At 44.3% G+C, this 71,480-nt stretch overlaps 5 protein-coding genes and 1 pseudogene across 6 annotated transcripts; 3 read left to right on the forward strand and 3 right to left on the reverse strand.

The window, feature by feature from the left end:
- The first annotated feature begins 7,578 nt into the window (after positions 1-7,578).
- LOC124654624 (protein Rf1, mitochondrial-like) lies at positions 7,579-9,981 on the forward strand. 2 transcript variants are annotated; one of them, XM_047193618.1, is made up of 3 exons: positions 7,579-9,431; positions 9,543-9,613; positions 9,732-9,981. In XM_047193618.1, exon 1 carries the CDS (start codon positions 7,598-7,600, stop codon positions 9,335-9,337), a length of 1,740 nt encoding a protein of 579 aa, XP_047049574.1. In that variant the 5' UTR covers positions 7,579-7,597; the 3' UTR covers positions 9,338-9,431; positions 9,543-9,613; positions 9,732-9,981. The 2 variants fall into 2 exon arrangements, with proteins under 2 accessions (XP_047049574.1, XP_047049573.1); XM_047193617.1 differs by having other exon boundaries at positions 9,543-9,981.
- A 223-nt stretch (positions 9,982-10,204) lies between these two features.
- Positions 10,205-10,565, forward strand: LOC124657518 (annotated as a pseudogene).
- Positions 10,566-11,130: 565 nt separating this feature from the next.
- On the reverse strand, positions 11,131-12,383 carry LOC124657519. The gene is made up of 4 exons (XM_047196058.1): positions 12,375-12,383; positions 12,172-12,280; positions 11,941-12,092; positions 11,131-11,469 (listed from the first exon to the last, which is right to left on the reverse strand). Exons 1-4 carry the CDS (start codon positions 12,381-12,383, stop codon positions 11,131-11,133), a joined length of 609 nt encoding a protein of 202 aa, XP_047052014.1.
- Positions 12,384-13,836: 1,453 nt separating this feature from the next.
- LOC124651189 (U11/U12 small nuclear ribonucleoprotein 31 kDa protein-like) lies at positions 13,837-14,719 on the forward strand. Its single transcript, XM_047190317.1, has one exon. It carries the CDS (start codon positions 13,837-13,839, stop codon positions 14,611-14,613), a length of 777 nt encoding a protein of 258 aa, XP_047046273.1. The 3' UTR covers positions 14,614-14,719.
- A 2,954-nt stretch (positions 14,720-17,673) lies between these two features.
- On the reverse strand, positions 17,674-22,080 carry LOC124654078 (protein NLP1-like). Its single transcript, XM_047193111.1, has 5 exons — positions 21,861-22,080; positions 20,994-21,748; positions 20,782-20,829; positions 19,300-20,170; positions 17,674-18,564 (listed from the first exon to the last, which is right to left on the reverse strand). Exons 1-5 carry the CDS (start codon positions 22,012-22,014, stop codon positions 17,687-17,689), a joined length of 2,706 nt encoding a protein of 901 aa, XP_047049067.1. The 5' UTR covers positions 22,015-22,080; the 3' UTR covers positions 17,674-17,686.
- Positions 22,081-26,325: 4,245 nt separating this feature from the next.
- Positions 26,326-27,952, reverse strand: LOC124651168 (nascent polypeptide-associated complex subunit alpha, muscle-specific form-like). Its single transcript, XM_047190303.1, has 3 exons — positions 26,799-27,952; positions 26,637-26,720; positions 26,326-26,456 (listed from the first exon to the last, which is right to left on the reverse strand). Exons 1-3 carry the CDS (start codon positions 27,949-27,951, stop codon positions 26,326-26,328), a joined length of 1,368 nt encoding a protein of 455 aa, XP_047046259.1. The 5' UTR covers position 27,952.
- Positions 27,953-71,480: the final 43,528 nt, after the last annotated feature.

Below are 71,480 nucleotides of genomic sequence, written 5' to 3' on the forward strand. Positions count from 1 at the left end.
TTGAACACAAGGTTGTTGCGGGCTTTCCAGATGGACCACAGGATAGCCGCAACCCCCATGTGCCAAACAGCGGAGGAGAAGCCTGCAGGGGCATGGACGGCCCAGACAGAGAAGTGCCCGGTCGGGAGTGGGACATCCAACCGAGACCAAACCTCAGCGGCAACAGGGCACTCGAAGAAGATGTGCCGCCCTGTCTCAATGCCGGACGAGCGGCACAAAGCTCGGATGGGGCACAACTCTTGTAGAAGAGGTTTGCCCTAGTGCTCAGCCGGTCAATGTCCGCCAAGTAGATGAAGATCTTCAGCTTCTAGGGTAGCCGAAGAGACCAGGCCACGCAAGCCGACTGGTCACGAGGGTGTGCTGGCGATAGCATGCGGTAGGCCTCTCGCGAGCTGAACCGGGGGGTCGAAGGAGAGTCGATGAAGCGCGTGTCGTGGCCGGGGCGAGAGGGAGCGCTGTCAATGATCCGCATGACCTCTAGGAGCTCCCCCTCCGCGGCAACGGAGAGACGGGGCTGCAGGTCCAGCCCTCCAGCAGCCACGGCGGCCACCGTGGCATGGCGGCGTGTGCAGTGGGAGAAGAGCGCCGGGAAGCGGTTGGCGAGTGGCAGGCCAGGCCGCCACTTGTCCAACCAGAAGGACGTGGAGACGCCATCATCAACCTCTACCTGAGTAATAGCCCGGTAGAGCGGGAGGCACTTGTCGACGATCAGCTCCAAGAAGGAGGGAGTCTTGGAGGTTTCCCCCAAGTCACGACCTGTAACAGAGAAGAACCAACACTTCCATGGCAATGGGTCAGGTGTGTGTAGTGTATGGATAAAGTTGAGCAGAAAACACATGTTCTGCCGGTGGAGATCCTTGATGCCGAAACCTCCCTCCCGCACGGGCAACACCGCCTTATCCCAAGCGATTAGACAACGAGCACCGAACATGTATCCTTTCCGGTCCGGAAGAAAGCATGGCGTCTCTTGTCAATCCTGTCAATAACCCCACGGGGAAGCAAGTACAAGCACATGTAGTATGTAGCAAGATTATTCAAAACAGAGTTACACAAAACAAGCCTGCCCCCAGCGGATAAAAGGTTCGCGCGCCAACCAGAAAGACGACGGTCAAAAGAGCGGACAAGAGGATCGAAGGCCCAAGTGGGAAGCTTATAGGGGGAGAGAGAGGAAGCCCAAGATAGGGCCGAGGGAAGGAGGAAATGGGGCAACCTAACGTCACTGCCATGGTCGTTGCCTCCTCGGTAGAGACATTCATGGGGATGAAGCAAGATTTATGGAAGTTGATTGCAAGGCCAGTGGCCGCCGCAAAATTATCAAGAACCCTCTTAAGGGTAGCAGCCGCCGCCGGGCTAGCTTTGCACAGAATCAGGGTGTCATCCGTGTATTGCAGAACGGGGAAAGCGGTAACAGCTGAGAGGGGGCGCTCCGGCTCCCCGTGTGCCCGAGGCCTAGCGGATGAGGCATTGGAGAACATTGGCGACGATGATGAAGAGGTACGGGGAGAGAGGGTCAGCTTGCCGAAGGCCATTCCTACACTTGATCCAATCTCACGGTACGCCATTTAACAAGACCGCGAGTTAGTCCGAAATGGAGGATACGCTCCATCCAGAGGCACCACCGATCGTCGAACCCACGGGCACGGAGGATGGTCAACAAAATATCCCAGTTAACCGAGTCGAAGGCCTTCTGGAAGTCAATCTTGAAGAAAATGGTGGGGTCTTTCCTCATGTGGCAGCACATAATGAGGGTTATATTTTCCCGCAAAATTATTATGAGTGGTATTGTCCCTAGTGACATCACCACCCACAACATTCTTCTCCTTTGCTTGTGCGAGTTTGGCCTTCTTGTTCTTGTTTGTGTTCGGCTTATATCCAATCCCATCCTTCCCATTGTTTGATCTTTGATTGCTCAAAAGATCATCCAAATTTTTCTCACCTTGGGGAGGGAAGGACATAGCAAGCTTGGCCTTCAACCTAGTGTTCTCCTTAATCACATTCACATGATCACAAGAAGAAGTAGAAGAACTAGGCAAATCATTTTTAGTTAATTGAATTTGAAGTTGCTCATGAGACTTGGTAAGGGTAGAGAATTCACTTTCCAAGGCCTTGTGAGTCTTTTCAAGTTTCTCTAACTCCTTAGTTAGTTTAGCATGAACAACACCAAAGGCAACTTTTTTCCCTTTTAAGCACATTAGATAAGGCAATAGCATAATCACACTCTTTAGTGAGGTTGGATAAGGTTTCATTATGAATTTCCTCAATAGAAGACAAGTTTTCCTCTAGAGCTTCTCTAAGCTCTTGTTCTTCCCCAAGAGCTTGAGATAACGCCCCAATCTCATCGGCATTTTATCTCTCAAATCTCTCCTTGAGATCAAGGGGATCATTGGCATGTGCAAGCCTATCCAAGATAACTTGGACATGCTTTTTGGGTTCACCTTGCAAGTTAGAGATAAATTCATCCATGCTAATAATTTCTCTCTTTATCTTGAGACTCTCAACATCACATTCGAGAAAATAGTCTTGGAGGTGGGTTTGGATGAAGTAGTTACCTAGGAAGTCTTGGCCATGAGTAAGGATGGCAATTTTACCCACGGGTACGGGTACCCGCATGGGCAGGGTATGGGTACATTTTTATGCCCATGGGTAGTACCCATACCCTACCCGTTAAGTCATGGGTAGGGCACGGGTATTGCTTTGTACCCGCGGGTATACCCATACCCTGCCCATTTATTGTCAATTCCTTATTTTACACGTCTACTTTTGTTGACTAATGAGTTACTATATGAGAATGGGATTTTTATATTTTTTGAATTGTTATGTACTCAACTACATGTTATCGAGTTGAGATAATTCATTTTTAATCGAATTTATTATCGATAAATGTAAAATTGCGAGAAATTTGTGTACAATTTAACCTACCCACAGGGTACCCAATGGGTACGGGTACCCGCCGGATATGGGTATGGGTATGGGTAAAGTTTTATACCCATGGGCACGGGTATGGGTAGAAGTTTGTACCCATCGACTATACGGGTATGGGTATGGTATTGCTCTACCCTGCCCATACCCTCCCCATTGCCATCCTTAGCCATGAGGCACTTGTTGAGGTTGAACGAGAGGTCCTCATTGGGAGATTTGAAGAGAGATGTCATAGTGGTAGAGGCACTAGAGGCCTTTTCACTTAATGTGTCTTCGTGAGCATCTTCTTCATCTCCGGAAGTGAGAACATGAGAGGCCTTGACCATGAGACATCTTGCATTGTTGGAGGAGTCTTCATTGGGAGATTCAAAGAGAGATGATGAAGGTGTAGAGATGATAGCAATGACGGCCACCTCACTTATTGAGTCGTCTTTGTCATCTTCTTCTTCTCCGGAAGAATACTCCTCACGGGCAATCAACACATACTTCGATGGCTTCTTGGTAATGTCATAGCCACTTTTCTTGACAAATGGCTTCTTGCGAAGAACTTTTGACTTGTCCTTGAGGATGAGCTTTCCACCATGATCTTCTCTATTCTCATAAGGGCACTCGGCAATAAAGTGATCTTGATTGCCACAATTATAACAAGTTCTAACTCTTGGCCCCTTGGCATCTCCTCTTTGGTTTCCCTTTAACTTGTACTTGGAAGGATCTCTCCAAAAGGATTTTGTGAGAAGAGCAATATGACCATGTAGATCACGTTTGAGTTCTTCAGAGTGTCCTTCGTACTTAGTTTCCATCAAATCTTCATCATCCTCAACACTAACATGTGCCTTCAATGCAAGGTTTCACTTCTCTTCATCCCAATAGCACGGGCACGACTATCAACCGCAATTTTTGACTCAACTTTGAAAGCATCCATTTCTTGCATGACATCATTGGAGGTGATTTTCTAAAAGTTGTGCTTGTTCTTGAGAATCCTTAGATCGGCCGGTTCAAAGGGTAATAAGGCATTGATGTACTTCCTCTTGATCCAATCATCATCAACATAAGTGGCACCAAGGTCTCGAAAGGATATAGCAAGAGCCTTGAGACGGCGGTACATATCCCGATGATGTTCACCATCTTCCATGTAGAATCCTTCGGCTTTATTGCTAACCTCTTGGAACTTATTTTGCCTCATGCTTGAGCTTCCAAGGAATATTTCGGCAAGAATATCCCAAGCATCCTTGGCGGTTGTTGCTTTCTCGATGTAGGGTCTATCATCCTCACTAATGGCTTGTTGAATCATATATAAGGCGGTGGCGTTGAGTTGGCAATCAACCACTTTCATACGAGACAAACCATTAGGATTGTGAGGCTTGTATCCTTCAACAACATTTCTCCATAGTTCAACAGATGAGGAATTTAAATAAGACTTCATCTTGGTTTGCCACAAAGAAAAAGCATTAGGATTAAGTGACGGTGGATCTCCTCGTGGATTAATGTGAGGGTGAGGAATGGGAGGATCCGGAGAATACACGAGCGGAGGAGGAACCGTCGAGTACACTCCGGTGGCATTAGGATCCAACTTGGGAAGAGACTCACCACTACCCTCATCCTTGGTTTCGGCCTCCGTAGAGGCACCAAGGGAGGTTTTATCAACAATAGGAGTGACAACCTCGGTAGTGGTGGTAGGAGGGGTAGGAGGTTTATTGGCTTGCATAAAGCTCGTCATCATATCCCTTAATTCACTTATAGAGTCATTCATCGAGGATATTGACGATTTCAATTCCTTGATGTCTTCCATGGATGCGGGCTCCCCCTCATCGGCCATACTCTCTTAGGCGATAAAGCCCGAAAAAGAGCCGAGGCTTTGATACCAATTGAAAGGATCGTATGACACCTAGAGGGGGGTGAATAAGTGTAATCTAAAATTTTAATACTTTTTCAAATTAGGCTTGACACAAAGGTAAATTCTATATATATGCAACTAAGTGAATTCAACTATATGACAAGATAGCAAGTAACAAAACAAGATACACGTAGTAAAGGCGGTGAGAGGATAGAGGTAACCGAGGTGGAGCACACGGAGAGATGATGATATGATTCCCGTAGTTCCCTTCCTTTGCAAGAAGGTACATCTACGTTCGGAGGGGTGTGGTGCCACGCAGTCCAACCAACGCCACGAAGGCTCACCCTATTCTCCTGTGAGCAACGCCATAAAGGCCTAATCCACGCTCCACTAAGCGGTTGCCTTGAGGTCGCAACCGACACCTTTACACGAAGCTTGGGGCACACATCCACAACCAAATTGAAGGCTCCCAAGATGTAACCACGAAGCTTTACACGAAGAGTAGCTTCGAGGTCACCTGACAAAGATCCACTAAGAATGTTGATGAAACACAAATCCCTTTGGCGGAAGAGTAGATCTAGGTCATCTCTAGAAAATCCTCAAGTATGGTGAAGTTTGGGTGGAGGAGTAGAAAGATCTAGGCAAAATGGAGCTCAACAATGGTGTCTCGGATTTTGGGGAAAAAGTGAGCAGGAGAACCATTGGAGAAGAAGCACTATAACCCCCCCCCGAGGGGATCCTGCCGTTGGAGTGGTCAGGCCGGTAGTACCGGCCAGGTTGGGCCTGTACTACCGGCCTCTGTCGATGGCGCGGCGAACAGGAGGCGGCCACGTGGCCAAGGCAGGCCAGCACGCGCGGGCCGGGAGTGGGAGGCCGGAGCCTCCGGTCAAGGTACCGCCGAGCCCCCCAGGCACCCTGGACATGTGCTGTGGCACAATGTCTTGTTCCGGTACCGCGGGCGGTACCTAGCCCGGAGGCTCCGGCCGCAGGGTGGCCGGTGGTACCGCCCGCACCTCCGGCGGCGGCCACCCCTTCCTCTCTTTTTTTCTTATCTTTATTTCTTCTTCTCTTCTTCCATACTCTTCTTCTTTTCTTTTCTTTCTTTTCTCTCTTCCAACCTTTCTTCCAACAAGTCCAAGCAAGAAAAACATTTCATTTCCGAAATACTCTTCAAGCTCTTCAATCTTTTAGGCACAATGACCAACCCTATATCCTTCAAATCTTATACAACATAATTAGATGAATATAAATATTGTCATCAACGATCTCAAGGACTACCTCAGCCTCCTTGCATGGGAGACCGAGCATAGGAAGATCGTGAAGACAGAGGACAAATTCCCCATCCAACCACCCGACCTCGAGTTCGAGGAGGCTTTCAAACTCGCCTGTGGAGGCGTCGCCATGGAATCCGTGGCCCGTGCCTGCACCGGCCCCTCCGAGTATCCGTGGCATGTGCCGGAGTATGTGAACCCGACCGCCGGCGATAACAAGGTGTAGGTGATGCGGTGGACGCAAACCATAGATAGGTTTTTATCAAGTTATTTTTATTTTTAGTCCTTTTTATTTGCCCTATGTACATTAATTTTTCAATATATCAAATTTTATTTTAAAAAATGGTCTTATCGACCTGCAATAAACCTAAACACACAAGAGAATGACACGACCTCATTTATATCCGTGGGCCGACCCAACTTAGAAAAGGAGATCCGTTTGGTGCCCGAAACGGGTCGACCCAAGATGCTCTTCATTTGTGCTTGACTCGGTCTGACTTTGTTTTGCAAACTATTTACAATCATACCCTGAAAATATTTAGTTTGCCCATCTGGTCATAGGGATTTTGTCAAATATTACCTCACAAGATCTGTTCCTAGGTGTCTGGCATGCCTATGAATATGACTACGCATGGCCGCTGAAAAATCATGTATTTGCTAAATTCATTTTATTAGATTCAAATAGTACCTGATTTATTTATTACGCATATTTACGAGCTGCTTTAAGATGAGGTATATAGTAGAATCAATCCGATTCAAAAGAAAGAAAAATCCTTTGGAATTGATCAAGGAGAAGTACTGAATTTAACTCGTTGCTTTCCATCAAACTATTTACTCGTCCCTACAGGATAGTACAGCTTTCAAGTCAAACACCATTCTTTCCGAGCGCCGCCCCGCAGAGTCGCCGCCTCCGCAGAATATCGCCGTGTCTCTCGGCCAACTCCTCCGCCGCTCCTCCTCCACCTCCACCTCGCCGCCATCGCCGCCCTCACTCCGTGCTCCTGGTGTCCGCTTTCAAGTGAAACTCCATTCTTTGTGAGCGCCGCCGTGTCGCTCGGCCAACACCATGTCTCGCCTCCACTCGTCCGCTCCGATGCTCCTTCTCCACCGCCGCTCCTCCTCCACATCCACCTCGCTGCCCTCACGCCAGGCTCCCCACGTCGCCCTTGCCGCGGCCACGGAGCGCGCCTGCTCCGGGACGCTCAGCCCTCAGGACGCACACGAGGTGTTCGACGAATTGCTCCACCAGGACACTCTGGTACCAGCGGGCGCCCTGAACGGCTTTCTCGCTGCCCTCGCCCGCGCGCCGGCCTCCACCGCCTGCAGCGACGGCCTATCGCTCGCCTTCGCCCTCTTCAACCGCATGCCACGAGGCGATGGCGCGCCGGTGCCGCCGCCCACAGTCCACACGTACGGCATCCTGCTCGACTGCTGCTGCCGCGCGCGGCATCAAGACTTAGCGTTTGCCTTCTTCGGCCACTTCCTCAGGGCGGGCCTCAAGGCAAACATCGTTATCGTTGGCATCCTCCTCAAGGTGCTCTGCCGCGCAAAGCAGACAGATGAGGCTCTGGACATGCTGCTTCACAGGATGCCGCATCTGGGCTGCGTGCCTGATGCCATCTCATACAACACGGTTATCAAGGGTTTATGTGATGATAGCAGGAGCCAGCATGCGCTCGAGCTACTCCGGATGATTGCAAAACAAGAAGCTGGCTGCTCCCCTAACGTGGTGTCATATACCACGGTTATCCATGGATTCTTAAAGGAGGGTAAATTCAGCACGGCAAGCAACCTATTCCATGAAATGGTGCAGCAGGGCGTTGTTCCTAATGTGGTGACATTTACCTCGATGATTAATGTGTTGTGCAAGCGTGGAAGAAGCAAAGAAGCTAGACAGATTCTGGATTGCGCGATTCTGAAGGGCCTCAAACCGAATATCGTGGCATACTCTACCATGCTTCACGGGTACGCTACAGAAGGAAGCCTCGTTGATATGAATAATCTCTACAACTTGATGGTAGGAAGAGGTGTTGTACCTGACCAATATGTTTTCAACATATTGATCAGTGCACATGCTAAGTGTGGATTGGTGGATGAGGCCTTTCTTATCTTTGAAGACATGCAGAAACAGGGAGTGAAACCGAATGTTGTGACCTATTTAGCCATGATAGATGCGTTTTGCAGAAAGGGTAGGATGAATGATGCTATTCAACAATTCAACCAGATGATTGATATGGGGGTACCACCGAATATACCGACTTACAGCTGCCTGATTCAGGGTTATTGTACACATGGTGATTTACTGAGAGCTAAAGAATTGGTTCATGAAATGAAGGAAAAAGGCATCCGTTGTCCTGGCGTTATGTTCTTTACCTCAATAGTGAACAACCTATGCAAAGAAGGAAGGGTGACAGATGCACAAGATATCTTTGACTTTATGATACATATAGGTGAGAAGCCCAATGTTATCACATTTAGTTCACTGATTGATGGATACTGCTTGGTTGGCAAGATGCAGATAGCATCTAGATTATGTGATGATATGGTATCGATTGGCATTCAGCCTAATGCCATTACGTACAATACACTTATTGATGGATACTTTAAAGCAGGAATGGTGGATGCTGCATTGACTCTATTCAGAAAAATGTCATGTATGTCAACTAAACCGGATACTCTTACTTATAACATCATAATGGATGGATTATTTAAGGCTGGTAGAACTGTTGCTGCAAAGGAAATGTTCCATGAGATGGACAAAAGTGGAGTGAGATTGTCCATTGATACATACAATATAATTCTCAGTGGGCTTTGTAAAAATGGTTGTGCCGATGAAGCAGTCATGATGTTTGACAAGTTGCGAGCAATGAACCATAAGTTTGATATTAGAAGTCTAACTATTATAATTGATGCAATGTTTAAAGTTGGAAGAATAGAGCAAGCTCAGAATTTGTTTGCTGCAATACCAGCCAAGGGATTGGTACCTACCGTTATAACGTACACTACGATGATGTCAAACCTTATAGAAAAAGGATTGATAGAAAAAGCTGACAGTATATTTTCATCAATGGAGAGGAGTGGTTGTGCTTCCAACTCTGGTATGCTAAATATTATTATCAGAAAGTTACTGAATAAAGGTGAAATAGTCAGGGCCATCAATTATATGTCCAGAGTTGATGGGAAAAGCATGTCGCTTGAAGCTTCAACTATTTCCCTGTTGATAACTCTCTTTTCAAGGAAAGGGATATACCATAAGCACAAAGATTTGCTCCCAGAAAGGTATCAGTTTTTGGAAGGAGACATCCACAGTTGACATGTACTTAAACCCTTGAAAGGCATGCTTAAGATTTTCATTGCAATGAGTCATTTCTGCTGGTACAAGAAATGCAGGCTGCTGCGAGTACAAAGTTAGTACCTGATTCTTTATTCTCATATTCCAATGTGTTGAAATTATGGAATGTGAACTATTGATGAATTAGTAAGAACATCATTTTTTATATTGTTTTTTGTTTTCGTAGGATGATCAGAGGTACAACTGATTACATTTGTTACAAAAATGGCTTCTGGTGACTGGTGGTGATTGTTCAAGGTATTGAAATGTGTTGTTCCACAAGATGTTTATTTTTTTGGTTGTATGTTAGTGATTTGACAATTGTACATGAGCTGAATAGTAGCACCCTGCTCTGCCATCATCACATTGCTCACAGAGCTGGAGAATGACATCATAACCATTGGGTTCCAGACAAGCTGTAGTGTGATTCTTTGACACCATGGGACGCTCTTTTCCTGTGTTCTTCGTCAAGAGGGAGGCTAAGAGAAAGCTATTTAATCTCGTGTACACCAATCCTGTGTTAGTTCTTTGTTTGGTTCTGATGAACTAGGACTGGGCAATGATTCTTAGAGTTAGAAGTAGACATGATTGGAAGACAACCTTAAGTTATTCTGCATGGCTGCTCTGGATTCGCATTAGTGCCATATTACTGGGGTTTTAACCATATTAACTGCTCTGAACAAATATACCAAAAGGTCAATCAGGGTCACTGATGAGGTGGCATGAAATTCGCCACCTACTCCCATGGCTTGTTCACACTTGACACTTCAAACGAAAATACATTAGGCTTGAGAGATGATTGAAAACTTCAAGAAAGTTCTAATTTGCATACTAGCTAACACTCAAACCATGAACTGGAAAGGCTCCGGGTGCTTGCCATGCGCCTCCGAGTGGACGGCCAACTTGGTGGACCGGCAGAGCGGCCGCGTGCTGGTCACCGCCTCCTCCATCGAGAAGCCCCTCCGGGACGGGCTGGAGTGCGGTCGCGCCTGCAACACCAAGGCCACCGCCGCTGTCGGCGAGGTGCTCGCCATGCGCCTCCGGGTCGACGGCCTGGCCAGCGAGCCCATCCACGCCGCCGCCGCCAAGGAGGTCCAGACGAAGGGCTTCAAGAACCGCACCAAGGTCTGGGCCATCCTCAACGCGCTCCGCGACCACGGCGGTCAACCTCCGCGTCGACGACGACGGTGACCACCGCCGGCATGTCTGACTGACTGACAGGCAGGCATTAGTGTTCAGTGCGTTCCTCAATTCTACTTCTAGTTCTGTTCTGCTGATGTTGCCTCAAGCCATTATACTTCAGTTACTATTTGAGTGTACCATGTCATTCTGCTGATGTTGTCTCATGCCACTGAACTGTTCTAGTTCTCACCTCTCAGTTAGTTTAATACGGAGTACTACATGTTAATGCTATTTAACATGGAGAATTGGCCACCTATAGAGACACATGATACATATTGTTTGCTGTGTTGCAAGGTCACCACTGAAATTTATTTAGCTTCTATGTAAACAGAACGAACCTTGCAGTCTACCTGAATCAGATTTTTGGTCAAGTGTAGATGATATGCAGTGACAAATATACCAAAAGATCTCGCTGCTATAGTGGCATAGAGTTTACACCCCATGCCCATGGCTAGTTCACACTTCAAACAACGGTACATCAGGCTTCAGAGGTGCATAGAAACTCAGGAAAGTTACCATTTGCATACTAACAATAAGGGTTTACACCGACCATACAATGAAGTTTAATAAGCGAAACCATGAACTGGATATGCTCAGTCAAATAGCGAGCAACCGAGTGATTCAAGTTTCTCGTACGCTTTGAGCTGACTCAAAGCACTATCTAGCAGAGTCTTCTTGCTACTGCTGATCACTTCCCTGGACTGTCTGAGCTCATACTTGGCCACAGTCAGCTCGTTCTTCAGGTTCTTGATTTTCAGCGTATCCCTGACCTTCTCGAGATCCCTGATCTTCTCTTCAATCAGATGCACATCCTCATGGTCAGACCAAACTCCTGATGGTGCTAGAGCACAGGACACGTTATCTGGTGATGGTGGAGCTGAAGGTGCAGTGTGCCCCATTCTTGAACTGCTTCCCAGAACCAATATCATTTTCTGCAAGCAGATAGTGGTTCAATTAGAGGTGTGGAAATCACTTTGGAAATACGAAACCTTTTTGTCATGTTTCTATTTTTACATGGTTTTTTTTTCCCAATACCTTTTCATCATGTTCTGTTTCATAGAGTTTGATCTTTTGTTCCATCTGTCTAGCAAGCAAGCACACAGTGCACATGATCACTGTGGAAATAGGTAACCAGAACCAGTCACTCTCTGAAGTGTTAAAAAACTATCAGCCGTTCAAGTTCAGTTTTTGACATGTGGATTATCAGTTCTTACATGGCTTTTAGCCCGATATATTTTAAGATTTGATTACTTCATGCCCTTTGATATGTGTATTTTCTATCTGCTAAGCACAAAATAAACATGATCCTTCTTGCCATTTTTCCAGTGGATACATTCATTTGTAAAGCCAAGAACATCACAGTAACGCTCTTCATTCTGCCCTAGTAGACGAGGGGTAAGTACCTGATTACGATTCTCAACTGGTGGATCAGGGCAAACGATCTTGGCATCCTTCATTGTCTTCCTCTTCAGCCACTGGCGAAGCTCCGCCGGATTCACCTTCCCTGCCACAGCAACAACCCCAGTGTCGACATCTCCCACCGATCTCTCGACTCCTGTTGAACCAAAGGAAAAATCAGGCAAAACGTTCCAAGAAAGAACAAATCAAAGAGGGGTCAGGGAGGCTGCGTGTACCTTTGAAGCTCCCGATGGAGGCCATGGCTTTCTCGACCTTGCTAACGCACCCCATGCACCGGCACTGCATGTCAACCTGGAGGCTGAACTGCCTGTTCTCGGCTCCGTCCTGCGAAGATTCAAAAGCTATCTGGTTAAGGTCTGATGAGAGCAGCAGAGTAACATGAATGGATCAGAGAAGAAGAAGGTGAGAGCTTCGTCACCGTTGCCATGGCTGAGTTCAGACTTGAGAGGTTGCAAGCTTTGGTTGTGCGGGGACTGGGGAGGGTTTTGAGGAGGTCGAGGGTGGTTTAAATACACAGTGTGATCACAGTCGAGTTGCTGGTAAACGGGTGCCACTTATTGCTGATTAACCGGATTGGACGGCGCGAAGTTCCATGCGGTCCTGTGATGAATCAGAAGAGCCACTCCAAAACGGATTTCTAGGATTATCATCCTGTTCACATTAGTCAATCAGCGTTCTGTAATCCTCAAAGGTCAACATTCTTCCTTCGAGAGGAGAGATCATGTGTTTCCATTAACTTAATTGCACTTCTTGACTAAATTTCGTATGCATATTTTTGCTCATATAGACTAAATTTTGTATATGCATCACCCGCGATAATGGTGACACGAGATTCCACTCTGAATCGTGTGATGAGAATGAGACTCTCTTTCTATTTTGTCTTTGACAATCAACGGGTGATTATTTAATAAATCTGAATTAAAAAAAAACGCTAGAAAGGAAGAGGCGGATCTAGGGTTCCACCCTAGCCGTTGTCGCCATCTGCTTCGTCTCCTCCGTCTCCGGTAGGGAATCGACGGGTCCCCACCTCCTTTGCTTGCCGCTCTGGCAGCGGAAAGGTGTGGAGAACTGGAGACCTCAGACCTGCTCTCGACGCTATATCAAGGTCCCTAAAATTAGAGTTTGGTCAACCAGTAGCGACATTATGGTGGCTATGGCAACGCCGTCCAAGACAAGAATAAGGTATTCCCGCCTCCGCATCCACCTCGTCGGCAGCGATCTCGTCGGTATCATCGAGGAGGGTGGGGAATTGTCTTATCGACGCTTCCATGGAGTGGTGGATCTCGGTTAGTCTATTTGTGCTGCAGGTTTGGTGTTACAAGATTTGGATCAAATGAAGGGTTCAGTGGCGACGACTTCGGTTCAGGGCGCCGTTCCTTAGGGGCACGCGTACGAAGAATTCCCGACTGTCATCACCAACGCCAGGCCGGCTCCGGTAGGGGAGTGGCGACATTGGTGCGTCACCGGCTCGCTCTCGTAACGGTGGTGGTTAGGTTGTCCAAGAACCTCAGTGTAATTTTTATTATCTTTGAGGTGTTTTGTACTCTTCGTGATCTTCTATAGAAGATCCGAATCTTTCTCGCGAAAAAATAATAAACCTGGACTAGTTTTTTTTTGAGCAACAATAAACCTGGACCAGTTTTGTTTTTGTTTTTGAGCATCATAAAGCTGGACTAGTGGATCAGGGCAATGTGCATTCAGTCACACACGACCAGCGCTCGGAAAAAAAAAGTATATCTTTCACACGGCCCAAAATGAGCACATTTTAGCCCACGTTTGCCATTTTTACGGTTCTCCTCATCTACGGGCCCATTAACGCTTCAGCCCATCAAAACATATGGCGTCCTCTCGGAAGTGGGGAATTGGGGAAATAGCTAACAATGTCTCGCCGGAGGCGGCAGGGCTCCAACTCCGACGGCGAGGATGACAGCTTCCTCTACCGCTATCTGCTGCCCTCCTCCTCCTCCGCCACCGCCGGCGCTTCCGGCACCCACGGAAAGCCTGGCAGCGGTAGCGGCTCGGGCGGGCTCGCGCCGTCCAAGTCGACGTACGTCTCCAATCTGGACTTCGCGCTGACCAACTCCGACCTGCACACCCTCTTCTCCCGCTTCGGCAAGGTGGCCCGCGTGACCGTCCTCAAGGACTGCGCCTCCCGCAGCAACAGGGGCATCGCCTTCGTCCTCTTCGTCCGCCGGGAGGACGCCGCCGCCGCCGCCGCCGGGATGCACGGCAAGCTGCTCAACGGCCGCACCCTCGCCGCCTCCATCGCCGAGGACAACGGCCGCGCCGCGCAGTTCATCCGCCGCCGCGAGTACCGCGACAAGTCCCACTGCTACGAGTGCGGCGGGGAGGGCCACCTCTCCTACGAGTGCCCCCGCAACCAGCTCGGGCCCCGCGACAGGCCGCCGCCCTCTAAGAAGTCGCGCCGTGGCGCCGGCGCCGGACGCGGGGGCGGTGGCGGCGAACGAGACGGGCCCTCCTGGCAGTCGGACGATGACGACGGCGTCGCCGCGGCCTTCGAGGACGACAGGTGGGCGTCGGTGGTGGACACGAGGGGAGAGGAGGAGAAGGCGGCCGAGAAGACGGCCGAGAAGGCGGCGAGGAAGGAGAAGCGGAAAGGCTACTTCAGTGACGAGAGCGACGAGGATGCTGACTGAGTTTCTTCAGACTGTGGTTTCTAGCCTTCTTGTGAGATAGTGTCTTCTGTATCCCAGTTTCCATGGATTTTTATCAGTTGATCAATGAATAATTTCATGTTGCAAACCTTGTCTCATTACCTGTGCCCACGTTTCTACAAGCTTGTTAGGTATGAACAATTTCCCTGGTTTGCTTATTTTGACCTGCCACAATATGTTCATTCGCATAAATAATTTCAATTTTTTTTTTTACATCTCGCTTATGCTTGCATTGTTCTGTTTAGGATCGTGGAGAGTGTAGATTATTAATGAACTAGTGCCAGTGTCCTGATATCCATGTTTTCTTGATAAGGACTGTATTTTGCTTCCTGTAGCTTGTCGCGGACTATAAAAGGTTGCTAGCAGTGTGTGCTCGGTTGAATTCCATCTGTAATATGCATACCCCAGTTGCCTTAATTTGCCCTCTTATATCTGTGTGCTGTGAATCTTAACCCTCTCGGGTTAGCCCACCATATTGCATGAGGAAGAATTTGGTGCAGCAAGTCATCGTGCCAAGACACTAATAATCTAAGAAACACAGAGGCAGAAAATGTTATAAAGTACAACTTTTGGTTAGCAGTTAGCATATTTGAGTCTATCTCTTTATTTAAATTGGAGCCATATTTGAATATTTCTCTTTAGTTTAATTTATAAAGTAAAGACGCAGTTCATTTCTTGAAGCCGTACTTCTCACCATCTGATGAAAACAGGTCATGCTCTGTTATAATCGTGCCTGCTGTCCATTCTGCTTGTTCTAGTTGATCACAGGGGTGTTTCACTTTGTGGATACAAGTACAACTATATACTTGCATCTTGTTCACAATTGCATTTCTTCTGTCCATTTCAATATCTGCCCTGGAACTTTTGGGCACCTCTGTTTGATACTGACGCCCTGGAGATCCATATAGATGCACCTGAATTCTAATGTTACGCTTGGCATCAAGTTGGAGACACGGTCTGCCTTCTCTCTAAAGGACAGTTTGGCTTAACCTGCATGTCTATCCTTGAGACTCAAGAAGTGGAGGACCCCATCAAGTGTCTTATGGTGAGCTTGGAACAAGAGCAGTTCTCAGGATATGGCAAGGCTGTGAGTCCTTTCTTGTTTGCTCGCAGGCTCATAGTATGCACAGCGAATCATACACAGGGAATTCGCCACTGCCATCATTGTCGAAGTCCTTGGTTGCAATGGTGCCACTTGAGGTCACTCTGCCATTATACTTGATGCAGTATTGACACTTGAATGTGACTTCAGCTTATTATTGTTCTGGTGCTAATTTTTATTGTTATAGAAGTAATGACTTACGCCTTTTTGCATTAAAGAGGACAAGAATTCTCAACAAGGTTTCATGCAAGATTGTGGAACCAAGTGAGCCTGATGGAAATATTGACAATAGCTGTCAGGCAACTTCCATTGGTTGGTCCCTGACCCTCCGGTCGATGGCCTTTAACTTGACAGGGAGATATCTGTCAGTCAAGAATGAATGGTGTTTGAAAATGAGCCGTTGATATCCTGGTTGGAGGACCTAAGTATAAATCTGACAGTGTAGGGATGGCCTCCCATTGTCTCCTCACTTGCTCTCTCAATGCTACTGTGTTTGGTTTGTCTTTTGGGATGTGGAGGGTAGGTGAATTTCAGTACATGCATGTCTCTAACATCAGAGGTCAGTAACGAAAGTTTAGCATGTCCTGGCTGATACGCCTTGGAAGGCTTATGAAAATGACTAAACCATAAACGACAAATCAACTAGAGAAGTAAATCTCAGTCATCTGAAATGATTTTGTTGCATTTCTTGTATTTTATCTTTTGGAACCATTATTTCAGTTCTAGAAACACATTTTCAGGAGATGATATGATGTACCTTCTATGTTGTTTGACCTTATTGGTGGATAATGTAGATGTATTATTTCTAAACTGTCAACTTTTCAGTGAGAAATTATCCATCAGATCTGTGAGAACTGTTGTGTTGCATCCACAGATGTAGGTTTTTCCATACTTGTTTGTATTGTGGTTGCATCTACTTATGCATTTAGTATGTCTAACCACTAAGCTACATACTTGTTACTTTTCTTATTCCAGTCATTTTGTAGTTTGGATCATCAACAGGGGGACGACTGAAAAATAAATTGTTCCATATATGTTCCATTCTCGTTCTCCAAACATCCCAAAATTACTCATCAGTTAATTACAAAAGCACATGAACTGGTTATTTTAATGTCAGTTGCATTTTAGGCATACTAACAGGGACAAACTTCTTTCATGCTCAAAGTTGCTAGATCACTGATGTAGTTCAATCTGCATATTGATATCGACCATATAGTTGATAAATTTAGAACTTCTTAAAGAAAACAAATGTAGTCTGTACATTGTCTTTCTCAAGAGACACTTCATGTGGTACGAGTGTACCGTACATATTTAACTTTTTCAGGACAAACAAATTGAACAAAATATCCTAATCCTCCAATATCTGGAACTAATCCAGAATAATTACTGCAGAACTTTTTGTTTGAAAAGCAGAGCTCCATGTCCATTGAATGATGAAGCACGCTGAATAACTCGAAAGCGTTGCTGCTGGTAACTTGGTTGAGGTGCTGAATGCTGTAATATCCTCTGAAGGGAGCACTGAAGTTGATCAGTAATCAAACACAGGCCATTGGGGATTAATGCACATCAACATTCCAAGAACCAAAAGGTATCTGGAGGAAACCTTACGTAGATATATTTCACCATATCAACTCAATCAAGTTGGACTGTCTTTCAGAGTTTGGGGCGCATCAATGAGAGTATTTACAAGTCAACGCATGCTTTCTTCAGTGTATCCTAATTTTCAAAACTGGCTTTCCCATAGTCAAGTATTCTAATGTCAGCAGCAGCTCCTAACCTCAGAATCAAATCAAAAGTTAATCCAGCTATCATCATAACTAGGTGTGGTATGCTACTTGGCACATAACATGGGCTACCAAGAATTCTCTCTGGGTTTCCCTGGGGTAAAACCAAGCACTGCTTCTTCGTAGATTTCTGATTAAATCTGACAAGCTTGTGAGGCCTATGGCATCTTCATGACAAACCAGTGTGACCAATAGTGACCCTTGTTTCTGGGCTAGCAACTAGATGAACTGAAATTTTGACAGTTTGGATATTTGCTAGTTTATATACATGAAGGCACTCTTGTAAATCTGCATCACATGTCATCAGGACCCACTCCGAATCATCGTCCAGGTACTTAACAATCATAGAACTTGTGTCTACTATACCCAAACGTCTTGCCATCTCCTGCTTCAGTTCTTGAAAGCCACACTCAGGCTTCAATCTGAACCTGACCTTTTCTGAGCCAAATGTGGCCTTTACTCTCATATCTACATCCGTATTCTGTTTGGGGGGTGATAGGCTCCGAGAATAATGCTGTTCACCTATAGCCTCTTGATAACCATTATGTAAAAGATCTCGTGGTGCCTCCTGAACTGAGAAATGTCCATTTAATGTGGCATTTTCTGTTTGCAGGGTTGGGACAGGGCTGTGCTTCAAAGGACTTCCAGACTTCATCAAATCAACACCATATGATGGTGGATGCTGTGTTGCTCCACCACTGCAGGACGGGCTTGAATCAGAACTTTGGCTGCATGATGAGTGTGAGTGTGAGGTTGATGGTACATTGTTGCCTAGCCTGTGGTGTTGGTGCTTCTCAAAATCATTAAGATTGGTCTGCTGAGTTGGTGGAACAGTGATGCTTGCTGACAAATTGTTATCTGATGATACAGGGGTGTTTGTGAGATCCTTGTACAGGGTATTAAGCTGGAAAGCCGTCTCTCCTCCATGAACCGAATCGATGATCTGTTGCAGCTTTCTTAGAGAATGGTCTACCTTCTTGATCTTTCGTGATGGCCAGCGATTTATGCCATGGGTCCTGCATATTCTTTTCAGGGTGGTAGGGCACACTGTGTAAGAGAAACAAGTATGGTGAGTATATATCCAGTCAACCTGAAATGGTTCTTCTTTTCTTGTTTGTCACTAAATCAAAGATTATGACAGTACAAGTATCTTTCACACACAAAGTTTGATCATAACTTGGAGACATGATGAGTTTAGGTCCTAGTTCTGGCAAGTTATGTCTTACATGAACCCTAATCTGTATATTGGAGGCAGAGAACACAAATATTTCTAAGTCAGTTATATAGTTGACTGTTTTGTCATGTAAAGTTGCTGTTAGCTGCAAGCAAATGAATATATTGACTTACAATACATCGATCAATCTAAGCCTTGTAGTACATCTACTAACTAATTGTAGATAGCAACTTTATCTGCTGTGGCAGTTCTTGAGAGTTGAGCCTACTGTTTTATACTCATTTTGTTTTTCCTTATGTTTATGTTATTATAACTATAGGGCAAACTATCAATAAAAAATTTCCTTCTCTTTCCCTTAAAGAGAAACAGCACAAAACACATAAAAGGGTGATAAGAATGTTCATCTCTTATTACGAAGAGCACGTGGAGGTTGACTTTCTTGTGGATGCAAAAATGACAATGTGGATGCAATATTATCTTATTGAGCATTTAGGTTAGCATGATGACTCCCTTGTATTACTATAGTTTAATGAATGGTGGTATCTACTAAAACAGTAACGTGTTCATAGCTAAATCTTGCATTTATTTGAGGAGTTATTATCGCTCACCTCCTAGGCTCTTCGCTGCATCTTTCAGGCTACCAGCAAAGTACTGCCGAAGAACCTGTAAGCTCACAGTCTTCTCCGTCTTTGTGCGCCTTTTTCCTTTGCTGCCTTCTGCTGATGTCTGAATGCCAGCTAAAGATAAACTCTGCCCTCCATGGATACTTTGTTCAGCTAAATCTGATTCTTTCTGTGAATACCCTGCTAGACTTGTCCAAGAAGCTTCCTCTGTATGTTCTGTTGCTTTGTCTCCAAAGGACAACTCCTCAACTTTGTTCTTCCCCTGGGGACAAAACGAGTTCAACTCATTCATTTCAAGCAGTGCCTCATCCTCCATCTCCTTGTCTGTAACCACGCGTAGAGTTTGGCAAGCACTGCGCATGGTGCCCGACAAGGAGTCCAGTACGGCCTTCTGCTCCTCGAGAGCTTCACAGTCAGTTGGCAGAAAGAATTCCAGCACGAAGTCCGCTGTCCCAGTGCGTGTGCACCTCAATCGGATTGCCACTGCACCTTTTAAGTTGAAGATCTTTGCATGGTGAGACAATGGATATTCCAGTTTTGTTGAAGATCCAATGTCTGGTAGGAAGCACGGCTGATTTGTGGTGAAGGCTTTCCCTGCAACCCCTTGCCCACGCAGAAGGTGGTGGTCAGAGCAGGCGTCGTGGAAGTTCTGCATCTTCGGATCATTGACGTAGGATGCCGCGTCAATGGTGGAGATGCAGTACCTGTAGTTTTCATCGGAGTGGCGGCTGCCCCGTTTCTCTTGCTGAGCACATGTGACCCAGGTCTGAGCTAATGGGAGCCTGTGGGTGATGCAGGCTGCTCTTAGGACTTCCAGTATCTCTGGCAAAGCATCTCTGTAGGAAGCACTGTTGAGCTGGTTGATAATCAGCAAGAGCAGATATCAGTGCCATTATATCATCTTGAGGTATTTATGTACATTTACTGTTAGTTGTGTTAGGGCAGACCTTCAGTTGACAAATTAGTATTTTACATAGACCCTCTGCTTTCACAAAATAATAAATGTGACGCTATACTACATAACTATTATTTAACCCTCTCAAGTCTCAAGGACTCAATACTGAAAACTAGTTCAATTTTCTCCACGAGACCATGATGGTTGTATTATTACTGGTTCATCTAACTGGACTTGAGCCAACCATCTGAAAAAGCCACCTCACACAGTAAAATAACCAAAAAAAGGAAACAAAGAAGAATCATTTCTCTTCTCTTTCTCCTTTCTCCTCTCTGGTGTGTCCTGCTTTATTTGGTGATCTAACACAGATTGGGATGCCACGTAAATGACCAATATTGGTTAAAACGCTTTGTGAACCACCGCTAATGGGGTGATTTTTCTGGGTAACAAAATTTGGGAGGTTAAATAACAAATTTTGTACTAGAGGGTCCAACCTAAACTTTCATGAAAGCAGAAGGAAACCAAAACTCAAAGCTGTGATGCAGCAGTAGTGAATTCATTTTGCTACCTACCTTTGCGCGTGGAATGCTTGAAACTTGCGTGCTTCTCAGATTAACTGCCTGCAAAAGAGAATGGCCCTTAAGAAATCTCAATTCTGGAAAAAAATAAGTTGATTGTTTCCTATTGTAGACATTAGTTGTGTGTATAACAAACATGCTCTTTCAGCAACTATACTTGCTGCATACTGATGTTTGAAGTTTCAGGTTAAGTGAGGCATCAATACCTGGAGAGCAGTGCAGATGTTGTTGATCTCAGATGTGAAGTTGAGCTTCTGTTTTGTCATGATCAATTCCATAACACCCAAACACGTGTAGTTCCCCTGCTCGAACACCGGAAGCCCCATCGTCCCATGGACGTTCAAGGACTGGGCATCGTTCACCCGGGGGTATTCATATCTGGTGAAGTAGCGAACATCCGGAGACCACTCGGGGAGCTTGCCAATGAATACCCTCCCTGGGAGCCCCACCGGCACCGGCGAGGACTCCGACGCGACATCTGCAGAGAACGTGTATCGTGTCGACACATCCCTGAACCGTCTGAGGCTCTCAGAGCTCTTGTCAAGAGAGAACGGCTGCCCGGTCGTTGACAACACCAGCTGCCCATCGTTTCCTTTGACAGGCAACCACAGCTGCACGAGCACATCGGTGTCTCTTTGCGTCTCCTTGATGTGTGCTAGTGCTTGGTCAAGCCGTTGCCGGAAGGTGGAGCTTGACTGCATCCAGAAGGTGTTATTTGCACTTGTCGGCGGCATGGTGGTGGTGGCTGTGGCATCTGAGAGGAAGGTGGAAGGAGAAGCAAAGTAGTTGGACGAGCGCGAAGCGTTGGTCGCCACTTCAAGCCAGCCGTTGTCACCGGAGAGCAGCTGTTCCAGGAGATCCAAGTCAACCGCAGCACCCTCGGATGACGTGGTGCGCGCCATGGAGATGCTGGGCTGGGCGCCTCTTCCGTCTTCCATACAGGTAAAGCCTCCTTCAGAACCTGATCACACAATTTGACACCATAATAACACTGCATCAGTGTTTAGAGCCATGAAAGATAGGTAGTCTTAGAATTGATGATAGCAAAATAGCATGCAAGTCAGTCACAATACTTGTCCTCTCCTGTTGGGAATCAAGAAGCATGGTTGGGTGATGAACATCTTGGGTGAGCCAAGAATTTGAGGGTGGGAATCTAGGGAAGATCTTTGTGTCAGATGTGCTGGTGTTTGGGTTGCAGGGTGCGGGTGGTAGGCGAGAACACATCATTTTCTGCAGAAAGGAAGCAAAGAAAGAGATTGATAGAGGTAGTAGCTGCTCACTGGTAATCGTGTGCTGCCTCCCTTGTGGTCATGAAAAGAGAGTCTTCCCCTCCCTCTCTTCCTCCTAGCTCGGTGTTAGCCAGCCTCCTCCACCTAGCAGCAAGCAGCTCTAGAAAAGGTTCGGTGCTCCACCAGAACGCCCCCCACCATTCATTCCAGAGGCGCGCCTCCGCTGCTGAATCCTGCTTGCTGCTGTGAGATGGAAAAGGAAAACTAGAAATTGGCTATGCTTGTCCTGGCCTGTCCTCGCTTTGTTCCTGCCTTTCATTGTCTGGCTTTGTCGTAAGAACAAAGCCTGTGGGGGCCACCCACAACATTTCCATTTTCTTTATTTCTTAGAATCTTTCCCTCTCACTGAGGGGCCCCAACGCCACACAGGAATCCAACTATACCCACTTCCAGATTAAAGTCAACTTTGTGGCTAATTATGTGGCCTGAGAAGGATACCAGCATCTCCAACCAGTTATGTTTAATGGGTCTTACGTCATCTAGATGCAGCTAAACAAATAACGCTTGAACGTGTCGTATCTGATAAGTCCTTCTAATTCACTTTTTTTTTATTTTAAAGATCGTCTATCTTCCGATCTTTCGCAATACCAGTATACCATGGGCGGTTATATGGCAGGGATAAACCAAGGAGGGATATTTTGCCCAACAGAACTAATTCCGTCTATTTCCAAAAAATGGAACTAATTGTATATTGCTTTGTTTACAAGTAGTTGCCTATTGCTTGCTGCTCTACCTGTGTACCGATTTGTCATTCTCATAGTAAGTTTTTGGGACTTTATTGTGAGATCTTTTAGTTCTACAGAGAGTTGTGACAGTTGCTGATGTGACCATTCAGGAGGTTTCCTATGTGAAGCTGGTGGTGGAAACAGTCCTTTTTGGTTAGAGGGCCACATACAAGGCCACTAAATTGTAGGCCACAAGTTTTACATCAGTGATGTCATTGCATAGAGGGGATCAGGGAGGGTGCACTAATTGGAGATTCCAGTATATAGTTGTGTGGGGTCTAAAAAAATTGTCATCACTATGCAATGCACGGAAACCACAGATTCCGGTACAATTATCTGGAAAGGTCGGGAGTTTTAGTATCTTCCCACCACCGTTGCGTACACACGCTACATGATTCCCTCTAGCAACAAATTACATCATGACGAGCTTCAAAAAAACAAATTACATCATGAAACGTAGTCTTCGAAAAAATTAGTTACAAGAAAGCTTGTCTGCTGGAAATCCTTTTTCGATGATTATTGCATCTGAAGATGCACTTTCAACTGCCAAGTAATTTTTTCTGTCTACATTGAAACTAAATGATTGTACATTTCCAAATGTTTTTGTGTAAAAAGTGCTTATATACCTTCCTGTAAGAAAAGTGCTTAAATAACAGAAGAATAAATAAGATATACCACTGACAACTTTTTTTTTGTCGATAGTGAGGAAATTTTACAGATCCTAAATTGAAATATGAGTTGCTGGCTGTCTGGCACCAAACTATTTTAGATATAGATGCTTTATGAGCTAATAGAGTTTCTTTTCTAGGGATGACAGATGCACTTGCATAATTAAATATTGACCGTGCTTGTCCCCAGGATTGCATCTCGTAAAGCTACATTTGTACGGCTGGTTACGTATCTAAATAGGATTGGTTAGTGCTTTAGTTTAATCATCTTTTTTAGTTAGATCTTTACCTTACTCTTGTTGTATATGCTAGTTTACTTGGGAATATTAAAAAGGAAGGAAGTTGTTCGAAACAAGTATCAATTAATTAGCTAAATAATGGTGGTTTAGGTGGAGACACATGTGATCCCCAATACCAAAGTTCAATTGGGAAGGTTGATTATGCTAGGACAATAGATTTTTCTTCCCGAGGTTGTTCCCCTTTTGGGAAGGGCTTTAAAGATTGTCAGAATGTTAATTTGTTACACATAATATAATTACTTTGCTTGATTCCTCTCATGGTAACGTGCTTCTGCGCCCTGGTCAGGGACGAACGCGTTAGAATACACTTTGATTCATTATTCCATGACATGTCCAGGAATCTCGATGCCTCTTGGCAGTGCAACGAAGGCACCACCACCACAATACAACTGGCGCTACTTATAAAATTATGAACCTTTCCCCTCCCTTTTTACATCTGAATCTGCTCCTATTCTATTTTTTTTTATAAAAATCAAGGCTTAAATTGAAATGAAGTTTAGACTAGCTCACTTTGTTCGTATTTTGATTCCTCTCATTGAAAATTCTGGGAGCATAGAAGTACACCCATTATTATTTTTGTATTCCTCTGAACTAATCTGTTTTCTAGTGCCCACATGCGCTTGTTTATGTCAGCATTTGTTTGCTGCTGCATACATATAGTTGCTTGGATCAATATGAGAAGACACTAGTTGCAAGCCAGCACAAACGCTCATCTATGTGTTATAACCTGACATCACTCGGAAGAAAACAAATGGAGTGTCCCACTTTTCTCTGCTTGCTTTCCCTCCTAAATATAATGGTTCAGTCACTACCCTATAGCCCACCCACTGCAAATAGATCTATTTCTGCCTGTCTCATACACATTTGACCAAAAGCCTTGCTCTTCTTTAGTGGCATGCCAACACACATCAGCTCCCCTCCACCAGCTATGGAGAGGTTTCTTAATTCCCCGCCAATCAGATACCGGTTTTGTTGTTAAAATTCTCCGGTCGGTGGGTCCAGTCTAAAACGTCTACCTAATGCAGTGGGACCCACGAGGAGTCACCTCCAACACGGATCCAATCTCGGCGGTGGAACATGTAAAACTAATATTGATGCCATCGTTGATTGGCAGTTAACTTTGCGTGAATGATTTGCATTTTCTTGTGTGATTGTTTCAGAGGCTACACCACTTCTTAGTATTCTAGTGTTCTATTGAAGCTGTTCAATAACGTTGTACAGTCGTTGTACTTGTTCAGGACTGATGTTCAAGAAAAGACTTTGCTCGGCAATGCTAGGATCAGTTATTATCCACGAAAAGAACTGGCTGGATCACATTGTTAATCCAGACACGCAACAGCGTTGCACGCACTCATAGAATCTGACAACTAAGCTGGAAGCTGTATCTGAACTGCATCTACTCTATGGGGATTTGGATATCCCGAGTCAAGGGAGGTGATTCGTGCATGATTATAATTTGAGTTCTGCTCTATCCTCTATGTGCCAGAAAAGAGTATCCACATGGAGCTAGGTCGTCAGACATGACGATTGAAGGGATCTCGGAAACAAACAGCTGCTGAAAATTTCGTATTTCCTCTGACTTTGTGGTGCCAATGGTATGCTTGGAAGATCGTAAAAAGTCATAGAACGGTGATTATGATTGAAGTATCTGGAGGCAATGCTCAATCAGGTTACCTAGGATTCAGTATGTAAGCAGAGTTACAGAAGCGACAAATGAAGGAATTGGTACGATATGGAAGTCCAAGTATCTATTATCTTACCCGGAAGGCGCAATGTCAACTTCCTGTAGATGATGCTACTTCTGCATATCACTGGAACTAGTTATGGGAAAATAAAGAATGTGGAAAACTAGCGGGATAGTTACAACACGCACACCAGTAAACTTCGGCGTGAGATCTAGCATTTTTGTGACCTGTATAAAAACAGCTCTGTTTAACAGATCTGTACCATGCTGCTGTGCATAAATATTATGTGCTGGTTAGGAGGGAGCATGCATGTCCTGATCTGTCTTAAGGGATAAACTTGTTATCAATTATGCTGTCATCATCATTAGGTGTACATATATTAGCATCAATAATGAAGTCTCTTGGTCAAATTAGCAGCATTTGTTTTCCATTTTGCTGCCAGGGTTCATCGCACCATGATGCCCCTGTGCAATTAAACAAGATGCACCAGACACACGCACAAATAATAGTGGTACGGACTACGTCAGTGCAGCAAAGCAAGTAGTTAAATATACTGGGCAGAGATTATGGTGGTTTGAGAATCACATGCACCATTGTTCAGTGTAATTGGGCAATGGCCTGGGATACCAGTCTAAGCAGTTATATTTGGAGTTCATAAGTTACATTAGATTAGTCCCTTCTTTACAGCACTCAGTGTGCTACAATCATACGCTCTTGGAACTCTGGGAGTGGGTCGGTTGAGCTAGCATCAAGTCTCGGAGAAACACATATAAACTTATTCTCGAGAAGGGAAGAATGTCAACCATATTGCAGCATTCAGGTGGCAAGAGCTCCTCAGGAAGTTTATGCAGAGACATCTGGTTTAGCTCGTTTCAACGGCGGGCTGGGAATGGCTGGAACGGCAGGCGCATGGCAAATGTGGGCTGTGTTGGTACTGATGGATGATCGGTGGGTGGAAGCTTGCCAAGTACATTCAGAGATTTCATCTTCTGGAGCTCCTTCCCTGAAGAGAACAGGTAAATAATTAATCATTAACAGATTCATGATGAATCAAACTTGAAGGAAAAAAAAAACAGATTCTCAGACCAAACTGCAGATGCATATGCGAAAATACAACTAGATACCAAACTGAAGCAATATTCCAATGCAAATTCAAGGCTGTAGAAATCAGATTAAAGAGTACCTTCTTCAATCAAGAGATTGACTGCTCGTTTCTCCAGCTCAATGGCATGCTTGCTCCGGCCAACAGATGACAAAGAGTGGAGCACTACAGTTAAGACACATGACACAATCTGTTAGATAGCAATTGTGGTAACTGTTGAAAACTAAGATAAAAATAACTTACTGCGAATATATTCTTCCTGTCCTGATTGCTCATTGCTTTTCAAGAATTCCTGCAACCGGAGAAACCTCTCTTTCCAATCTTGATTGCTTGATCTTTGCAAACTGGCCGGACTACGTGTTGTAGTAGTAGCTACAGCATCACGAGACGCTGTACTAGTAGCCGCAACATTACAGTGTGCCATAGTAACAGTTGTAAAGTTCTGAGGCACTGCGGCAGACACAACATTGCCGTGTGTTGGAGTAGCAGTATTAGCAGCTGTAAAGTTCTGAGGCATTGCAGTAGACACAACATTGCGCTGAGGCGGACTAGCAGTGCTAGCAGCTGTAAAGTTTTGAGGCATTGCAGTAGACAAAACACTGCGCTGAGGCGGACTAGGAGTGTTAGCAGCTGTGAAGTTCTGAGGCATTGCAGTAGACACAACATTGCGCCGAGGCGGACTAGCAGTGTTAGCAGCTGTAAAGTTCTGAGGCATTGCAGTAGACACAACATTGCGCTGCGGCAGACTAGCAGTATTAGAAGCTGTAAAGTTCTGAAGCATTGCAGTTGACACAACATTGCGCTGAGGCGGACTAGCAGCATTAACAGCTGCAAAGTTCTGAGGCATTGCAGTAGACACAACATTGCGCTGTGGCGGACTAGCAGTCACAGCAACACTAGGCTGAGCGGAAACCTTTCCTGGAGATTGCTTTGCAAAAGAAAGGTTAGCCGGCAAACTTGCAGAGTGCAAAGCAGGGATGGAAGCAGATGCAGCAGGAGATGCCGAAACAGGAGCTGATTGAGCATTAGGCACACTGTTCTGACGCTTCAAACTTTGTTCCTGCGGTCCACAAATACCAGGTTTCTTCGAGCTCAGAGAAGTAGCGCCTTCTGCTCCAGAAGTAGCGCCCCCTTTGCTTTGGTCGGTTTCAACCTTCCTACGCACATATACAAGATGACCATTTGCCCCTGGATTTCCTGGCACGTGATGGTTGGTTGGGCTCAAGGGGCCATTAGGTTGTGGCCTCTTGATGCCAACGGTCTCAGCAGCTTTGTCTTTAGGAAAAGGAGGAGCTCTGGCTTGCTGATTAACAGTAGCATTCTTGGACTGTTTAGGTGACTCCCTCAATGCTGCCTTTTTCTCCGAAATTGAGTGTGGGTTGTCACCAGCAGGCATGGTGCCTCTGCGGAGCTGCAGCTAATCAACCTGGAATCAAATATCTACCATCAGCAGTGAATTTACAAAGTAGGCACTATGGCCCAGAACTACGAATATCAGCAGCGAACAAGTCCAAGACATATCATCTTGTCAGGTCCATCTACAGCACTTAAACTCTATAATTTTTTTTGCCTACATCTGTTGTGCGGTTCCCAGCCACGATCTAATACCCACATCACGATTACTCGATCTTTGCTTATGCTTTTATCCAGAAAATACTAGTAGTATGGTTTTAAGTTCAGAGCACGGACGAAGAAATGGTCATACATTATACAATATACAAATAACAATTGGCTTCTTCTACCTAACTGGGACAAAGAATTTCAGATGTATCTAGCAACTGCTGAAACGATATAGCTTGTACTGGAAGCTCTGATTAGTGTATCCAGAAGAGCAATAGGAGAATGTGGAACATATCAAAACACTCGCTAACATGTAGTGGCATGCACACCATTCACATAACATTCTTAGTTTATGCAGATTCAGCTCACTTGGCCTATAGATACTCTTTAAAAAAAAAAATCCATCTATACATATACTGGAAAGACCCACTTCGTCTACGAAATGCAAACATGTCACAGCTAAGCACAAGATGTCCACTCTGCAGTCAGGCTAATGCTACGCATTATCGTGAAGGTGAAGTGATGCTTGCAGCTGGACATATTTGTGATTGTTGTCGAGAATTAAGATGATGCAGAATTGGTTGGAAGCACTCGTGTGTGTGGTCGGATTCAGGATAGCATCCTGAATCAGCAGTAGTGGTAGCTGCAATTCAGGACAATGGGCCTAAACTATCCAGAGTTAGCTCTACCTACAAGGAGATTAGGATGGTCGGAGCAGACATCCAAGGGTGGTGTGTTGCCAAGATATATACAGAGAGAGCAGAACAGTTCGGCTCATGAGCTAGCTGGTTTCGTTGGAAATAGGGGTAGCGCTGTCGTTATGTAGGAAACGAAATGTAACCTGTTTTCCAATTAGTAAAGCTCTGTTTCTCTCTCTCTCTTTAACCTAACAAAATGCTTAGATATTCGTTGTCAGGAATGATACCAAGATGTCGCAAATGACAACCAACTCGTGTAAGTTCACACGCCGTCTCCGACCCAGAGACGACGAACCCCGGACGGCATTCCAAGAACCGCGCCGGCGTCCGTCGCCGCGAAATGGCAATCGGATCGGGACGGAGGGCGAGGTCGGGTTGCGGAGGGGAGGAGACGGGATTCGGAGTAGTCAGCTCACCTGGTGGCCAGCGGGTCGGCGGGAGGCGGGCGGGTCCGGCCCGAGGAGGAAGAAGCTAGGGTTTATCGGAGCCCGTGGGGTTGGGGGAGCAGCTGCTGGACACTGGACTGGAGGAGAGTGGAGCTGGGGAAAGGGACAGGGAAGGTAGTTCGGCTGGAAGGAAGCAGCAGTAAGTGAGGACAATCTGGGCCTCTCGGGCCTGTGGAGAGAGTTCTGGCGTTTTGCGGCCCGTTATGTGTTTTTTTTTCTTGTCTCTGTTCCGGAAAAGGATTTTCGCCAGCAAAAAAAAAAGGTTTTCGTCGATTGTGTGTGCATAAAACCTCTTGTGAAGATTGTTGCCGGTCATGCTTGCATACGAAATTTTGTCCAATAAGAAGAAACTCCATCTCTCTTCAGGCTCTTCGCAGGAGGGACCCGAGCACAGGCAGTTCAGCTTCAGCATCCAGGTTGACATGCAGTGCCAGTGCATGGGGTGCGTCGGGAAGGTCGGTCGAGAAGGCCATGGCCTCCATTGGGAGCTTCGGAGTTAGTACGTAAGCACAGCCTGCCTGCCTGTCTCTTCTTGTTTGGTTTCCTTTTTTCCCCGTGAAAATATTTTGGTCGATGGCATTTTGCTTGATTTTGGGTTTGATAGGAGTCGACACGTCGGTAGGAGATGTTGATACTGGGGTTGTGGGTTGAGGCCGTGGCGGGGAAGGTGAATCCGGCGGAGCTTCGCCAATGGCTGAAGAGGAAGACAGGGAAGGATGTAAAGATCGTTTCCCCTGATCCACCAGTTGAGAATCATAAACAGGTATGTATCCCTAATGTCTAGTGCGGCACAGAATGGGGCTCCCTGATGTTCTCTGTTTTAGAAATGGATGTACTCACTGGATAATGGCAAGAAGGATCGTGTGTAATCTGTGCTTTACAGAGTACACAGATCAAACTGCATGAAAATATTGAAAGATACTAGGAAACCTTGGCGCGGCGGCACGCCGCGCCCGTTATTGTACATGTTTCTATGGTATTATATGTTACACATTTTTCTAAGATGACATGCATTGTAAATTATTATTAAGGGAGCCTTTGACCTCAGACACTTTTGGCCTAGCTACTTTTTATATAGAAGAAGAAATAATACTTTGATCCCAATACTACATAGACCATCAGAACACTTTTTCCCAATGAATATGGTAGCAACCAGTTTCATCTGAAGGAAGCACATCTCGTATATACCAAAACAAACACCTGTATTGCTATCCCACCAAATCTTTGATGACTTCTTAAAGAGAACAATGCCATCATCGTCAATAGACCCATCAGAAAATCTGAATAGGCACTATCAATTATATTCAGTCATGCTCTCGAAGTTGTACCTCCTCGTCGCCACCGGGGAAGTTCTAATGGTAACATCATAGCATCCTGGCAGATATTCCTACTTGTTCGTTACTCTGCTCATGAATTATGATGAAGTTCACATATTCTGCTTTAAATGGAAGATTTCATCTCATCAAGCTAAGAATCCATGCCATCCATCCATATATTTTATCAGCCTGCTATACATGTTGAATGGTCTATATCTCCTTGGACATGTTTATTGGAATTAAAATATCTGAAAAGGGCGTGCAGATTGAGAAGGAAAAATTGGTGTGTTACCAAGAGAAATCGTTCCCCTAGTGAGTAGAGTGTCGCACATAAATTAGATGGATACCATTCTCCTGAAAAAGCAAAAAACAGGAAACTGTTAACTGAATTCCAGCAGGCAGGATTCCAGGAAACTGATTTGGATCTACAAATCTCCGAGTTCATGTTATCATATATTTCTAAGTATCATTGTCTGAATATCACTGCATAATAATGAGTAGTACACTAATTTACTATCAACATGCCAGCAAACCAAAAGATCAACTTTACTCCCTCATGCAGGATGCAGCCCAGCACACTTAAACCGACACAACAAATTTATGCCCCAGAATAAGAAAAACTACTGACCCTATTCACACAATTACCATAGGCTAATTGAAAAAGCAAACACACTAATAGAATGTCTCCTCTTCACTCAAGTGAGAACTCATATATACCTCAGAGGTGGTAAAACCTGGAGTTTTCCAAGGCAAGCATCATTCTCATCAGTGAGAGGTACGGCTTTCTTGGACATTATAGAATACTGACATTGCATGCCTCCTCTGACGGGGGGATATGAAAAATATCACATGGGTTATCATATTTGAAGACCTGCTGGATAGAAAAAACATTGGTCTTTGACAAACGAAAGGATATGAGGCCATTGTTTCTTGCTACACAATTCGGCTATCACAAATATGAAGGCAGAATATAGTAGATTTGTTATTTTTGACAGTGCAGCTAGCGCTTCCAAGATCGATTCCTGACAGTGCATGTAGTGCTTCCAAGATCTAACTGAATCCCTCCACCCGAAGAAATTATCTGCAGTGGAAAGGTTTTACCATAATGAAGCTCCCTAATAAGATTTATCGAAGGTAATCCATGTCGATAATAATATATTATGCAAGTTCTTCATAATCAGGCCATGTTGATATCATTGCAGAATTGCCAACTGAACCAGCATCCTATTTAGAAGAAGAAATTTTCCAACTGAAGATGACTTTTCTCGTATACTCAAGTGGTCTCCAATCTATAAAAGCATGAACATGGTAAGCGTACATATTTTAGTACTCCACTATCAATAATATCACGTTGTATTGACCTTCAAGAATGGTATCTTTAAAGCATTGGAAATGAGCTATCGCTTGTGGACAAATCACTCGTATCTGAGAACTTTGCAGTTCTGGATCATGTGGTGCCCCATATTTGTGTTAAAAGCACCTGCGAAACTAACCCAAAATAAGCATTCGGTCATGCATGTCACCACACTCTAAAACGAACAGGAACGCATTATTATGCTCTTTAACCTTAATAGAGATTAGTTATGATGACTACCCAAAAATAGTAAAGGCTAATTAAGAATTAACCTGGAAAATAGTAATAAAACCATTCTAATTCTTAATTAGCCTTTCAGTTACAGAAATCAACACGTCGCTTCTCCTGGTTAGTTGCATTATTATGCTCTTCAGAGATACGAAGAGTTAGGATTACCTTGCAGTGCCGGGAAGTCACTTGAGGCGGTCGCCAAACCCGAGCACGGCGTTTACTGCTTCCTGCCGACGAAGGGATTGGGTAGGATGCAGGCATGTAGGTCCTTCTCGCTGTGGACGTGCAGCTCGACGGAGGTGTCCCTGCGCCTGAACGCCGGAGTGCAGAGCCTTGTGCAGCCCGGACCGTACGGCCGCCAGCACGTCCCACCTCGTGCACCACGTCCCGAGCCCACCCCGATCCGTGCGGCCGCCACCGCGTCCCCCTCCTGCGCCACGCCCCCGAAGCCACCCCACTCCTCCGCCTTAGAGTTCCCCGCTACGCACTCGACGGCCACCACCACCGCTGCCACCGCCACTACCGAATCTCGCTTTCTCTCCTGCTCCATGACCTCCTGCTGGCGAGGTCCCTTTCGATCGGGAGGTCATGGACGCGGTGATGTGGCGGGGCCCTGGCCCTGAGGCCACACGGTAGCATACGGAGGAGCGGCATCATCGGAGGCAACGTGGTTTCGTAGACAGATGTGGTGCCTCGCTGGTGGGGATTGTGGTCGGCAGCGTTGAGGCTTTGCGCTGCACGAGCGTCGTTACAGCTGCTAAAGGCTGGGAAGAAAACAACTTGCCTGGGCATGGGAAAACAATCGCGACGCCGATGAGCTAGGGGATTGAACACATCTGGACATTGGGACGGGGTGGTAATGGATTGGTGGAGATGAGAGGACATGGGGAAGAGAACGATGAGGCGAGGTAGAGAAGATGGAAGGGATGAGATTTTTCTGGAGAGGGTAAAAGCGGTGCGAGGTGGGAAATTTTCTCGATGTGGTCAAAGCGGTGCGCGGTGGGCCTAACGGAACAGGGTGACCGGGCGATACGGGAGCCAACAACGGAGAGATTGGAAGCAACTCAACGTGGTCAAGGGAAGAAACCGGGAGTTTACCGGTAACACGCATTAAACGCATAAGAAAAGAAAAATAAAAAATAAATTGCTCGGAGAGGGTCTCCATCTACAGTAAAAAATAGGCCAACGCGTCGACCATCGATTGGAGAAAAATCGTACGTCTACAGTGCCCCAAACGGTAAGAGCTAGCTAAACTGTAAAACTTTTATATAGGGTATAATTGGGCTAAAACTACGTAAAACTGAGAAATCTAGATGTCGAACACTGAACTTGCAAGGCTGACAGTTTTTAACAGTTCAGGGAGTGACTTGTTTCCTATCCAGACTGATCAAAGTGTATTGAGTGCTTGCTAGAAGGATAGAACAAAGATCCAACTGTATGAAACATAAGATGGTGAAAAGGTAATGGGGATAAAAACCATGCAAAAACACGCACCAATCTGCAGGTCCAAACACTAAACTTGAACGGCTGACAGATTTAAATTCTTCAGGGAGTGACTGGGCTCCTATTTCCACAGCTCTAATCAAACCACTACTTGCTTGCAGAAAATGATATTGGTTCTGGCCTCCTGGGAGGCAGGCACTGAGGCAGTGCAAGAACTGGAGACACTACACCTTCAGCTCCGCCGCTACCGGAAGACTTGTCCCGTGCTCTAGCACCATCAAGAGTTCAGTCTGGCCATGAGGATCTGCATCTGATCGAAGAGAAGATCAGGGAACTCGAGAAGGTCAGGGATACACTGAAAATCAAGAATCTGAAGAACGAGCTGACTGCAACCAAGTGTGAGCTCAAACAGTCAAGGGAAGTGATCAGAAATAGTAAGAAGGCTCTGCTAGATAGTGCTCTAAGTCAGCTCAAAGTGTACGAGAAACTTGCAGCACGTCATGGTTTCGCTATTTTTTTATTTCTTTTTGCGGGTAATGGTTTCACTATTATACTCTACTCTATGGTATGTTCAGTGTATATCTTTTTGTTAGCTAGTATGCAGACTGAAACTTTCATGAGGTTTTCATGCATCTCTGAAGCCTGATGTATTGTTGTTTCAAGTGTTGACAGGTCATGGGATTGGGGTGTAAATTTCCATGCGACTACATCAGTCGGTGACCCTACTTGATCTTTCACTGCATATCATATAACTTTTTACTGAAATATGATTCAGGAGCACTGCAGAGTTAGTTCTGTTTAGATAGAAGCTAAGTTTCAGTGACCTTGCAACACAGCAAACTACATGCATTAGAGCCAGAGTGCAGTCGATAATAATAGGAAAATTTGAAAGATGAAGATTCCGTTTTAAAGCTGCTAGTCAAATGTTTAGTCAAAGTTAAATGGTCAAGTACTACATTCACAGTTTTAACGATGCATCACTGTGCTAGCATGACCATGTCGATGCCACCAGGTACACATTTGAAGTCTCCAAGTCTTCCCTTTCATATTCGCAAAAAAAAAACTTTCCACGGAGCAGATTATAGACTCGGTGCTAGAGGAGTTCAGCCTTTGGTGGGCGGCGAGAGGAGGAGAGCCGAGAGGCATGCTGCGAGAGTAGGTTCCTAGGCTTGGTGGTGTGTGTGGGTTGGCCACGGATAGATGTTCGCATCCGCCGTTGGTCTCTTGTAATTTGTTTGCTACTTCTATAAAGATTTGGCACGCGAAATCTTGTAAAACAAGAGAATATACTAAAGTGAACACTAGTAGAAAACATGTCTTTCGTTCGGAGTTGTCTGGAGCATTAGTTCCGGTCGTGTTTGGATCCGAGACTAATGTGAGCATTAGTCCGGTTCGAACGGCTAGGACGCCGAAATGTTTTAGTCCCGGTTCATAACGGGACCTTTAGTCCCGGTTGGAGACACCAACCGGAAATAAAAGGGTTGTGGCGGTGTGAACACCCCCATGATTAGGGTTAGACAAATACCAGATCTTCGTCTGACATAAGATTAACCTAGAGCTTGAGAGCCTACAGTGAGAGAACCGGTAACACAACAGGGACTCTACGACTCAAAGAAGTAATAAAAGCTCATAACAGAGCAAAGAACCAAAATATTACAAGCAGAGGTCACTAACCTAACATTACATCAATCAACAAAAGCGAAGTTATGCTATTAGACATAGCAAGATAGCAAAAGGCCTAAGAGGCCAGGAGCATAACAGCGACGTCCCAGCCCATAGATTCCAGGCTACCACCAGAGAACCCCAAGCTACTCGTCGATGTCAATCTAGAAACCACCATCTGATAGAGCGACTTCATCTGCAGCAGCCATGTAACAAGCTGAGTACAGGGACTCGGCATAGACTTAATGCAACTTGTTAGCAAAGCGAGTATGCGGGATTTCTGTAGAGCTATTTTGCATAAAGCCAGTTTTTCTTTTGTTAAACAAGAGGAATAAGAAGCTCGACTACTCGGAACCATTAAACGGGGATAGGAGAGCGATCATCATATTGTATCCACCAATCTTCATCAGCTCGAACCACTATCCTCAGATCACCCCCTCAACACCTCCGGAGAAGGCATCCGTAAACACACATTGATGGCCAAGTTTTACAATTAGGTTAAAGTTATCTATGATCACAAAATCCATTCTCAAGTCGTCCATAAACGTGGACACGGCTTTTCAAAAAGATTTATAACCCTAAAGGGTTGCACAACTTTACCCACATGTACCAACCGACTCATAATGCCAGAATCATTAGCTCTCTTCCCTGGAAAGCCGACAAAGGGTGGTTGACCACGACCTTTACCTTACTGTCGCCTAGACCATGAGTCATGCGCTAAGGATTGTTCCGCCGTAACGGTTCAAGTCCCGAAGTCGGTCCTTAACGATGTGAAGCGAAGTAGGTTTCCCCAGGGACTCTAACCCCAGCCACTACAACCACGTTTACCTACTTGCTATGCACCTTTCCCCCCCCAAAAAATGCAATGCATATGTCCAAATAATGCCCAAATATGTGACTCGTGGAATCGACTAGGAAAGTTAGTAAGTCGAGAGGGTACCATAATAGGGCCTCGTGTGGTTGTACGCCCAGTCTTGGTTCAAGAGGCGAGAACTTGGATCCTAGGTTCGGCACAAATGAAACAACCCACCACATCCCAATGCGGTCTCTCGTCTGAGCCTTTAGTCATGTTTAAACAAACATCTCCATACTTACCACGTTAACCTGTCATGCTAGTTTCATTTTCGTGTAAGGCTCCAGTCCGAAGACCGGAGTAAAAGCGTAACAAACTAAGCATGCCTAAGCATAAAGATATAAATGCTTTAACGATGCACACATGCCAAACCTAGTTATGCTAGGAGCAGTGGATCACGGATTTGAGGCTACAAGGATGGAACATGCAACGAATAGGATAACTCTACCTATCGATAAAAGACATTTAAATCGTATGCAAGATGTAGGAACCAGAAGTAAAAGCATTTCGAAGTCATATGTGAACAGGTTAGGGCTTTCCTTATCCTTCATCGAGCAAGTATTGATCTTCGATGTCGTAAATCTTCATCTTCATCGACATGTGCTCTATTGATCACGAAAAATCAAACACCGAAAAAGGCAAAACAACAATCAACACATTCATCGATGCAATGCGCATACAAGGATGATGGCATGACATATTAATAGTATTGTAATTAACCCAATAACATGCTCATCAATTTAAATGGGGTTGAAAGGCATAATACATTGCATTTCAATAAACCCCAGATATAAAAGAAGGGTCCATATTGTTCTTCTATTATAAACATGGTTCAAAGTTATTTAACAATGCATGATTTTGATATTAAAATGTAGATCTCATTTTTCCTAAGTTTTTGATATATTATACATATTTTCTGATTTAAAATGAATTAGTTATTGATTTTACAAGTTTTATTCATTTTTATATAATTTATGGAAAATATTAATGTCTAACATGCCGGACCCACTGTCGGGGTTTTATTAATTTAAAGTGAATTTCGGAAAATATTAAAACTCTGACGAGGGGGACCCACCTGTCATATATTTACTCATCTTAGAAAACATTTTAATAAAAAAGAAAATTGGCAGCGGGGCCCATCGCAGTCAACAGCCGGTGGTCAACCACAGCGGACAACGCCGGCGAGCACACCGTGGCAGTGCTGCAGCGCACGAGCGGACGCGCATAAGGGCGCATTCAGGGGAGGAGAGCGAGGCGAACCACCTAGTGGTGGCGCCTGATGTCTACGGGTGCTTCTATTCTTGTAGACAGTGTTGGGCCTCCAAGAGCAGAGGTTTGTAGAACAACCGCAAGTTTTCCCTTAAGTGGATCACCCAAGGTTTATCGAACTCAGGGAGGAAGAGGTCAAAGATATCCCTCTCAAGCAACCCTGCGATCACAATGCAAGAAGTCTCTTGTGTCCCCAACACACCTAATACACTTGTCAGATGTATAGGTGCACTAGTTCGGCGAAGAGATAGTAAAACACAGGTGGTATAGATGGTGGTAATATTGCAGAAAGTAAAGATGCAGTAAAACAGTAAACAAGCAGCGCCAGAAAATAGCTTGCTGGCGTAGGGAGCAATTCTTTGTGGTGGAAACAAGGCCTAGGGATCATACTTTCACTAGTGGACACTCTCAACATTGATCACATAATAAATAAGTTCTCTTTCCTTTGTGCTACATATACTCTTGTTTGATAATGAACACCATTCGTTGCGTAGGATTACACGAACCCTCAATGCCGGAGTTAACAAGCTCCACAACATTCGATATTCATGTTTAAGTAACCTTAGAGCATAATAGATCTTTGCAAAATAGACCGAGTACTAACATAGCATACACACTGTCACCTTTACACTATGAAGGGGGAATAAATCACATCAATACTATCATAGCGATAATCAACTCCATAACCTACAAGAGATTATGATCATAATCTACGACAAGAACTACACGATGCACACACTATCACCATTACACCATGCAGGAGGAATAGACTACTTTAATAACATCACATGAGTAGCACATAGACTAGTAGCGATACAAAGCACATTGCAATCATAAAGGGATATAAATAAGCACTTCACTATGCCATTCATAACGAGTGAATAAGTATTCCGTGAAATATAGCCTAAGAGACCCACACGGTGCACACACTCGTCACCTTTACACACGTGGGACAAGGAGTCTCCGGAGATCACATAAGTAAAACCCACTTGACTAGCATAATGACATCTAGATTACAAGCATCATCATATGAATCTCAATCATGTAAGGCAGCTCATGAGATTATTGTATTGAAGTACATAGGAGAGAGATTAACCACATAGCTACCGGTACAACCCCGAGCCTCGATGGAGAACTACTCCCTCCTCATGGGAGCAGCAGCGGTGATGAAGATGGCGGTGGAGATGGCAGCGGTGTCGATGGAGAAGCCTTCCGCGGGCACTTCCCCGTCCCGGCGGCGTGTCGGAACAGAGACTCCTGTCCCCCAGATCTTGGCTTCGTGATGGCGGCGGCTCTGGAACTTTTCTCGTACCGTGGCTTATTCGTATCGGGTTTTAGGTCAGGGACCTTTATATGGGCGAAGAGGCGGCGTCAGAAGGTCAACGAGGCGACGACACACTAGGGGCCCCCCCTGGGCCGCGCCGGGGTGGTGTCTGGTGGCCCAGTGGCCCCCCTCTGGTCCCTCTCGGGTGTTCTGGAAGCTTCGCGTGATCCTAAGATGTTGGGCGTTGATTTCGTCCGATTCCGAGAATATTTCCTTACTAGGATTTCTGAAACCAAAAACAGCAGAAAACAGGAACTGGCACTTCGGCATCTCGTCAATAGGTTAGTTTCAGAAAACGCATAATAATGACATATAATGTGTATAAAACATGTAGGTATCATCAATAAAGTAGCATGGAACATAAGAAATTATAGATACATTTGGGACGTATCAAGCATCCCCAAGCTTAGTTCCTACTCGCCCTCGAGTAGGTAAACGATAACAATGATAATTTCTTAAGTGACATGCCATCATAACCTTGATCATACTATTGTAAGCATATGAGATGAATGCAGCGATCAAAACAATGGTAATGACATGAGTAAACAAATGAATCATAAAGTAAAGACTTTTCATGAATAGTACTTCAAGACAAGCATCAATAAGACTTGCATAAGAGTTAACTCATAAAGCAATAATTTCATAGTATAGGTATCAAAGCAACACAAAGGAAGATTAAGTTTCAGCGGTTGCTTTCAACTTGTAACATGTATATCTCATGGATATTGTCAACATAGAGTAATATAACAAATTCAATATGCAACTATGTAGGAATCAATGCACAGTTCACACAAGTGTTTGCTTCTTGAGGTGGAGAGAAATAGGTGAACTGACTCAACAATAAAAGTAAAAGAATGGACCTTCGCAGAGGGAAGCATTGATTGCTATATTTGTGCTAGAGCTTTGGTTTTGAAAACATATAGAGAGCATAAAAAGTAAAATTTTGAGAGGTGTTTGTTGTTGTCAACGAATGGTAGTGGGTACTCTAACCCCCTTGCCAGACAAACCTTCAAAGAGCGGCTCCCATTTTATTTTTATTTTTGGGTGGCACTCCTTCCAACCTTTGCTTTCACAAACCATGGCTAACCGAATCCTCGGGTGCCTGCCAACAATCTCATACCATGAAGGAGTGCCTTTTTATTTTAGTTTTATTTAGATGACACTCCTCCCCACCTTTGCTTTCTCAAGCCATGGCTAACCGAATCCTTTGGGTGCCGTCCAACAATCACATACCATGGAGGAGTGTCTATTTTTGTTAATTAATTTGGGTCTGGGAATCCCATTGCCAGCTCTTTTTGCAAAATTATTGGATAAGCGGATGAAGCCACTAGTCCATTGGTGAAAGTTGCCCAACAAGATTGAAAGATAAACACCACGTACTTCCGCATGAGCTATAAAACATTGACACAAATCAGAGGTGATAAATTTTGAATTGTTTAAAGGTAGCACTCAAGAAATTTACTTTGGAATGGCGGAGAAATACCATGTAGTAGGTAGGTATGGTGGACACAAATGGCATAGTGGTTGGCTCAAGGATTTGGATGCTTGAGAAGTATTCCCTCTCGATACAAGGCTTAGGCTAGCAAGGTTATTCGAAACAAACACAAGGATGAACCGGTGCAGCAAAACTCACATAAAAGACATATTGTAAACATTATAAGACTCTACACTGTCTTCCTTGTTGCTCAAACACTTTTACCAGAAAATATCTAGACCTTAGAGAGACCAATCATGCAAACCAAATTTCAACAAGCTCTACAGTAGTTCTCCACTACTAGATTTAAACTACATGATGCAAGAGCTTAAACATGATATATGAGAGCTCAAAACAATTGCCAAGTATCAAATTATTCAAGACCATATGAAGCATTTTCTGATTCCAACAAAATATCAACAAGTGAAGCGATCAACTTTCGCCCTTGAACATTAAAAGCATGAATGAAGAACACTAGTGTTCATATGAAAAAGCGGAGCGTGTCTCTCTCCCACACAAGGATGAACTTATTCAGAGAATAAAAATAACAAAACAAAAATAAAAGCACACAGACGCTCCATGTAAAGTACATAAGATGTGACTGAATAAAAATATAGTTTCAATAGAAGAAACCTGATAAGTTGATGAAGAAGGGGATGCCTTGGGCATCCCCAAGCTTAGACGCTTGAGTCTTCTTGAAATATGCAGGGATGAACCACGGGGGTGATGGCGTGTAACTCACACATTCGTTGGGAACCCCAAGAGGAAGGTATGATGCGCACAGCAGCAAGTTTTCCCTCAGAAAGAAACCAAGGTTTATCGAACCAGGAGGAGCCAAGAAGCACGTTGAAGGTTGATGGTGGCGAAATGTGATGCGGCGCAACAACAGGGATTCCGGCGCCAACGTGGAACCTGCACAACACAACCCAAGTACTTTGCCCCAACGAAACGAGTGAGGTTGTCAATCTCACCGGCTTGTCTGTAACAAAGGATTAACCGTATTGTGTGGAAGATGATTGTTTGCAAGAAAACGAGTAAAACAAGTATTGCAGTAGATTGTATGCGATGTAAAGAATAGGACCGGGGTCCACAGTTCACTAGAGGTGTCTCTCCCATAAGATAAAAGCATGTTGGGTGAACAAATTACAGTCGGGCAATTGACAAATAGAGAAGGGCATAACAATGCATATACATGATATGATAAATATAGTGAGATTTAATCCGGGCATTACGACAAAGTACATAGACCGCCATCCAACCGCATCTATGCCTAAAAAGTCCACCTTCAGAGTTATCATCCGAACCCCATTCAGTATTAAGTTGCAAAGCAACGGACAATTGCATTAAGTATGGTGCGTAATGTAATCGACAACTACATCCTTAGACATAGAATCAATGTTTTATCCCTAGTGGCAACAAGCACATCACAACCTTAGAACTTTCTCGTCACTCGTCCCGCATTTAATGGAGGCATGAACCCACTATCGAGCATAAATACTCCCTCTTGGAGTTAAGAGCAAAAAACTTGGCCAGAGCCTCTACTAATAACGGAGAGCATGCAAAATCATAAACAACACATAAACAATAGATTGATAATCACCATAACATAGCATTCTCTATCCATCGGATCCCGACAAACACAACATATAGTATTACAGATAGATGATCTTGATCATGTTAGGCAGCTCACAAGATCCAACAATGAAGCACAATTAGGAGAAGACGACCATCTAGCTACCGCTATGGACCCATAGTCCAGGGGTGAACTACTCACTCATCACTCCGGAGGCGACCATGGCGGTGAAGAGTCCTCCGGGAGATGAATCCCTCTCCGGCAGGGTGCCGGAGGCGATCTCCTGAATCCCCCGAGATGGGATTCACGGCGGCGGCGTCTCTGGAAGGTTTTCCGTATCGTGGCTCTCGGTACTGGGGGTTTCGCGACGGAGGCTATTTGTAGGCGGAAGGGCAGGTCAAGAGGCGGCACGAGGGGCCCAGGGGACAGGGCCGCGCGGCCAGGGCCTGGGCCGCGCCGCCCTGTCACCTGGCCACCTCGTGGCCCCACTTCGACTCCCCTTCGGTCTTCTGGAAGCTTCGTGCAAAATAGGACCCCGGGCGGTGATTTCGTCCAATTCCGAGAATATTTCGTTACTAGGATTTCGAAACCAAAAACAGCAGAAAACAAAGAATCGGCTCTTCGGCATCTTGTTAATAGCTTAGTTCCGTAAAATGCGTAAATACGACATATAATGTGCATAAAACATGTAGGTATCATCAATAAAGTAGCATGGAACATAAGAAATTATCGATACGTTGGAGACGTATCAGCATCCCCAAGCTTAGTTCTCGCTTCGTCCCGAGCGAGGTAAAACGATAACAAAGATAATTTCTGAAGTGACATGCCATCATAATCTTGATCATACTATTTGTAAACATATGTAATGAATGCAGCGATCAAAACAATGGTAATGACATGAGTAAACAACTGAATCATAAAGCAAAGACTTTTCATGAATAGTACTTCAAGACAAGCATCAATAAGTCATGCATAAGAGTTAACTCATAAAGCAATAAATCAAAGTAAAGGTATTGAAGCAACACAAAGGAAGATTAAGTTTCAGCGGTTGCTTTCAACTTATAACATGTATATCTCATGGATAGTGTCAATATAAAGTAATATAACAAGTGCAATATGCAAGTATGTAGGAATCAATGCACAGTTCACACAAGTGTTTGCTTCTTGAGATGGAGAGAGATAGGTAAACTGACTCAACAATAAAAGTAAAAGAAAGGTCCTTCAAAGAGGAAAGCATCGATTGTTGTATTTGTGCTAGAGCTTTTATTTTGAAAACATGAAACAATTTTGTCAACGGTAGTAATAAAGCATATGAGTTATGTAAATTATATCTTACAAGTTGCAAGCCTCATGCATAGTATACTAATAGTGCCCGCACCTTGTCCTACTTAGCTTGGACTACCGGATCTTCGCAATGCCATGTTTCAACCAAGTGTCACAAAGGGGTACCTCCATGCCGCCCGTACAAAGGTCTAAGGAGAAAGCTCGCATTTTGGATTTCTCGCTTTTGATTATTCTCAACTTAGACATCCATACCGGGACAACATGGACAACAGATAATGGACTCCTCTTTAATGCATAAGCATGTGGCAACAATTATTATTCTCATATGAGATTGAGGATATATGTCCAAAACTGAAACTTCAACCATGATTCATGGCTTTAGTTAGCGGCCCAATGTTCTTCTCTAACAATATGCATGCTCCAACCATTAAGGTGGTAGATCCCTCTTACTTCGGACAAGACGGACATGCATAGCAACTCACATGATATTCAATAAAGAGTAATTGATGGCGCCCCGTAAGCATGGTTATCGCACAACAAGCAACTTAATAAGAGATAAAGTGGATAAGTACATATTCAATACTACGATAGTTTTTAAGGCTATTTTGTCCCATGAGCTATATATTGCAAAGGTGAATGATGGAATTTTAAAGGTAGCACTCAAGAAATTTACTTTGGAATGGCGGAGAAATACCATGTAGTAGGTAGGTATGGTGGACACAAATGGCATAGTAGTTGACTCAAGGATTTTGGATGCATGAGAAGTATTCCCTCTCGATACAAGGTTTAGGCTAGCAAGGTTATTTGAAGCAAACTCAAGGATGAACCGGTGCAGCAAAACTCACATAAAATACATATTGTAAACATTATAAGACTCTACACCGTCTTCCTTGTTGTTCAAAACTCAATACTAGATATTATCTAGACCTTAGAGAGACCAAATATGCAAATCAAATTTTAGCAAGCTCTATGTATTTCTTCATTAATGGGTGCAAAGCATATGATGCAAGAGCTTAAACATGAGCACAACAGTTGCCAAGTATCACATTATCCAAGACATTTTAGAATTACTACATGTAGCATTTTCCAACTCCAACCATATAACAATTTAACGAAGAAGAAACTTCGCCTTGAACATTATGAGTAAAACCTAAGGACATATTTGTCCATATGCAACAGCGGAGCGTGTCTCTCTCCCACAAAGTGAATGCTAGGATCCATTTTATTCAAACAAAAACAAAAATAAAAACAAACCGACGCTCCAAGTAAAGAACACAAGATGTGATTGAATAAAAATATAGTTTCGAGGGAGGAACCTGATGATGTTGTCGATGAAGAAGGGGATGCCTTGGGCATCCCCAAGCTTAGACGCTTGAGTCTTCTTAAAATATGCAGGGGTGAACCACGGGGGCATCCCCAAGCTTAGAGCTTTCACTCCTCTTGATCATAATATATCATACTCCTCTCTTGATCCTTGAAAACTTCCTTCACACCAAACTTCAAGCAAACTCATTAGAGGGTTAGTGCACAATTAAAAATTCACATATTCAGAGGTGACACAATCATTCTTAACACTTCTGGACATTGCACAAAGCTACTTGGACATTAATGGATCAAAGAAATTCATCCAACATAGCAAATATGGCAATGCGAAATAAAAGGCAGAATCTGTCAAAAACAGAACAGTCCGTAAAAACGAATTTTAAAATGGCACCAGACTTGCTCAAATGGAAAAACTCAAAACTAATGAAAGTTGCGTACATATCTGGGGATCACGCTCGTAAATTGGCAGATTTTTTCGAATTTTCTACAGAGACTTGTGCCAGAATTCGTGACAGACAGCAATGCTGTTTCTGCGCAGCGATCCCAAATATAACATCAACTTTAACATAGAAACTTTACTTGGCACAAAAACATGATAAGGAGAGGTTGCTACAGTAGTAAACAACTTCCAAGACTCAACAAAACAAAAATTTCTGTAGTAAAATAAACACATGGGTTATCTCCCAAAAAGTTCTTTCTTTATAGCCATTAAGATGGGCTCAGTAGATTTTAATGATGCTTTCGCAAGAAATAAGCGTTGAAGCAAAAGAGAGCATCAAGAAGCAAATTCAAAACACATTTAAACCTAACCCACTTCCTATGAAAAGGAATCTTGTACACAAATAAATTCATGAAGAACAAAGTGACAATCATAGAAAAGCAACACAAGTGCAATTTCAAGATTCTCAACATAAAGAGGGGAAACTTAATATTATTAAGATGCATATAACCATGTTTCCCTCTCTCATAATAGTTTTCAGTAGCATCATGAACAAACTCAACAATATAACTATCACATAAAACATTCTTGTCATGAGCCACATGCATAAAATTATTACTCTCCACATAAGCATAATCAATTTTATTAGTTGTAGTGGGAGCAAATTCAACAAAATAGCTATCACTATTATTCTCATCACCATAATCATCATATATAGGAGGCATATTGTAATTATAATTAATTTTCTCCTCAATAGTAGGTGGACTGAAAATATCATATTCATCATTGAAAGCATCATATATAGGAGGTAAAGTATCATCAAAGTAAATTTTCTCCTCCATGCTTGGGGCACTAAAAATATCACAACCAGCTTCCCCAAGCTTAAATTCTTCCATAGCTTTAGCAATAATAGTGTTCAAAGAGTTCATGCTAATAACATTGCTACAACTATTTTGTAAACAAAGTTCCATGGGTTTTTTAATTTTCTCTTCAAACACATCATGTCCTAATTCAAGATATAGTTCATAAAGATCTCTAATTTTTTTGTTGTTTTCCATTAAGCCTAACTAGTGAAAATAAAAACAAGTACAGGACTAGACATGATAACAAAATAAATTAAATGCAAGTAACTAATTTTTTTGTGTTTTTGATATAGAGAGCAAGGCAGTAAATAAAGTAAAACTAGCAACTAATTTTTTTGTGTTTTGTTTAAATGCAGCAAACAAAGTAGTAGATAAAATAAAGCAAGACAAAAACAAAGTAAAGAGATTGAGAAGTGGAGACTCCCCTTGCAGCGTGTCTTGATCTCCCCGGCAACGGCGCCAGAAAAAGGGCTTGATGGCGTGTAACTCACACGTTCGTTGGGAACCCCAAGAGGAAGGTATGATGCGCACAGCAGCAAGTTTTCCCTCAGAAAGAAACCAAGGTTTATCGAACTAGGAGGAGCCAAGAAGCACGTTGAAGGTTGATGGTGGCGAAATGTGATGCGGCGCAACAACGGGGATTCCGGCGCCAACGTGGAACCTGCACAACACAACCCAAGTACTTTGCCCCAACGAAACGGTGAGGTTGTCAATCTCACCGGCTTGCTGTAACAAAGGATTAACCGTATTGTGTGGAAGATGATTGTTTGCAAGAAAACGAGTAAAACAAGTATTGCAGTAGATTGTATGCGATGTAAAGAATAGGACCGGGGTCCACAGTTCACTAGAGGTGTCTCTCCCATAAGATAAAAGCATGTTGGGTGAACAAATTACGGTCGGGCAATTGACAAATAGAGAAGGGCATAACAATGCATATACATGATATGATAAATATAGTGAGATTTAATCGGGCATTACGACAAAGTACATAGACCGCCATCCAACTGCATCTATGCCTAAAAAGTCCACCTTCGAGTTATCATCCGAACCCCATTCGGTATTAAGTTGCAAAGCAACGAGACAATTGCATTAAGTATGGTGCGTAATGTAATCGACAACTACATCCTTAGACATAGAATCAATGTTTTATCCCTAGTGGCAACAGCACATCACAACCTTAGAACTTTACATCACTCGTCCCGCATTTAATGGAGGCATGAACCCACTATCGAGCATAAATACTCCCTCTTGGAGTTAAGAGCAAAAACTTGGCCGAGCCTCTACTAATAACGGAGAGCATGCAAGATCATAAACAACACATAAACAATAGATTGATAATCACCATAACATAGCATTCTCTATCCATCGGATCCCGACAAACACAACATATAGTATTACGGATAGATGATCTTGATCATGTTAGGCAGCTCACAAGATCCAACAATGAAGCACAATTAGGAGAAGACGACCATCTAGCTACTGCTATGGACCCATAGTCCAGGGGTGAACTACTCACTCATCACTCCGGAGGCGACCATGGCGGTGTAGAGTCCTCCGGGAGATGAATCCCCTCTCCGGCAGGGTGCCGGAGGCGATCTCTGAATCCCCAGAGATGGGATTCGCGGCGGCGGCGTCTGCGGAAGGTTTTCCGTATCGTGGCTCTCGGTGCTTGGGGGTTTCGCGACGGAGGCTATTTGTAGGCGGAAGGGCAGGTCAAGAGGCGGCACGAGGGGCCCAGGGGACAGGGCCGCGCGGCCAGGGCCTGGGCCGCGCCGCCCTGTCACCTGGCCACCTCGTGGCCCCACTTCGACTCCCCTTCGGTCTTCTGGAAGCTTCGTGCAAAAATAGGACCCTGGGCGGTGATTTCGTCCAATTTCGAGAATATTTCGTTACTAGGATTTCTGAAACCAAAAACAGCAGAAAACGACGAATCGGCTCTTCGGCATCTTGTTAATAGGTTAGTTCCAGAAAATGCGTAAATACGACATATAATGTGCATAAAACATGTAGGTATCATCAATAAAGTAGCATGGAACATAAGAAATTATCGATACGTTGGAGACGTATCCGCATCCCCAAGCTTAGTTCTGCTCGTCCCGAGCGGGTAAAACGATAACAAAGATAATTTCTGAAGTGACATGCCATCATAATCTTGATCATACTATTTGTAAACATATGTAATGAATGCAGCGATCAAAACAATGGTAATGACATGAGTAAACAACTGAATCATAAAGCAAAGACTTTTCATGAATAGTACTTCAAGACAAGCATCAATAAGTCATGCATAAGAGTTAACTCATAAAGCAATAAATCAAAGTAAAGGTATTGAAGCAACACAAAGGAAGATTAAGTTTCAGCGGTTGCTTTCAACTTATAACATGTATATCTCATGGATAGTGTCAATATAAAGTAATATAACAAGTGCAATATGCAAGTATGTAGGAATCAATGCACAGTTCACACAAGTGTTTGCTTCTTGAGATGGAGAGAGATAGGTAAAGCGACTCAACAATAAAAGTAAAAGAAAGGTCCTTCAAAGAGGAAAGCATCGATTGTTGTATTTGTGCTAGAGCTTTTATTTTGAAAACATGAAACAATTTTGTCAACGGTAGTAATAAAGCATATGAGTTATGTAAATTATATCTTACAAGTTGCAAGCCTCATGCATAGTATACTAATAGTGCCCGCACCTTGTCCTACTTAGCTTGGACTACCGGATCTTCGCAATGCCATGTTTCAACCAAGTGTCACAAAGGGGTACCTCCATGCCGCACTGTACAAAGGTCTAAGGAGAAAGCTCGCATTTTGGATTTCTCGCTTTTGATTATTCTCAACTTAGACATCCATACAGGGACAACATGGACAACGGATAATGGACTCCTCTTTAATGCATAAGCATGTGGCAACAATTATTATTCTCATATGAGATTGAGGATATATGTCCAAAACTGAAACTTCAACCATGATTCATGGCTTTAGTTAGCGGCCCAATGTTCTTCTCTAACAATATGCATGCTCCAACCATTAAGGTGGTAGATCCCTCTTACTTCAGACAAGACGGACATGCATAGCAACTCACATGATATTCAATAAAGAGTAATTGATGGCGCCCCCAGAAGCATGGTTATCGCACAACAAGCAACTTAATAAGAGATAAAGTGCATAAGTACATATTCAATACTACGATAGTTTTTAAGGCTATTTTGTCCCATGAGCTATATATTGCAAAGGTGAATGATGGAATTTTAAAGGTAGCACTCAAGAAATTTACTTTGGAATGGCGGAGAAATACCATGTAGTAGGTAGGTATGGTGGACACAAATGGCATAGTAGTTGGCTCAAGGATTTTGGATGCATGAGAAGTATTCCCTCTCGATACAAGGTTTAGGCTAGCAAGGTTATTTGAAGCAAACTCAAGGATGAACCGGTGCAGCAAAACTCACATAAAATACATATTGTAAACATTATAAGACTCTACACCGTCTTCCTTGTTGTTCAAAACTCAATACTAGATATTATCTAGACCATAGAGAGACCAAATATGCAAATCAAATTTTAGCAAGCTCTATGTATTTCTTCATTAATGGGTGCAAAGCATATGATGCAAGAGCTTAAACATGAGCACAACGATTGCCAAGTATCACATTATCCAAGACCTTTTAGAATTACTACATGTAGCATTTTCCAACTCCAACCATATAACAATTTAACGAAGAAGAAACTTCGCCTTGAACATTATGAGTAAAACCTAAGGACATATTTGTCCATATGCAACAGCGGAGCGTGTCTCTCTCCCACAAAGTGAATGCTAGGATCCATTTTATTAGAACAAAAACAAAAACAAAAACAAACCGACGCTCCAAGTAAAGAACACAAGATGTGACTGAATAAAAATATAGTTTCAGGGGAGGAACCTGATGATGTTGTCGATGAAGAAGGGGATGCCTTGGGCATCCCCAAGCTTAGACGCTTGAGTCTTCTTAAAATATGCGAGGGTGAACCACGGGGGCATCCCCAAGCTTAGAGCTTTCACTCCTCTTGATCATAGTATATCATACTCCTCTCTTGACCCTTGAAAACTTCCTTCACACCAAACTTCAAGCAAACTCATTAGAGGGTTAGTGCACAATTAAAAATTCATATATTCAGAGGTGACACAATCATTCTTAACACTTCTGGACATTGCACAAAGCTACTGGACATTAATGGATCAAAGAAATTCATCCAACATAGCAAATATGGCAATGCGAAATAAAAGGCAGAATCTGTCAAAAACAGAACAGTCCGTAAAGACGAATTTTAAAATGGCACCAGACTTGCTCAAATGGAAAAACTCAAAACTAATGAAAGTTGAGTACATATCTGAGGATCACGCTCGTAAATTGGCAGATTTTTTCGAATTTTCTACAGAGACTTGTGCCAGAATTCGTGACAGACAGACAATGCTGTTTCTGCGCAGCGATCCCAAATATAACATCAACTTTAACATAGAAACTTTACTTGGCACAAAAACATGATAAGGAGAGGTTGCTACAGTAGTAAACAACTTCCAAGACTCAACAAAACAAAAATTTCTGTAGTAAAATAAACACATGGGTTATCTCCCAAAAAGTTCTTTCTTTATAGCCATTAAGATGGGCTCAGCAGTTTTAATGATGCTTTCGCAAGAAATAAGCGTTGAAGCAAAAGAGAGCATCAAGAAGCAAATTCAAAACACATTTAAACCTAACCCACTTCCTATGAAAAGGAATCTTGTACACAAATAAATTCATGAAGAACAAAGTGACAATCATAGAAAAGCAACACAAGTGCAATTTCAAGATTCTCAACATAAAGAGGGGAAACTTAATATTATTAAGATGCATATAACCATGTTTCCCTCTCTCATAATAGTTTTCAGTAGCATCATGAACAAACTCAACAATATAACTATCACATAAAACATTCTTGTCATGAGCCACATGCATAAAATTATTACTCTCCACATAAGCATAATCAATTTTATTAGTTGTAGTGGGAGCAAATTCAACAAAATAGCTATCACTATTATTCTCATCACCATAATCATCATATATAGGAGGCATATTGTAATTATAATTAATTTTCTCCTCAATAGTAGGTGGACTGAAAATATCATATTCATCATTGAAAGCATCATATATAGGAGGTAAAGTATCATCAAAGTAAATTTTCTCCTCCATGCTTGGGGCACTAAAAATATCACAACCAGCTTCCCCAAGCTTAAATTCTTCCATAGCTTTAGCAATAATAGTGTTCAAAGAGTTCATGCTAATAACATTGCTACAACTATTTTGTAAACAAAGTTCCATGGGTTTTTTAATTTTCTCTTCAAACACATCATGTCCTAATTCAAGATATAGTTCATAAAGATCTCTAATTTTTTGTTGTTTTCCATTAAGCCTAACTAGTGAAAATAAAAACAAGTACAGGACTAGACATGATAACAAAATAAATTAAATGCAAGTAACTATTTTTTTTGTGTTTTTGATATAGAGAGCAAGGCAGTAAATAAAGTAAAACTAGCAACTAATTTTTTTGTGTTTTGTTTAAATGCAGCAAACAAAGTAGTAGATAAAATAAAGCAAGACAAAAACAAAGTAAAGAGATTGAGAAGTGGAGACTCCCCTTGCAGCGTGTCTTGATCTCCCCGGCAACGGCGCCAGAAAAAGAGCTTGATGGCGTGTAACTCACACGTTCGTTGGGAACCCCAAGAGGAAGGTATGATGCGCACGGCAGCAAGTTTTCCCTCAGAAAGAAACCAAGGTTTATCGAACCAGGAGGAGCCAAGAAGCACGTTGAAGGTTGATGGTGGCGAAATGTGATGCGGCGCAACAACGGGGATTCCGGCGCCAACGTGGAACCTGCACAACACAACCCAAGTACTTTGCCCCAACGAAACAGTGAGGTTGTCAATCTCACCGGCTTGCTGTAACAAAGGATTAACCGTATTGTGTGGAAGATGATTGTTTGCAAGAAAACAGTAAAACAAGTATTGCAATAGATTGTATGCGATGTAAAGAATAGGACCGGGGTCCACAGTTCACTAGAGGTGTCTCTCCCATAAGATAAAAGCATGTTGGGTGAACAAATTACGGTCGGGCAATTGACAAATAGAGAAGGGCATAACAATGCATATACATGATATGATAAATATAGTGAGATTTAATCCGGGCATTACGACAAAGTACATAGACCGCCATCCAACTGCATCTATGCCTAAAAAGTCCACCTTCAGATTATCATCCGAACCCCATTCAGTATTAAGTTGCAAAGAAACAGACAATTGCATTAAGTATGGTGCGTAATGTAATCGACAACTACATCCTTAGACATAGAATCAATGTTTTATCCCTAGTGGCAACAGCACATCACAACCTTAGAACTTTACTCGTCACTGTCCCAGGTGTCAATGAAGGCATGAACCCACTATCGAGCATAAATACTCCCTCTTGGAGTTAAGAGCAAAAAACTTGGCCGAGCCTCTACTAATAACGGAGAGCATGCAAGATCATAAACAACACATAAACAATAGATTGATAATCACCATAACATAGCATTCTCTATCCATCGGATCCCGACAAACACAACATATAGTATTACAGATAGATGATCTTGATCATGTTAGGCAGCTCACAAGATCCAACAATGAAGCACAATTAGGAGAAGACGACCATCTAGCTACTGCTATGGACCCATAGTCCAGGGGTGAACTACTCACTCATCACTCCGGAGGCGACCATGGCGGTGTAGAGTCCTCCGGGAGATGAATCCCCTCTCCGGCAGGGGTGCCGGAGGCGATCTCCTGAATCCCCGAGATGGGATTCGCGGCGGCGGCGTCTCCGGAAGGTTTTCCGTATCGTGGTTCTCGGTACCGGGGTTTCGCGACGGAGGCTATTTGTAGGCGGAAGGGCAGGTCAAGAGGCGGCACGAGGGGCCCGGGGGACAGGGCCGCGCGGCCGGGGCCCGGGCCGCGCCGCCCTGTCATCTGGCCACCTCGTGGCCCCACTTCGACTCCCCTTCGGTCTTCTGGAAGCTTCGTGCAAAAATAGGACCCTGGGCGGTGATTTCGTCCAATTTCGAGAATATTTCGTTACTAGGATTTCTGAAACCAAAAACAGCAGAAAACAGCAACTGGCTCTTCGGCATCTTGTTAATAGGTTAGTTCTAGAAAATGCGTAAATACGACATATAATGTGCATAAAACATGTAGGTATCATCAATAAAGTAGCATGGAACATAAGAAATTATCGATACGTTGGAGACGTATCAGAGGGCATCCCCAAGCTTAGGCTTTTCACTCTTCTTGATCATATATCACCCTCTTCTCTTGACCCTTGAAAACTTCCTCCACACCAAACTTTAAGCAAACTCATTAGAGGGTTAGTGCACAATCAAAAATTCACATGTTCAGAGGTGACACAATCACTGGTAGAAAAAAGGCCTTCCGTCCAGCCCCATTAGTCGCGGAAATGCAAGAACCGCGACCAATGGTGCCTTTAGTCGCGGCTCGGTTGGCGAACCGCGACCAAAGGCCTGGGCCCAGCGCGCTCGGTGGCCGGCGTGGTGGACGGGAGGGGCTTTAGTCGCGGTTGGCCGGGCCAACCGCGACTAAATGTCCTCGAGGCCTGGCCCAAAGGCCTTTAGTCGCGGTTGGCCGGGCCAACCGCGACTAAAGCCCCTCCCCTATATATACCATCCAGCCCACGACACTTAGCCATTTGGTGCCACTTCTCTTCACAAACTTCACAAGGGGTGTAGGGTTTGCTTTTGGCTCCTCTTATGCACACAAGGTGTTTGATGAAATGCCCCAAGAGCATGAAACAAACATGATATGAAGTGTCGGAGCCACACTTGATCGAGCTTCCTCAATTATTTTTTCCTCCTGGATCGCGGTTAGCAACAACTTGAACCTTTCATATATATATGTGTGTGTAGTTCATTGTTTAATTTCTATTTAGTTTAACAAATGCATGATGGTTAATTATATATTTTGTATTATAATAATGCAGATGAATCGGCAATGGATGTACGCTAGCCGACTCTCCGGCGAATTCACTACGGGTTTGAAAGATTTCCTCGTAGTGGCTAATGCGAACAAGCGGGGGGTTTTGTTATCTCGTCCATGTGTTGATTGTAAGAATCAGAAGGGTTACTCTTCCTCAAGGGAAGTTCACTCGCACCTGATTCGGCATGGTTTCATGCCAAGCTATAATTGTTGGACCAAGCATGGAGAAAGAGGGGTTATAATGGAAGAAGATGAAGAAGGGGATGACATCGATGAGAGCTATCTTGATCATTTCGGTGATACTTTCATGGATGATGCTTGAAGGTGGGGAAGGTGAAGGGGAAGGTGATCAAGAAGAGGCACGTGATGAGCCCGCCGATGATCTTGGTCGGACCATTGCTGATGCACGGAGTCGCTGCTAAGCGATAAGGAGAGGGAGAATTTGGATCACATGTTAGAGGATCACAAAAAGTCGCTGTACCCGGGATGCGATAATGGTCCGAAAAAGTTTGGGCTGCACACTTGGATTTGTTCGAGATGGAAGGCACGGAAGGTGTAGGCTGACTCGGGATTTGAAAACTTGCTGAAAATGTTGAAGAATATGTTTCCAAAGAATAACGAGTTGCCCTCCGATACGTACGAAGCAAAGAAGGTTGTCTGCCCTCTAGGTTTAGAGGTTACGAAGATACATGCATGCATCAACGATCGCATCCTCTACCGCGGTGAATACGAGAATTTGAATGAATGCCCGAGTATGCACTTGCATTGCGTTATAAGATCGAGGCGATGACCACCGGTGACGATGTCGAGGGCCGGAAACCCGGGAAGAAGGTTCTCGCCAAGGTGATGTGGTATGCTCCTATAATACCACGGTTGAAACGTCCGTTCGGGAACAAAGAGCATGCCAAGTTGTTGCGATGGCACAAAGAGGACCGTAAGTCGGACGGGGAGTTGAGACACCCCGCGGATGGAACGCAATGGAGAAAGATCGACGGAGAGTTTAAAGATTTTGCAGTTGAAGCAAGGAACATAAGATTTGGTCTAAGTACGGATGGCATGAATCCTTTCGGCGAGCGAGCTCCAGCCATAGCACCTGGCCCGTGACTCTATGCATCTACAACCTTCCTCCTTGGTTGTGCATGAAGCGGAAGTTCATTATGATGCCGAGTGCTCATCCAAGGTCCGAAGCAACCCGAGCAACGACATCGATGTGTACCTAAGGCCATTAGTTGATGAACTTTTACAGTTGTGGGGCAGACCTGGTGTCAGTGTGTGGGATGAGCACAAAGAAGAGGAATTTGACCTACGAGCGTTGCTTTTCGTAACCATCAACGATTGGCCTGCTCTTAGTAACCTTTCGGGACGAGTCAAATAAGGGATACAAAGCATGCACGCATCTGCTTACATGAGACCGAAAGTGTACATTTGCCAAATTGTAAGAAGAACGTGTACCGGGGCATCGTTGATTTCTTCCGAAAATTCATCCGGTAAGAAAGCGCGGCAAGCATTACAACGGCAAGGCGGATCACCGGCCGAAGCACTACGGAACGCACTGGTGTCTGAGGTATTTGATATGGTCAAGGATTTGAAAGTCATCTTTGGAATGGGTCTGGCGGACAATCAATTCCGAAGGAGAGCTGACGAGCACGCACCCATGTGGAAGAAGAAATCTATATTCGGGAGCTAGAATATTGGAAAGTCCTAGATGTCCGCTACTGCAATCGACGTGATGCATGTTACGAAGAATATTTGCGTGAACCCTGCTAAGCTTCTTGGGCGTGTATGGGAAGACAAATGATACAAAGGAAGCACGGCGGGACCAGGCAACGCTTGAAAGACCACGATGACCGAGCATCCGGAATGGTTTCAAGGTCGTGCCGGCTACGCTCGACCAAAGAAGAGAAGGTCATATTTTTTGAATGCTCGAGCGGTATTAAGGTCCCGTCCGGATTCTCGTCCAATATAAAGGGAATAATAAACATGGCGGAGAAAAAGTTCCAAAACCCGAAGTCTCTCGGCTCGCCACGTGATTATGACGCAATTGCTTCCGATTGCTTTGAGGGGCTCCTGCCGGAAAATGTTCGAGTAGCCATTGTGAAGCTATGTGCATTCCTCAATGCAATCTCTCGGAAGGTAATCAATCCGGAAGTTCTACCACGGTTACGGAACGATGTGGTCCAATGTCTTGTCGGTTTCGAGTTGGTGTTCCCGCCATCCTTCTTCGATATTATGACGCACCTCCTGGTTCACCTAGTCGAAGAGATTTCCATTCTCGGTCCTGTATTTCTACACAATATGTTCCCCTTCGAGAGGTTCATGGGAGTATTAAAGAAATATGTTCGTAACCGTGCTAGGCCAGAAGGAAGCATCGCCAAGGGCTATGGAAATGAGGAGGTAATTGAGTTTTGTGTTGACTTTGTTCTTGACCTTAAGCCGATTGGTCTTCCTCGATCGCGGCACGAGGGGAGACTAAGTGGAAAAGGCATGATCGGAAGGAAATCAACGATATGTATGGACGGCCATTCTCGCGACTGAAGCACACCACACGGTTCCGACCAATTCCAGCTTGGTGGCTCCGTACTTTGAGAAACACAAGAATATTTTACGCTCGGACAACCCGGGAAGCCTGAATCCTGGATTAGGAAGGCCCACATGGAGACTTTCGGCGGTTGGTTGAGAAAACATTTAATGAGTGACAATGAGGTTGTAGATCAGACTGTACATGTTGGCCAAGACACCATCTTCGACTATAACGACTTTCCAAGGGTACGAGATAAATGGGAATACATTTTACACGATCGCCCAAGATAAAAAGAGCACCAACCAAAACGAGTGGTGTCCGCTTTGATGCGAGCAACCGAGAATGGGCAAAAGGTCACATATTATGGTTACATAGAGGAGATATGGGAACTTGACTATGGACCCTCCTTCAAGGTCCCTTTGTTCGGTGCAAATGGTTCAAGCTAACGGGAGGTGGGGTAAAGGTGGACCAGCAATACGGAATGACAATGGTGGATTTCAACAATCTTGGTTACCTTGACGAACCATTCGTCCTAGCGAAAGATGTCGCTCAGGTTTTCTATGTCAAGGACATGAGTAGCAAACCGAGGAAACGGAAAGATAAGAAAACGATCGGTACATCATGCGATGATCCAAAGCGCCACATTGTTCTTTCGGGGAAAAGAAACATCGTGGGAGTGGAGGACAAGACGGACATGTCGGAAGATTATAATATGTTTGGTGAAATTCCGCCCTTCAAAGTGAACACCGATCCAAGCATTAAGTTAAATGATGAGGATGCTCCATGGATACGGCCCAATCGTAAGCAAGCGGGGACACAAGGGAAGAAATGATGTGTAATAATTTATTGTACCAAACTTTGTTGAATGGATCATGTGAATTATATTGCCCGTGATGTGTTTGGTGTCCATTTTCGAATGATTCGAATGATTCGAGATAGCAACGATGATACATGAAATTTGGAGTGATTTAGTCATACCCTGCCTAGGCGTATAATATGCATACTCGTAGTCTTCATAGTCGCCGCCGTTGTACTGGTAGTCGTCGCCTTCTAAGTTGCCGCCGTCGTCGTCGCTGCTGTCGTCGCTGTCGTCGGGCGGCGCTCGTGGCTCGAACTGAGGGTAGCGCAGGCGGGGGATATCGCCGGCCGTGATGTAGTCCATGACGCTCGCGCGAGTCCGGCCGTACCACCATAGCCGACGGCCGGCTTCGTGGAAGTTCCCGGGAGGCGGACCGTCCTCCTCATACCCGGCGAGCGCCCTCTCACGCCGATTGATGAAGAAGGCGTCCCAAGTATGCTGGTTATCGGGATGCCGGCGGGGATTCATCCGCTGCTCCGGCGTGAGGTCGAGGTAGTAGTGGTTCGTGATGGCTGCCCGGCGCGCGGTACCCGAGGGAGGGGAGGGACCGGCACGCCGCCGGCGCTTAGGCTCCAGCCGGCGGGGACGCGGTAGCCCGGTGGGCAAGGGTAGTTCGAGGCGCAAAGCTCCTCCACCTGTTGGTAGGTTAGAGTGGGTGCGGTGGAAGCCATGAGAGAGTGATGAGAGATTGTAGAGATGTGATAATGCTGGCCAAGCCGGGCAACATATATGTAGTGAGAAATGGCGGGAAAAATGGGAGCGGGAAGACAGGAGGCGGGAAGAAAGTGGCGGGAAGAAAGAGGCGGGAAGAAAGAGCTGGCGGGAAGAAATTGGCGGGAAGAAAGAGGCGGGAAGACAGGGAAGAAATGGCGGGAAGAAGAGGCGGGAAGAAAGAGGCGGGAAGACAGGGAAGAAATGGGTAAAGGGTTGGAAAATCTCCCGTGGCGCAACTTCTCGAAGATGTCGTCGATGCACACGCCCTACGACATCTTCGAGAGTTGCTCCTCGGAATTTTTTCTCGCAAGCCCGTGAAAGAGGGCGGGAAGAGCGGCGGGAAGAAGGGGGCGGGAATAACGGGCGGGAAGAACTGGCGCGAAGAACTGGTGGGAAGAGGAGGCGGAAAGAACTGTCTAGAAGAACTGGCGGGAAGACAGAGGCGGCCGGGAAGAACTGGCGGGAAGATTTAGTTTTATTTTCCTGAATTTTTTGATATATTATTTGTATTTTTAACATTTAGAAATGAATTGGTTTTATTTTTCTGAATTTTTTGATATATTATTTGTATTTTTCACATTTTGAAATGAATTAGTTTTATTTTTTGAATATTTTTATATATTATTTGTATTTTTAAGATTTTGAAATGAATTAGTTTTATTTTTCTGAATTTTTTGATATATTAATTGCATTTCTAAGATTTTGAAATGAATTAGTTTTATTTTTCTGTTTTTTTTGATATATTAATTGCATTTTTAAGATTTTGAAATGAATTATTTTTATTTTTCTTAATTTTTTGATATATTATTTGTATTTTTCACATTTTGAAATGAATTAGTTTTATTTTTCTGAATTTTTTGATATATTATTTGTATTTTTATCATTTTGAATTGAATTAGTTTTATTTTTCTGAATTTTTTGATATATTATTTGTATTTTTCAGATTTAGAATTTAATTAGTTTTATTTTTCTGAATTTTTTGATATATTATTTGTATTTTAAATATTTAGAAATTAATTTTGTTTTGAAAAAAGGCCTTTAGTCGCGGTTGGCCTGGCCAACCGCGACTAAAGGCTATTTTCCGCGGGAACGAATTTTTCGCCGAAAAATGACCTTTGGTCGCGGTTGGCAGGCCAACCGCGACTAAAGGGTACCCTTTAGTCGCGGTTGGCCAGACCAACCGCGACCAAAGGTCTATGCTATAAATTTCGCGCGCGCCGCCTCGCGGTTCACTTCTCTTCTTCTCCTCGAACCGCCAGGCTGCGCGCGCGCGATCTTCTCCTCTTCCTCGACGCCGGCGGGCTGCCCGGCTCGTCCGCCGCCTTCGCCGTCGCCGCCGCGCGTCGTCGCGTCGCCGCCGCCCCGTCGTCGTCCGTCTCCCGCCGCCCCGTCGTCGTCGCTCGTAAGTCTTGTCGATGAACGCCCGCGCCCCGCGCGCGCGCCCTCTCTCGATCGCCCGCCACGCGCGCGTCCGCGGCCGCGCGCCCTCGCCCGCCGCCGCGCGCGCCACCCTCGCCGGCCCGCGGCGCCCGCACGCGCCGCCCTCGCCGCGCGCGCCACCCTCGCCGGCCCGCAGCGCCCGCACGCGCCGCCCTCGCCCGCCGCCGGCCCGCAGAGATGAGAGGGAGAGAGAAGGGGGGCCGAGGCCGGCGCCCCTTTTTTTGTTTTTATTAATTAACTCACAATTAATTTGTTAATTAAAATTGTAAACTAAAATTTGACTTAAAAAAGATTGTGTACAAAAAGAACTAAAATTTGACTTAAAAAAACTAAAAATTGACTTAAAAAATTTGTCTCAAAAAAGAACTACAATTTGACTTATAAATTTGTTAATCAAAATATTTAACTTAAAATTTAAACTTAAAATTTGTTAATCAAAATATTTAACAAAATATTTAACTTAAAATTTGTTAATCAAAAAATTTAACTTAAAATTTAACTTAAAATATTTAACAAAATATTTAACTTAAAATTTAAACTTAACAAAATATTTAACTTGGCAAAAGGAGAGAGGGGGCGGCGCCACCGCCACCGCCCTCTCTCCTTTTGCCACCGCCGCCCCCCTTTCGCCACCGCCACCGCCACCGCCACCGCTGCCCCCCTTTCGCCACCGCCACCGCCCTCTCTCCTTTTGCCACCTCCAAATTAATTAGTTTTTACTACATGTTTTCAGGACTGACATATGGCGGACGATAGAGCTGACCCAATTATGGACAACTATGATCAAGAAGTTGAAGAACAGATATTTGGCATCATAAAACGCGATATTCCTTATGTGCCGACCGAACAAGATGAAGAGGATATTTCTTCTTATCTGAATCTTGACGGTCAAGATGAAGGCCGTCAGCAAGATGATGGGGAAGAAACGTCGATAAACGACGATCTTCAATTGCAAGTAGCAACTAGCTCCGGCGCCGAGGTATATATATACATTTTGCCTCACGGTGATACAAACTTGCGATTTGAATAAATATGTGTGTACTAACACGCGCGACTCTCTTTCTTATTTTAGCCCTCGTCCGGATCGTCGAAAAAATCGAGTACGTCGTCGTCAAAGCGTGGCGCAACCAAGACGCTCAAACCGGGAGAAACATATACCATCGAGGTTGTCGACGAGTGCAACCGGCGGACGCTGGAGCCCCGAAGCACGCCACCAAGTTTATCAACCAATGCGGAGCCGTTGTTAGAGACAACATCTCGATCACCCTCCGGGAGTGGAATGAGCCAAAGAAGGCACGTCTTGGTTTCACTTTTATCGACAAGAGAACTAAAAAGGATTGCTTTCAAAAGCTTATGGAGCATTTCATCCTACCTCGGAATACCACAAATTCGATGAGGAGGGTAACAAGATTCGGGAAAACAAGGAGAGGAGGAGGCTACTCAAACACTTCGCTCTTGGTAAGATGGTCGATACATTCCGGAAATTTAAGCAAAATCTAGCCCGTGACTATGTCAACAGAACAAGACTCCGGAATTCAAAGGACGGTATGAGAGACTTGAACATGATTGGCCGGAATTTGTGAAGCGAGAAGAAATCGGAGCATTTCATTTAAATATCGAAAAAATAAGGAAAATGCGGCTAAGAAGGAGTACAATCATGTTATGGGGCCGAGGAGGGTATCGCTTTTGGGAGCCTAAGTGGGAGAAGATGGAGAACGAGCTGAGGAGGGCGAGGAATCCGTCCGAGTACGGAGGGATGGGACCGAAGGGCCAAAGGCTGGTGGTACGGGCATGGGGGAACACTAGACCCGGAGACGAGGGCGTGTGTTTACGGGAACAAAATGTTTAAACCCACCCAAGCCCTTATTGACGCAATGAGGGATGCTCAAGAGGGAAGATCAAGTTCAACGAGAGAACGACGCGGCGACAAGAGCCCTCGGGAATCACGAACACGGAGGACGTGTACGAGGCATGCCGGGGAACATTACGTGGAAAGAAGGGTTCTCCCGGGACGATGACCCGTACGGTTACGAAGCCGTAAGAGAAAGTCGGATCGGGATGCGAGATGTTGTGGCGCGGTTGGCATCGGAAGTCGATGAGATGAAGAAAACCCTGTCTATACTAGTACAGGAGAGATCGGCGGTCGGGACGCATGAAGATCATCCGGCGGATCTCGGAAGCCGGCGAGCGGAGAAGCAGCGTGGCTTCCACGGAGGTCCAGCCGGCTACTGATGCACCGGAGATCCAAATTACTGCAACGGAGCCTCCTCGCTACCCCATGGACGATGTAAAGGAGATGAAAGAATGTCATCTGCATTATCCTACTGGGAACATGTCCACGAAGGTAGCCATCGGCAGTGCTTTGCCATGTGAGCCTGGAGCACTCCACCACAACAACCCCATTGCAGATGGCTATGCTCGTGTCACGGTGGAGGAAATAGCCCCGGGGTTTGAGGACACGGAGATTGACATTGCTACACCCGAAGGGGAGAGAAGACTTGGAGGTGTCAAGCACCAGTTTATTCTCTGGAAAAAGAAGTTTATCAAGTTTCCAGACGAGGCGCCAAGGCGAACAAGTCCACCCCCCTCCGGTGGTGGTGGCGGCGGCGGCAGCGAAGGCGGCGGCGGTGGTGGTTCACCTACACCTCCTTCACGTCAGCCGACGCCGCCCCCCAATTCACCTCCGGCGGGTAAGGAGACGCCGCCCCCCAGTCCACCTCCGGCGAAGAAGCAGCCGCCCTCGGCAAAGAAGCTGAAGCAGTCCTGGACTATTAACCCGGAGCCTTATGTACCTAAGATCACAAAGGTACCGGAGCCATCACTGAAGCCTCTCATCCGGAGACCTTGGGACCTTAGTGTGGAGGAAAATGCGGCGGTCGTGGCTGCTCAACATGAGAAATGGATGGCGGACTGCAAGAAGAAAAGAGAGCCCGAGCCCAAGCCGGTATATTCGACAAGCAAAAGAGCTGGGCTAAGTCATTTTTGAACACACCGTCCCAAGCCGCGAAGAATCGCACGACGACTATTCACGTGAACTTCGTAGGCAAGCACTCATGTTGAAGGAGAAGCAAGAGTTGGCGGAGAAGCGAGGAGAAGAAAGCCTTGGAGGAGGCCGAGAAAGAATTAGAAAGTAAAAAAGAGGGAAACAAGTTGCCCAGCTCGGGAACGAGTAAACAATCCATCGCCCCTCTCATAGTGAAAGCCGCCGGTCCGGATGCCCCCGATATCATAGCAGCTGCGGCGGCATGTGGATTGACGCGTAGCGAGTGCCACAGAACAAGCGGCCAACTTAGGTCTGACTCTTCGTGCAGTGTTAGGCCTTGATGAGGCGCCAATAATGAAGGACGTAGTAATTACATATGTGTCGAATGGGCCTCTCATCGAGCCTGCGCAGGAAAAGGATCTACCTCCACAAATGACGAGTCCGCTAAATTGGTACAAGGCTTACATAAAATTAAAAAACGCCAAAGACTATATTTATGCGGAAGTTAGACCTGAGCATCACTTCAAACATTACTATGTACAAATTCATCGGAGTGAATTGTTCCAGCTTTTCAATCTGCGCGAGCTCGACAAATCTATCATCAATTGCTACGTTCTGTAAGTGATTTATTTCTACCCCATCTCGTTCATTGCCTGCACTATCTTGTTGTGTATGCAGAATGAAGAAGCGGGAATGCATAATAAGGAACATCCATGATGTTGGGTTCATTGACCCACAAATCGTTAATTCATATGTGTTAGAACATTTTCCCGCCGACGTGGAGGAAGACTCGTGGCAGTTTTTTCAAGGCGAGGAACTCAAAAGTGATATTCTATTTCCTTACCATTTTGGGTGAGTGTTTACTGTCTTGAGCACATTCTCTTTTGTTTACTCCATGCAAGGTATGTGGCTAATCGATGAGTTAATTATGCATGATTGTGCATGTATCGTGTCCGCGAGTTCCACTGGATTCTGCTAGTAATTCAATTTCACGACTCCACAGTTCTCGTCCACGACTCTCTGAATCTGAATGCAAAGCTTTGGGCTGACATGAGAAAAATGATGCAGAAATAATTATTTTCATTCACTTGCGCTCTATATCGATCGGCCTATTTCGTTCATTTCCTAATATCAAGTAACTAATAACTCTCTTGTTCATTTAATTTTCTTTGCCTCATAGGGTTTGGACACGGTTCGTAAACACAAAGGTCGGTGAATTCAAAAAAGAGCTACAATTTAAAAGGGTAGTGTCTGGGACTGGGGATATTCAGCCAAAGGGGACCAATCTATGTGGATACTATGTTTGTGAGATGATCCGGAGATACACCTCTGAGCGGGTTTCGTGTGAGAACAACATCAAGAGGAATAACCTCCGGAAGACTCTTAGTCTAGAAGCTCGCTTCCGACCACTTCAAGAGGAACTAGCTAGATGGATCGCGAAGGAAGTCATAGATCCTAGAGGAGAACACTATGTAGAGGACGTAGAACTTCATATGCAGTAAATCATATGTATGGAAACTTGTTCAAAATTGTATATGGTCATCCGATATTGAATATATATTGTCAATTCCTCTTGAATTCCTTTTGGTTCTAATTTCAAATTTGTTTGTTCATATGCATGTATATGTAGTACCGTAGAATATGTGAAACTCCTTCAAAATTAAAATAAAACGAGAAAAGAAAATAAAACAATACAAACTAAAAAGAAACCAGGTTTAGGGGGGGGGGGCTAAAACCCAAAACCTGCGGCGGCCTTTAGTCGCGGTTGGCCAGGAGAACCGCGACTAAAGGTCCTCCGCCCCGAAGGACTGCTGGCGGCCACGTGGAGGCGCCTTTAGTCGCGGTTCGTAAGCAACCGCGACTAAAGGGGGGTGGGCTTTAGTCGCGCTTGCTTGGTCGCGGTTGCGCAACCGCGACCAATGGCAGTTGCGAACCGCGACCGAAGCCGTTTTTTCCACCAGTGAATCATTCTTAACACTTCTGGACATTGCACAAAACTTCTGAAAGTTAATGGAACAAAGAAATCCATTCAACAAAGCAAAAGCGACAATGCGAAATAAAAGGCAGAATCTGTCAAAAACAGAACAGTCCGTAAAGACGAACCTGGAAGGGGCACTTAACTTGCTCAAACGGAAAAAATCAAAACTAATGAAAGTTGCGTACATATCTGAGGATCACACACGTAAATTTTCAGATTTTTTTTCATTTTTTTACAGAGACTTCTGCTCAAATTCGTGACAGACAGCAATGTTGTTTCTGCGCAGCAATCCAAATCTAGCATCAACTTTACCATAGAGACTTTACTTGGCACAAAAACATGATAAGGAGAGGTTTCTACAGTAGTAAACAACTTCCAAGACTCAACAAAACAAAAATTGCTGTAGTAAAATAAACACATGGGTTATCTCCCAAGAAGTTCTTTCTTTATAGCCATTAAGATGGGCTCAGCAGTTTTAATGATGCACTCGCAAGAAATAGTATTTGAAGCAAAAAAGAGCATCAAGAGGCAAATTCAAAACATATTTAAGTCTAACATGCTTCCTATGCATAGGAATCTTGTAAATAAACAAGTTCATGAAGAGTATAGTGGCAAGCATAGGAAGACAAAACAAGTGTAGCTTCAAAAATTTCAGCACATAGAGAGGTGTTTTAGTAACATGAAAATTTCTACAACCATATTTTCCTCTCTCATAATAACTTTCAGTAGCATCATGAGAAAACTCAACAATATACCTATCACATAAAACATTCTTGTCATGAGCCACATGCTTAAAATTATTACTCTCCACATAAGCATAATCAATTTTATTAGTTGTAGTGGGAGCAAATTCAACAAAGTAGCTATCATTATTATTCTCATCAAGTGTAGGAGGCATAGTATAATCATAATTAAATTTACTCTCCATAGTAGGCGGCACCAAAAGACCACTATCATTGTAATCATCATAAATAGGAGGCAAAGTATCATCAAAGAAAATTTTCTCCTCAATGCTTGGGGGACTAAAAATATCATGCTCATCAAAACCAGCTTCCCCAAGCTTAGAATTTTCCATATCATTAACAACAATGGTGTTCAAAGCGTTTATACTAATATCATTGCTACCAAGCATGCAAATAAGATTCCATAGGTTTTTTAATTTTCGCAGCAAACAATCCATGTCTTAACTCAGGAAATAGAATAAGAAGCTCATTGTTACTTTCCATTATGCCTAACTAGTGTAAACAAGAAACCAAAAGATGCAATTGCAGGATCTAAAGGAAATAGCTTCGAGTACTTACAACAGCGCTGGAAAATAGCTTAGTAGCCGAGATCCGGAGTGTGAGTACCTTTTACCTTTCCTCCCCGGCAACGGCGCCAGAAAATAGCTTGATGTCTACGGGTGCTTCTATTCTTGTAGACAGTGTTGGGCCTCCAAGAGCAGAGGTTTGTAGAACAGCAGCAAGTTTTCCCTTAAGTGGATCACCCAAGGTTTATCGAACTCGGGGAGGAAGAGGTCAAAGATATCCCTCTCAAGCAACCCTGCGATCACAATGCAAGAAGTCTCTTGTGTCCCCAACACACCTAATACACTTGTCAGATGTATAGGTGCACTAGTTCGGCGAAGAGATAGTAAAACACAGGTGGTATAGATGGTGGTAATATTGCGAGAAAGCAAGGATGCGATAAAACAAGTAAACAAGCGGCGCTAGAAAATAGCTTGCTCGGCGTAGGGAGCAATTCTTTGTGGTGGAAACAAGGCCTAGGGATCATACTTTCACTAGTGGACACTCTCAACATTGATCACATAATAAATAAGTTCTCTTTCCTTTGTGCTACATATACTCTTGTTTGATAATGAACACCATTCGCTGCGTAGGATTACACGAACCCTCAATGCCGGAGTTAACAAGCTCCACAACATTCGATATTCATGTTTAAGTAACCTTAGAGCATAATAGATCTTTGCAAAATAGACCGAGTACTAACATAGCATACACACTGTCACCTTTACACTATGAAGGGGGAATAAATCACATCAATACTATCATAGCGATAATCAACTCCATAACCTACAAGAGATTATGATCATAATCTACGACAAGAACTAAACGATGCACACACTGTCACCATTACACCATGCAGGAGGAATAGACTACTTTAATAACATCACATGAGTAGCACATAGACTAGTAGCGATACAAAGCACATTGCAATCATAAAGGGATATAAATAAGCACTTCACTATGCCATTCATAACAGTGAATAAGTATTCTGTGAAATATAGCCTAAGAGACTGTAACATCCCAAAATTTCAATAAAAGAAAATTTGAAGAATTCCAGAGAGCAAAATTTTCAAACCAACAAAAACTTTTCTTTTTGCATATAGTATCATGCCTAGGACTTGTGCATTTGAGTGATATGCCATGATGATTGATAATATGTGTTTGTGCTATGCTCTAAAACCCTAAGGTGATCATGAGAAGATCACCAAATAAATAAATCCAAAAAGAGAAAGAAATCAAATAAAAGAAAAACCCTAAAACCCTCACATATGCTTTATGGCATTTTATTAAATTTTGACCCTAGACCATTTTGGTCTTCACCATTAGTGGAATAATGTTACTAAACACTTATTACAACTTTTGGAATCAAAGGATCACATTTCGAATGAACTTCAAACACAAATCTAGCTCACATAGAATAATGGTCAAATCTGCCCATTATAATCTGGTCACCACTTTGAGCCTTTGCCATTCAATTTTCTCAAACCAAATCTTGCTAACTCTTTGCACCATTTCAAATTCAACATCAAGGTGAACAACTTCTGTAAAGATCCTCATGCCAAAATCATTCTTGATCATTAGCTATGCTCATCCAAAGATTCAACTTTGTAACATAGTCAACAATCTCTAACTTAACAAATTTTGCAAATTCTTGAGTTCCACAATTCCACCACCACCTCTAATCATCTCTGGTCAAATACAACTTATCCAAACCCCCACATTTCAAATTATTCAACCATTTGAATTAAATCAAATTTGGAGAAATTAATTATTTTTCAAATATGGCACTATTTACACACTGTTGCAAATAGTGATCAAACCTAACCCTAACTACCCCATTTGCTCCCTACTGGTCCCCTTGTCCCCTCTCTCACTTAAACCTCCACAGCAACCCTAGGGAGGCAAGCCCTAGCTTGCATGGCATGGCCATGCCGGCCCATGCCGGCCATGCCGTGCCCTCTATTCTCCCCTTCCTCCACTCCTCTGGCCCTGGTGCCCTGTCTCGCCACCACACGTTCCTACGACGCCCTAGCACCGCCACAGCCACGGCCGACGACAACAGCCGCCGGAGATCACGCGCCCAGATCGGCACGGCCATGCCGCTCGCGTCGCAGATGTGCGCCGTGGACGCGCACTGGCCACGTGCTGCGCCACCACCTCACGCTCGCCCTGGCCCCGCGGACTAGCCGTTGAGCATCACCTCGCCACCTAGACGCCGCCAGACACGCGCACAGCCCAGACCCGAGCCCGCCGCGCCGGGAACGACGGCGTGATCCCGTGGACGCGCGCCAGACGCGGACGCAATGCGTCGTCTACAGACGCCGCCCGACCATGCCGTAGCCACCTACAGAACCGCCAGGACGCACTGAACAGCGCCGCGTCGCTGCCTAGCCAGCTAGCTCGCCGGAATCGCCGCGAGCATGTCGACCTCACCTCTGCCCCGCAGCACCCTCGCGTTGCTATAAAAGGGGACCTCCCCTGGACAATCCAAGCACACCACCACACTCGCCACCCTCCACTGCCTCTCCACCACCCCACCATTCACTCGATTCACACCGGAGCAAGGCCAATCAAGAGCTCGCCGCCGCGGAAGCTCTGTAGCAATCGCCGGCGAACCAGACCACCTCAGGCGACGCCACCTGTACCTGGAGCTTCGCCGTCGTCCACATCTACCCCGAGCACACTGCCATCCCTCGCTGGAGCCGCCGTAATCCCTTCAACCCCCTACCTGAGCCGCCGGCGAGCCCCCTCTCTCGCCATCGTGACGATGACCCTCGGCCGTTGGATTAGATTTTAATCCAACGCGCCGCAGCAGCCCGTACCGCTTCACCTTTAAAGAGGGGCTGACGAGCGGACCCCACCCTGTCAGCGCGCCGCGCGTCTGTGGACCGTGGCTGGGCTAGACTGGGCTGGTTTGGGCCGTTTCATTTGAATCTGGCCCAGTTAGTTTTCCCGCCGGCCTTTTTAATTCAAATTAGTTTTAAACAAAATCAACTAATTCCAATACTGCCTCCACTTGGAAAATCAATATATTTAAATTGGCTCAACCAAATTTAATGAACTTTATATTCTTGGAAAGCTAGTGAAATTATCTATAACATGCCACTGGTCTCATGACCAGATTCCTTGTAGAATTAATTTGATAAAAATAACAAGGCAGTGACTTTTCCCTATTCAAATAATTATTAAAAATCAAATAAAATAGACATTAAGTTAATTCCAACTCTAATATCCCACATTTGACTTACACTAATTTATTCTGCAATAAAATGGTGTGGTCACTTTGCATGATCATGCCCTAGTTTAAGTAGTGGACAATATGGCTATTTTCTCTAAGTGATATTGTCCAAAAATATTATGCAAATTATATGAGGTGTATAATTCATTTAAATCTTGTCCCAAATGAATTCGTGTGATGTTTTTACCCTGGTCCAAACACTCCTATATGAAATACTTGGAGATTTAAAACATATGTAGGATTATTAAATGGTATGAGGTGGTTTACCTCATTTAAATTGTTTTCTCAATTAATGATCATGAATGGTTGACTTAGGTCAATAGAAAATTCATGAATGATTGTTGAGAAATTAAATCTTAAGAAGATTTCAATGAGAGGAAATTATTCCTCAAGAACTTCATGGAAACTATCATTTACATATGTAATGAGAGGAAATTATTTTTCTTCAAACAACACAACCAATGCACCGTAATTATGTTCATGGTATGCTTAGAGTAGTTTGTGTGAATGTATGTATTGTTTAGAATAGCCCTTGAATTAGTGAGTTATTATACCTCGTATTCCAATTTAGACGCTAGTACCGGAGAATACCCGGAAGAGGAAGGTTGCTACCAAGAGGAGGAGGAGGAGAACTTTGAGAACTACCAAGGCAAGCTAATATTCTTGCAAGTGCAAAGTTCTACCAAGGACAAGGCACCCTCATCTTTTCTTATGAATCATGAGCCTATCCCAAGTTTTACTACAAGCTTTATTTGCAAGCTTTATTGCTTTGGTTTATCAAAGTACTTTTTGATTTATGATTCAATGGGGTTAATGTTAGATTAGTACAAGAGTATCAAAGTTAGCCTAGAAGCAAAGCAACATACTTAGCACCCCTCATATCTAGATGCTAGTGCTAAATTAAAAATGACTACTCTAGATGGGAACATGTGCGGTGAAAGGTTGATGATGAAAACTATGGAATGAATTTTGAAGGTGAATATGACCAAGAGAAGATAGTGATTTTTGATATAAAACTAATATTGGTTTGGATGCGATACCTTTCCAATTCATAAGTACCCCCACAATACCTGATTATGGGTAAGGGCTTAACTAGAAGTTTATGTACCTTAGTATGGGTTCCCTCTCGAACACACATCATAGGGGTTATGCCGAGGCTGCCTCCGTTGTTGGTGAATGATGTGAATTGAGGTGAATTGTACGGCCAAGCCCTGTGCGGTTCCCGGGATGACGAGTTGGTCATCACTTGGGAGGCCAAGCTCATGGGGAGAGGTGCTCATACTAGAGTTTGTAAATGAAAGGTTATGGTTGATGATCCGCGTACTGTGTTACGATGATTCGGGGTTATCCCGACGGATGAAATCAAATATTGTGGCACAAGTGTGCAACCTCTGCAGAGTGTAAACCTATTCGAATAGCCGTGTCCACGGTTACGGACAGTTGGAAAGGCCATACAGTTTCCAGTGTTAGAATCTTAAAAATGTTGATGATGAATGGTGACTTGGGTTTTGAATCACAACGATGTTGTGGGAATGACACTAATGTTCTCACTTGAGTTAGTTAGCACATGATTAAGTCTTGAGCAAATACTTGCAAATTAAAATTGGCTTAAGCAAAGGAACTAGAGCTTAGCACCCCCTTTACTAGAAATGCTAGCACTTACACTAGTATTAGTTTGCGAGTACATAAAGTACTCACGGCTGTGTCCCTGGCTATTCAAATGGCCAGATTATGAAGAGGAGCAGCAGTACGAGGAGGACGGTCAGCAGGACGTCTACACCAACTAGGAGTCTACTAACGTCAAGCGTTGGCCTGTGGACTATAGAGTCTTTGTATCTTTACGCTTCCGCTATGAACTCGTGTTTGTTCGTTGACCAGTTCGTTGATCAATAGATCAACTATTTGTGTAATATGGATCATGTGATTCCAAGTTGTAAGACTTTATGGTTTGTAATGAATGATGACTGTGATATTTAACTATTATGCCTCGCAACAACAATATTCCTGGGATTGCGATGAATGACATAATAGGCATCCGGACCTAAAAATCCGGGTGTTGACAAGTTGGTATCAGAGCCATTGTTTGACCTTAGGAGACCCTAGTTTAGAATGGACGTTCTGAAAACTTTAATTTATAAAACAAATGAAGTAAATATTTATGAAAAACTTACTCATGTTCTTCTCTTTAAAAAGAGCCTTTCAAAAATAATAAGCCATGATCTTCCTTATAAATCCATCTAAAATTTTGCCACACTCGTTCACATCTCTAACTTACTTATCCATTTCAGATGGAGCATTACGTTCAGACGGAGTCCTACGAGCTGGGAAACGGAGGGGGTTTGATCTTCGAGCGAGACTTGTTCTTGGTGTCCGAGGAGCTCGAACGCCCACCTCCCCAGTTTCATGGAGTCCGGATCCACAACACTCCCGGAGGGGAACAACAGTGGATGATTACCGCTGACTTGAAGGGAAGTCCGGAGCCTCCCATCTCGGAGAGGATCCTTTTCTCCTTCAAGGCAAACAGCTGGGTGGATGGGCTGGCTCATGACCTTCAGGAGGAACTCGCTCGAGTGTGCGGGCAAAACATTGCTGCACTCCAAGGGACCCGCTTCACCCACTTCGCGAGGCATGACACCGTGGGAGAGCCCATGGCACTCTCTTCGCACCCGGTGCTCAAGCATCATGTGGAGCATCTGGATTTTATGCTTCACGAGACCCGGAAGGATCTGGAGCAAACACGTGTCCACGCGCACCGTGCTCAGATG

The sequence above is a fragment of the Lolium rigidum genome, chromosome 5 (genome assembly GCF_022539505.1).
Source record: "Lolium rigidum isolate FL_2022 chromosome 5, APGP_CSIRO_Lrig_0.1, whole genome shotgun sequence".
In the NCBI taxonomy this organism is placed as follows: Eukaryota; Viridiplantae; Streptophyta; class Magnoliopsida; order Poales; family Poaceae; genus Lolium; species Lolium rigidum.

Bases quoted from the DNA above. Each gene is read 5' to 3' on its own strand.
- LOC124654624 (XM_047193617.1), top strand. From the start codon at position 7,598: ATGCTGCTTCACAGGATGCCGCATCTGGGCTGCGTGCCTGATGCCATC.
- LOC124651189 (XM_047190317.1), top strand. From the start codon at position 13,837: ATGTCTCGCCGGAGGCGGCAGGGCTCCAACTCCGACGGCGAGGATGAC.
- LOC124651168 (XM_047190303.1), bottom strand. From the start codon at position 27,951: ATGCCTGCTGGTGACAACCCACACTCAATTTCGGAGAAAAAGGCAGCA. The intron at 26,721-26,798 runs GTAAGTTATTTT...TCTTAACTGTAG, and splicing joins ACAGGAAGAATATATTCGCA to TGCTCCACTCTTTGTCATCT. The intron at 26,457-26,636 runs GTACTCTTTAAT...TGTTCTCTTCAG, and splicing joins CAATCTCTTGATTGAAGAAG to GGAAGGAGCTCCAGAAGATG.
- LOC124657519 (XM_047196058.1), bottom strand. The intron at 12,093-12,171 runs GTACACGCAGCC...TTGGTTCAACAG, and splicing joins CTCCATCGGGAGCTTCAAAG to GAGTCGAGAGATCGGTGGGA. The intron at 11,470-11,940 runs GTACTTACCCCT...ATCTGCTTGCAG, and splicing joins CAGTTGAGAATCGTAATCAG to AAAATGATATTGGTTCTGGG.
- LOC124654078 (XM_047193111.1), bottom strand. From the start codon at position 22,014: ATGATGTGTTCTCGCCTACCACCCGCACCCTGCAACCCAAACACCAGC. The intron at 21,749-21,860 runs GTATTGTGACTG...TTGTGTGATCAG, and splicing joins TTCCCAACAGGAGAGGACAA to GTTCTGAAGGAGGCTTTACC. The intron at 18,565-19,299 runs GTGAGCGATAAT...TCTCTTACACAG, and splicing joins TGCAGCGAAGAGCCTAGGAG to TGTGCCCTACCACCCTGAAA.